This window comes from Bombyx mori, chromosome 5, assembly GCF_030269925.1.
Source record: "Bombyx mori chromosome 5, ASM3026992v2".
NCBI lineage: Eukaryota > Metazoa > Arthropoda > Insecta > Lepidoptera > Bombycidae > Bombyx > Bombyx mori.
In genome coordinates this window covers 5,362,895-5,432,338 of record NC_085111.1, presented here as the reverse complement: position 1 = coordinate 5,432,338, position 69,444 = coordinate 5,362,895, and the positions used below count along the sequence as shown (strand labels likewise).

The 69,444-nt window shown below is 35.7% G+C and overlaps 3 protein-coding genes across 4 annotated transcripts in view; 2 read left to right on the top strand and 1 right to left on the bottom strand.

The window, feature by feature from the left end:
- Nucleotides 1–10,533: 10,533 nt before the first annotated feature.
- LOC733119 (RNA binding region containing protein 1) lies at nt 10,534–45,756 on the top strand (the record flags this gene model as incomplete). The annotated part of the gene is given in 4 exon segments (NM_001047066.1): nt 10,534–10,915; nt 17,707–17,833; nt 42,387–42,459; nt 45,463–45,756. Coding segments are annotated over 4 exon segments (666 nt in total). The 3' UTR covers nt 45,707–45,756.
- Nucleotides 45,757–53,428: 7,672 nt separating this feature from the next.
- On the top strand, nt 53,429–59,386 carry LOC101740073 (mediator of RNA polymerase II transcription subunit 30). Of its 2 annotated transcripts, none has more exons than XM_004932316.5 (8): nt 53,429–53,870; nt 54,085–54,200; nt 55,412–55,478; nt 56,186–56,294; nt 57,017–57,089; nt 57,397–57,531; nt 58,414–58,545; nt 59,110–59,386. In XM_004932316.5, the coding sequence occupies exons 1-8, from the start codon at nt 53,750–53,752 to the stop codon at nt 59,203–59,205; spliced, it is 849 nt and encodes a 282-aa protein (XP_004932373.2). In that variant the 5' UTR covers nt 53,429–53,749; the 3' UTR covers nt 59,206–59,386. The 2 variants fall into 2 exon arrangements, with proteins under 2 accessions (XP_004932373.2, XP_004932374.2); XM_004932317.5 differs by having other exon boundaries at nt 53,599–53,870; nt 57,017–57,044.
- A 1,994-nt stretch (nt 59,387–61,380) lies between these two features.
- The window catches only part of LOC101740300 (uncharacterized), a 15,818-nt gene continuing 7,754 nt past the window's right edge, over nt 61,381–69,444 (bottom strand). Inside the window, exon 2 of the mRNA XM_038011100.2 lies at nt 61,381–61,960. Within this exon, the coding sequence (XP_037867028.2) occupies nt 61,725–61,960 (236 nt within the window). The 3' untranslated portion in view covers nt 61,381–61,724. The remainder of the gene's footprint in view (nt 61,961–69,444) is intronic.

The following is a 69,444-nucleotide window of genomic DNA, read 5'->3' as shown; positions in this document are numbered from 1 at the left end:
TAGATCGTTGAAGTCGTAGATTATAAAATTTCAGTTCACTTGTACTAGCTGTTTTCTGAACGTATATGAATCAGTGGTTAATGGTTAGTCTCTGTTAAGCCACCGCGCTGCCACTATAATTCATTGTTTAAAAATATTTTTTTCAAATAGTTCGCACGCCATCTATGTTGATTAGATGGTACTATGACAAAAAAAACCCGGCAGTTCCAACAACGATCGGAAAAATTGTACGAAAACAGATTTCTTTTAACAGATCGTGCGCCATCTATCATACATGTATGATACTATAACGAAAACCTTTATCTATATATTAGTACGTGAAGCAAAAACTTTGTATCTCTTTTTACGAAAATTGCGCGGACGGAGGAGTATGAAATTTTCCACACTTATAGAGAATATCGAGAAGTAGTGCATAATGCTAATATTTTTTTTAAATAATGCATAAAAGATACATTAAATCAATAAAGAAAAGATTACACACACTACATACCATGTATTTGACGCACACACGCATGCATACTATTTATTGTCAAGCTTTTGTTCTTGACGTCTGTGGTCAAATTGAGAATAGATTAAATGAGTCGTCTATTATCAAAGGCGGCAATCTGACTTTTGGACAATGATTGGTAAATCAGAAAAACGAATTATTGACTTTGTATTCCATTGGCAGTCACAAAACTCTTCGGAACGACATCTTAGATAAATAACAGGTTAACTATTAACCTTTATTTAATGCAGGTTTTGAACCGTATTCTTTGAAGGAGACGATTATATTCAAATAAATCTGTATTGACATATCAATAAAATTTTTTTGTCCAAATGTACAGATTGCCGCCTTTGATAATAGACGACTCAAATATTGTTTGTCTATAATAATATTTTTTTATAGTGTAGCCTTGGCGAAATTTGTGATTATCTAATATATAAAATTCTCGTGTCACAGTTTTCGTTGCCATACTCCTCCGAAACGGCTTGACCGATTTTGATGAAATTTTTTGTGCTTATCCGGTATCTATGAGAATCGGCCAACATCTATTTTTCATCCCCCTAAATGTTAGGAGTAGTCCACCACAAAAATTTTTTTTTAATTTTTTAGACAAAATTTTTAATTTCTATTTTTTTATGATACAACATACAAAAATACATACAATCCTCAATTTTCATCCTTCTCCGATCAACCCTTATTTTTTATTTGCTAATTAAAAACTTTAAATTTTTTTGCGAGAATTTTGTTTTTATTTTGTCATGACGTAGAATAAAAAAATTCATATTACTCTGAAATTTTCACCCCTCTACGATTAACCCCTATTTTTTATTTGTTAATTATAAACTTTATTTTTTTTGGCAAGATTTTCATTTTTATTTTGTCATGAATTAAAATAAAAAATCTGATGTTACTCTAAATTTTTCATCCCTCTATGATCAACCCCTATTTTTTATTTGTTAAATATAAACTTTAATTTTTTTGGCAAGTTTTTTATTTTGTTTTGTCATGACTTAAAATAAAAAAAAAACATATTACTCTCAATTTTCACTCTTATACGATCAACCCCTATTTTTCCATCCCGATTAATATATTTTTTTATTCTATGCACAGATCCGCAATAAGGTTGCAAGATGGCAATCAAATATTATAATTGTAGTACGATAAATTCTTATTCAGAGTTTATAATTTCAAGTTCCTTTAATTATGATTTTTTTTAATTGAATTTGATCTCCCGCCCTCGCCGGTCGACTACTGATCAACTATCAATCGATCAGCTATCCCCGCCAGGAGTCACCACTCATTCAGCAAACATCACGTAGTAGGGATGAGGACGAAGCCGGTCTCCTGTCTTACCTACTCACTATACATCATAGATTATACACTTAATATATTTGAGAACTATACAATACTATACATTTTTCAGCCATGTTTTTTTGGTTTTATTTGTGTATCAATAGTATGTTCAGTAGGTCTGAGAATCGGCTACTATCTATTTTTCATACCCCTAAGTGAAGGAAGGGTTGTCCACCCCAAACATTTATTTTAATTTGTTGGATTTTTTTTTTGTTTATAATGAGGTATTATGTGGTTAAATTAGGGTTTTTTTCTACAGTAGAATTTCCCTAGAAATCTTATTTAAGGCAACACAACGTTTGCCGGGTCAGCTAGTAGAAGTATAAAATACAATCATAATAGTGTACAAACTCCATTATACAATTCCAATTAATTATAATCGAATTTCGACTACTGCGAGACCTCTAGTTTACTTAAATGTGTGAGCTCTCAAAGGATCATCTGGTGTAATATTTGTTACCGACGCGAATGCCGCCACCACCTTGCCACTTAAGGTTGAGGTCTCAATTGTACTGTACAGCGGCTGTCTCACACTACAAATCAGATTGTACGACTACTTTGAGACAGAAATAGGTAGAACGGAATCTACTATCAACAAAAAATTCATCATAATCCGAAAAATTGGATCTGATATGTGTAATCTCTAATGTAATGTAAACTGTAATATTATAGTGAGATTTATAAATATAAGTTCACAAACTCTAAATGGAGCATCGAGTTTTGGTCTTCACATTTTTTTTATTTAAAGTCACCTTTATTCTCGGTTATGTCAAGAATCATTTCGCTGAAAAGTATGCGATTGTAGATGAATAAATTATTTTGGATGTACATAATTTACGTACATTCCGTTTATAGTGAGTGTCTTCGTCACAAAAAGTCAAATTAAAAAATCGGATGGACGGCTTTGTGGATCTCGTGGTGAATGCGTCATTTGCGTTGTGCTACATATGACAAGTACCTAAAATGGAGGGAAACTAAATAAAATTGACAATGGAGGGAAATGAAATAAAATTGATTTATCTCTAATTGAATGAAAATAAACAAGATGAAATAAAATAATGTGACCCAGTAAAATGGGGGGAAGCTACTGAAACTTTAATGGAAGTAGAACCCGATAAGCTACGATGAGAGACTTTATTTTTTATAAATAAATTATTCATAATTTAATATTCTCACTCGTTTATACCGGACGAAACACTAATTTACAAAATAAACTAAATTTTTCAATGTTAAATTCCATTAAGAAATTTTAAAGTACGTTCTAACATTCTTTATAGCATTTGGAATGCAGAAATGCTCACTATAATATAAGATATTACAAGTTCAGTATTGTTCAATGGATAAAAATCAATTTCTGCCATCTGCCTACCCTAACGTAGGGGTGCAAGGGCAGCTGTCATCGCACGCGCACGTTTCACAATGAAAGCGATCAATGAACCCGACGACCCCACCCTTCGTTGTCAGGTACTGTACCGTTTTAGGGGTCCCTCACATCCCAAATTCGTCTAGGCAACCAAAAAATCAATATTGAAGTCCCTTTTTGATTTCCGAGTATTTTGAGGGTTTTAAGTTACGAACGAAAATTATTTCGAGAGTTTATGCAGTTCTCAAAACTGAAGCTGGAGTATATGAGTATTGCATCTGAAGAGAAAGAGTGTACTTAGTTGAATAAAATTTTCATTTTCGAAGGTTTAATTTTTATTATTATTGAATATTATTTGAATTTATTGTGTTCATATTTCAGCAACATTGTGGTGCTTTGTATCTTCGTTTAGAGGTCTTTATGAAGTTGACAATACACTGAACTCTACTTAACAATACATTTCCAACATCTGAAAAAAATACGTTTGTTGACTCACAAGAGGTCCTACCACCAGTAATTACGCAAATTATAATTTTGCGGGTTTCATTTTTATTACACGATGTTATTCCTTCACCGTGGAAATCAATCGTGAGCATTTGTTGAGTACGTATTTCATTAGAAAAATTGGTACTCGCCTGCGGGATTCGAACACCGGTGCATCGCTCAACACGAATGCACCGGACGTCTTATCCGTTAGGCCACGACGACTTCAAATTTTTGTATACCTTAATTTATCGATCGTACCTTCAGTATAACAATTAATTTATTAAGTATAACAGTTAAATAAACTCAACTGCGAGTATGTAACTGTTGACTATTGCAGTATAATTTTTTTTAGAAAATGAATTGGCAAAGTTTTAGGGATGAAATATTTCCTAGTAATTACTAATATCATGTACATACTCGGTGGGTAGAACTTTTTCCTGTCGATAATTTCAATCTTCAGCAACGCTTTCAAGGCTTAGGATTAGAAGACGAGTTTCAGGATCGACTCCAAACTACCTGCCCGTTTTTGGCTACGTCAATCAAAATGTCAACAATTCAATTTCAGCATTTTAACCTAACTTTTTAAACTTTTCCTCAATGACACCATGTTTATTTTCCTCTATCTGAGTTTTGTAACTTGCGGAGTTAGATCACCGTAGTGAAACAAAAGAATGTACCAAACAATTTTTTCTACAGAACTCTCATAATAAACCGTAAAAATTGACAAATTCAAAATTCGTAACAACTGCGTCAGTTTCACGAAATACAAAAGAAGATGCATCAAAAAAAAGGAAAGTTTTTACGTTAAAAGGAAGCTACAGCTGATCAGCACAGCTGACTGAAGGCAACTCGGCTGGCACACGGGTAACTATTGCCAAATACAAATTGTGACGAAATCGTACCGAAGTAAGAATGTGGACCAGTTATTTTCAAATATTAGACGTCCATTGTTGCGCAACGGTTTGTAGGCAGCGTGGACTGTCATTTTGTTTTTTTTACACCACACATCATACGTACGTCACTGTGTACCATAAATAAAGTTTTAGAATTTATTAAATTATACAATTTTTTCAACAAAGATCTTCCTGATCTTAATTTTGGGAGTTATATAACAATACAATTCTTATAATAAATTTTAAACGTGCTTATATTGGAACGTTAAGTGCATCGAGGTTGAGTTTAGTTTCTGCGCCTGTTAATGCGTTTTATAGTAAGAATTACCTGAAACGAGATTCGGAATTGTCATGAAGCTAAAAGAACTGTTCAACGATCAGAAGCAATGACACCCAAATTTTTTGTACGCATTTTATTATGATAGCCTTTAGTTATATTAATATGAAATGCTCTGCACGCTTTCCATTACATATTATTATAGATATCCATTCTTAGTTTCACTAATAAAAGATGAATTAACGAGCTCATGATCTGATTACCAAAACCCATAGACATTATTTTGCGAAAGCCACCGTCACCTTGAAGTTCCACCCAGATTCACTCTTGGTGCTTTTAGGTCCCTCAAGCACCAGTCACGACCTAAGGGCCTAAGGGCCACCAACGAATTGGCAGGGAGAAAAAAACTAGAATCACACTCTCTACTTATCTCCTTTACTCCTAGCCCCCCCTAACTATACTTACCGGACATGCTGCAAACACGATCGGGGGTACTTCTTGTTTGTTTATTTGCAGCGAAGCAATTATGGGTTCCAGCTTGAAGGATGGGTAACTAGTATACCAATGCAGTTGAGAATTCGATTTCTACCTATCTTTGTGCAGCTGGAGCGGCCTTCGGGTCACCGGTAAGTTATTTTCCCATAAACGCTCAATTTTTTGTTTCTCTTTTTATGATAATAATGTGACCGGCTATTTTAAGATAGAGATCTGGTATACGATGCCTCCACGAACACCCGACCACGCGAGCTATCAGCAATCATTATTCAGTTCAATTGTATCATTGGTGGGAGCATTGGTGTCGATGTTCGACAAAACAGAATGCAGTCAAAATTACAGAACTCTGTCAAAATTATGATATAATACGAGAGCGGGATGATAAGTAACTAGCCTCTACTATTTAAAAAGTTAAAATTAAAAAAATATATATGTCATTTTTAAATTCGTATCTCTGGCTACCTGTGTTCTAAATTTGAATTTGGTGGCGTGAAAATTTTATTGATTTTTTGTCATTTGAAAATATATTTCGTCAAGTGTTTTCAAAATGGATAAAATTGAACAAAGAGCGGTGATAAAGTTTCTTCATATGAAGGGCACGAAGGGGAAAGATATCTATGACGAGTTAAATAATGCTTAGGGTGGATGTGCTCCTTCTTATACCACAGTAAAAAACTGGGTGGCTGAGTTTAAACGCGGTTGTACATGTGTCCAAGATGAAGCCCGCCCCGTACGTCCAAAAAGCGTCACGACTCCGGAAATGGTCGTGAAAGTACATGATATGGTTTTAACAGATCGACGATTGAAGTTATCTGAAACAGCTGATACTACAGGTATCTCAAAAGACCGGGTACATCATATCTTAAGTGAGGAATTAAATATGAAAAAGTCATCGGCCCGTTGGGTGCCGCAATTGCTTACGCACAATCAAAAGAGGCTTCGGGTGCAAAAGTCAAAAGAATGTCTGGACCGTTTCAGAGTAATAATGCCGATCTTTACGTCGATTTGTAACAACAGATGAAACATGGGTTCGTTATTACACGCCAGAATCAAAAATTCAATCAAAACAGTGGACGCAATTGCGATGCCCGGCTCCAAAAAGGCCATGGCTGTAAAGTCGGCTGGAAAAGTGATGGCTTCCGTCTTTTGGGATGCAGATGGGATCTTGTTGATAGATTACCTTCCTAAAGGTCAAACGATTAATGGAGAATACTACGCTAATTTTCTAGATAATTTTCATCAATGTATTCAGCAAAAACGACCAGATTTGGCGAAAAAAAATCATCTTCCCCCAAGACAACGCTAGGGTTCACACATGTGTTAAAGCTATGGCAAAAATCAACGAATTGAAGTATGATTTGCTGTCCCACCCACCTTATTCGCCTGATATAGCGCCATCAGACTTCCACTTATTCCCTAAGCTCAAAACTTTTTTGGGCGGACAGAAATTTGCCACAAATGATGAAGTCATAGCCGCTGTAGAGGAGTATTTTGCAGGCCTCGAAAGAAATCATTTTATGGAAGGCATTACTGCTTTATAACGAAGATGGAATAAGTGCGTAGAAGTTCACGGAGACTATGTCGAAAAATAAAATTAATTTTATCACGAAAAGTTAAGTGTTTTAGTGTTAGGCTAGTTACTTATCATCCCGCCCTTGTGTGAACAACGTTATATGTTATGTACATATACATATGTATGCTATGTGTGTTTTTTGATTGTGTTAATGACACATAATATTTTATTTTCAATAAAGCAATACCCCTGCTGCAGCACTCTCTACATCACCCCTGGTTGACTGGTATGGACGCATAAGGAATTAAGTCCACCACTTTACTTTTTATGCATGATATTATTAAAGTAATTATACGGCTTATCTCGTTTTTTTACTATTTAACTTTAAATTGTAAACCGTAAAAGGAGTCTTAATTATGTCTATGACTCGGAAAAGCCTTGGAAAATTCTATATATTTTCGATAGTTACTCGCGTCCATGTACTTAACTGATAAGCCTGCTTGAAGGAACATTTTAGTGTTGTTTTTTATTTATTTATTAAATTTATTTATTATCTTTTACGTAAAATTTTGTATCTTATCAAAGATACAAAAAAACACTATTCAAAAAAAATGTGTGTTATAAATCCTTACTTCCTTGTGTTCGATGAGCTCACGGCCCATTTGATGGTGAGTGGTCACCGTCGCTTACAAACGGCCCTAATGCCAAAGGCATAGCCAAGCTTCTACCTATCCTCGAGGAATATTTTCAAACCTGCTTTGAAAAGAATTTTATAAAATTATATAAAGAATTAATATTACTGGTGGTAGGACCTCTTGTGAGTCCGCACGGGTAGGTACCACCGCTCCGCCTATTTCTGCCGTGAAGCAGTAATGCGTTTCGGTTTGAAGGGTGGGGCAGCCGTTGTAACTGTACTGAGACCTTAGAACTATATCTCAAGGTGTGTGGCGCATTTACGTTGTAGATGTCTATGGGCTTCAGTAACCACTTAACACCAGGTGGGCTGTGAGCTCGTCCACACATCAAAGTAATAAAAAATAAATAAGGAACTTCGTTCCAAAAAAAAAAAAAAACATGACACACATAGCGCTCAGTAAGCAATGTGGAGGGAAGTTTATTCCAAAGTCAGATGGAACGTGGCAAAAAAAAAACTCTGAAAACGCACTTTGAATTAACGCAGTGATTCTAAATAGTAAGGATGAACTCTGCTCTGGTGGCGGGCGTTGCAATAATATAAATGAGATGTAACGATCATCTGAAATAATTCCTTAGAGCACTCCCTATAAAATATAGTCATCATCATCAGCCTGCGGCAGTCCACTGCTGGACATAGGCCTCCCCCAAAGCTCGCCACTGAACCCGATCTTCGGTTCCACGCATCCAGTTACTGCCAGCTGCCTTGCGCAGGTCGTCGCTCCATCTAGCAGGAGGGCATCCTACACTACGTTTGCCGGTTCGCGGTCTCCACTCCAGAACACGTCTACCCCAACGGTTATCGGTTCTGCGACATATGTGACCAGCCCACTGCCACTTCAGCTTACTAACTCTGCGAGCTATATCGATCACTTTGGTTTTTGCCCGAATGACCTCATTACGTATTCGGTCTCGCAATGACAAACCGAGCATAGCTCGCTCCATAGCTCGCTGAGTAACTTTTAATTGGTGGACCAGTCCCATAGTCAGTGTCCACGTTTCGGCTCCGTAGGTAAGCACGGGTAGGACGCACTGATAAAATATAGGACATACCGTACAAAAGACAGGACGAATTGAAGTATTTCTGTAGATCTAGTTTCCAGTTTCTAGTCCAATTCTGTAGATTTCATGGGCTTGAGAAGACTTGGAAAGAGTCGTTAGACACAGGTTGGGTCGTGGGTTGTGGGGTTCAGAATGTATTCTAATGAACGGTCGTCGTGATCGTAACCGTGAGCATCGTAGAAGCTGTCTCTGTGGATGAGCGTAGAAGTTCCATATAGGACCAATGGCTAGTTTTGCAATTAGAAGCCAACAGAATTGAATGGGAAATGTGGAGCAGAAAACCAAAATCCTTCCGTACACACGTTCGAAACGATACATTGGGTCGGGATTATCGACAGGGAAATAATTCGGAGAATATCATATAAAAATACAATTTTTTTTTGCGTTTGTAGGCAGATCAGCGTACTGCCCTCCTTATGGTAAGTGGTTACCGTCGCTCATGGACGTCAGCAATGCCAGTGGCAGAGCTAAGTCGCTGCCCACCATGCGCATGCGCAGGATGACTTTTGATATACAAGAACTTACTATATCTTAAAAGAAAAAAATCATATTTATTTATGTATGCACCATCTCTTTCCACTTTTCTTATAAAAGGCGTATAAGAGCGTCTTCGACGTTGAATTGATGAAGGGGCAGCAGCGTTCGCTGAGTTTCATGTCAGAGAACTGCGTTCACCAACTGGTACTTGCTGGTAATAGGACTTATTGTATCGTCACATGTTTCGATTTGAAGAGCGGGGCAGTCGTTACATCAATTCCATCCAACTGAAATATTGACTCCGTGCTTCAAGGCCAGTGGCACCGTTCATATTGTGATATCTATGATCTCCAACAATCGTTCACTCATCTAAACAATAAAAAAACTTGAGTTCATGGAACCCCAACGAAGTTTGAAATAAAAATAATGAACCCGATAATTGTATGGTATTATGTTTAATAACGTAACATCAATCTTATCAACTATCTTGTATCAACGCGCCTGACCCGACTTTGCTTTTATAAGACTAGTCTGTGTATGATAAAGCTATTTTACGCGCTTTGTTGATAAGAGCCTCACATAGATTAAGAATAACTTGGTTAAGTGATTTTTTACATCTAGGACATTTGACGTTTTGATCGTGTGTTACACCTCAACCTGAGAGAATTTTTTAATACTAGCCCTAGCAAAAGCAGTGGGGGACCACAACACGCTATACCACGATCTAGTTGATCTTTCATATTATTAGAACAAAAGGAGTGCCTTGCGGCCACACAATTTTAAAGTACCAGAATAATGTGACCTCTTCTCACGAAGCTCTTAAAGTATTTCGTCGCAAAAAATCATGCTGATTCTTTGCTCTATTACTAGGTATGTGAAAGTTCAATTAGCAAGCATAGATTCGCGTTAATAATGTAATTCTAAAATTAATAGAATACTATTTGATTTATTAATACATATCTGCATAGTAGACACCCTTATTATTAATATTATTACAGTCTCCAAAAGAGACTAGCTTACCCTCCTAATTTTAAGTACTCAACGTAGCCCGTGGACAAAGGCCAGGCTCAGAACCACTTAACTTATACCTATACTTGTTCAGAAATTGGTTTTGAAAATGCATCTGCTTAATTCAACTAAAGCAGACTTAAAATTTTGACAAATACTGAATTTGATACCGCAATCTCAAGAGAAGTCCCAGAAAGTTTGATAAGCAAAGAACAAACGAACCGTGATAACGAGGCGTATCACTGAGCGCGAAGCGTGAGGGTAGCAGGCAGCAGGACATGGTAGGGCACGCAACGCATGTGGCCCGCCCGGCAGACGGGTGCCGACGCATCTGGTGACGAGGGGGGCGCGGCGGGGGCTAAAATTAGTATCGGAGCGCCACGTGCGCTGTGAACGCGAACGTACTGTCGTTAGTCGTGCATCGTACATCAGTCCGCGCTCAACTACCACGCCGGTCACCCGCCAATACGCACTTCAGTGTTTACAAGTGAACTCGCGTGGGTAATAAACTCAAAGACCGCGTTCGCGGTTGTGATAGTGTTTCAAGAGTGTAAAGGTGGCCGGCGCAACGGAGGCGGTGCAAGGCATGTTGATGGCGGGCGCTCTGCCGGCCGAGTCCGATGGACTTCTGGCTTTGGGCGCATTGCCGGGCCAGAAAGATACCACCTGGACCAAACTTTTCGTCGGTGGACTGCCGTACCACACAACCGACAAAAGCCTTCGGGAACATTTTGCGGTTTACGGCGACATCGAAGAAGCCGTCGTCATTACAGACAGACAAACCAACAAGAGCAGAGGATATGGCTTTGTAAGATTTAAAATATTATACTTTAAAATTTCAACAATCTGTTTCATGAAAGCGTCATGTAAAGTGACACGTAGACTTTAATGCTCGCGCGCAGTCGAGTTCCACGGATTCTGAAATAAGCGTAGCTATCGCACCGGTAACACGTTATCGGCACTTCATTGCTACCTATGTACATTTACCTAGCTACCAGTCGCTGCTGGGTGCACATACGAGCAATATCGCAAAAATACAATAAACACGGAAGTCATGCTCGTTCCGCACAGGTGTACAATAGTATACCAGGTTTCGATTCACCAATTTTATGTACCTACCATAAAGTAATTATAATGTTAAAACTGTATAAACTCTATTTATTGTATAGATAGACATTCAGTAATTAAATTAGTCTAATTTGCCTATTCGTGTTCACATTCATGGTCGAAAGATAACAGTGTAAATTGATTTTCTAGTGATATTAACATTATTATCAATGAAACAATGATTTTCTGAACGTTTATATAGAGTACAGCAACCGCGAATTGTAAATTTAACAGATGTGGTAAAGATTTCTACTACGTATTACATTAGACGCAGCGTTAAAACGTAATATAGTTTGAGTATTTTGTTTGGAACGCGTAGGGCTCGTGGGAAATGAATCACAACCCCATTTTCAATTCGGACTAGGGTGCGCTTGGGCCTAGGGAGGGAGTCTGTCCCGTTCCACGGTGCACCCTCCGCGTGACATCCAAGTAACTGTAATAATCACAATAAACCGTTTGTTGCATATGAGTAGTGCCAATTTAATTTTCAGTAAAAAAAAAAAACAGTAAATTTTGTCGCGTCATAAATTAATACGCCATTTCAGAGTATTTAAAATTAGACCTTACACTTGTTATGACGATGACTCAAAAATGCTTTTTTTAAAGCAAACTTTTTCAAAAATTAACCAGTATCTTTTATCTAAAGTATAAAGACATTATAGTCCGATTCGGCGCGTGTTATTAGTTATTATGATGAGTAAGATAAATAATGAAATCTTCGCTGTTCTTCTGAACTTTGTTTACGCATTCATGTCCCTCAAGTCTGAATCAGTCTTTTTGCATAAAATTTTATTGGAAGATATTTTTATTCTTCATTTGCATTTAACAAGAATTATAAAAACACGAGTGTATGTATACCTGTGATTTAGTGCAGCATAAATATTGAAAAAAAAACTCATTATAATAAAAAAAAATTACGTTGTTAAATTTATTTCAACACAACTGAAAATTACATCCAAAAATAATTTCAGCCATTGTGGTGTTGGGATTGTTATTGTATTGTATCTACCCAGATACGTAATGAGCTTATTAGTTTCATGTATGAAATAATCTTCTAATTAATCTTTTGTTCAAGGTAAAGTTAATGAATAATAATAGTGACATCAGTAAATACGTGTTACCCAATAGGCCATGGAAACTTCAGTATTGTTATTTTTAAAAAATAATTGTGTAATTTTTTCACGCGACATTCGTTTTTACACAACTTGAGTACATACAACGGCTTCAAAAAATCGTTCTAGATATCGGCTTTGATAGTGTGCCCAATTAAAATTTTCGTTGTAGTTTTAATTTTTTTTATATTTCTTCTGAGCTCTTTAATCCTACCGAAAGCTTTTTGCAATTTAAATTTAAGTATTTATAATGCAATACTTAGAGTATACATTTTAAATGTATATCTGGTCTGACATATGATTGTATCCCACATCTGTAGTAAATACGTACGATGAATAAAAATTCTAAAAATAATTTGCTTTTACTTTAATAGCTTTTTATTATGAAAAATCTTTATGTAGAGAAAATAAACGGTTTAAAAATACCAAAATTTAAGTTTTTTTTATAGTTTATTATGACTGTACTCCAGTACTTACTGTATTATGGATGATTAAACAAACAAATATAGAATAACAACATTCAATAAGAAGTTTTTGCTTATTCATTCATTCAGTCAGTGCCTCATCGTGTTGAGAAGCCATCTTGAATTCACAACTGTCATTCAATATTTGTTTTCTAAAAACAAAAAAATGGAAAATAATTTTTATCTCTTGTTCCCATCGTGACCTTTTATGAGCACCATCTTTTCATATTTTTATTAATATTAATTACGTGTCATTCCATGTATTTTTTCTGTAGGTAATAACTGTGTCTTTATGTGTTTTTGCTTTATTTTGCTGACGTTGAAGCCTCCGGTTTGATCTCTTTTTGGTGTTTGCCCGAACAGTATTCATTTTGAAATAGCCAGTATCTTTGTTCTTACTTTTTTTTAATAATAATATTAATTATGTTTACATAAGTGAAAATAACTTCTTATTGTCTCGTCTCGTATTTCTATCCTGACCGGCGATTTCAAATCTGCCGTTTTTGTGCACGGTCAATCAGACGCGCACCAATAATCAAGTTTAAGTAAGATTAACTGTTTTAATAGTATTGTATTAATTAAAAAGGCGTGGCTGAAACACTGGGCGGTTTTCAGATACGCCCCTCTACGCAGCTACGTCGTAGAGGTCACGAAACAAAGATAATACACACAAAGATAATATAATAAATACAAAGTAAACACTTTTTGAAATAATGTTGCCGTAAAATATACATTATAAGTTTTGAGAAGCCTAGGTGTTTAGTCGATTATTCGATATGATTATTTTGTTTTCAACTAAATCATCGAAACATAAACTAATTAATACGCTCTCTTACAATATTAATTTGGCGCAAACATGCTTGAATAATAGTTTGTTTGGTTTCTTTAAAAAAAAAAACTTTTGGATTAGATTACACGTGCAAATAAATTGTACCGCAGTAAAATGTAATAGTTAGTTCGCGGACGTATTTTTTCAAAGTATTTTCAAAGAGTGCGCTCCCAGATTTCATTCGTTTCACAGCTGGAAATGTAAACACGCCATTTTTGCGAGACATACACGCCAAAATAAATTGCGTGTTCACTTGTCTGACAACACATTGTATACCAGTCGACACGCGGCTTAGTTATATTGTAAGATATTTTTTTACAGATAATTTTATTTTTTTTCATTTTTTTTATTTTTTTTTATTGCTTAGATGGTTGGACGAGCTCACAGTCCACCTGGTGTTAAGTGGCTACTGGAGCCCATAGACATCTACAACGTAAATGCGCCACCCACCTTGAGATATAAGTTCTAAGGTCTCAAGTATAGTTACTTCAAATCCTTATTGTTTAAAGATTTTACATCGAATTGTTATAATCTAATTTCGGACTTCGGATTGTTATTGTTATCGTTGAAATTCGCTCGTATAGAATTCGAACTTGAATCTTATTTGAATGTGGTATCCAAAAGTTTTATTAAACATTATCACGTCTGCCGTTATATATGTATTTTCAATGGCAGTTATAAGAATTTGCGGTGATCCTGCTACTGCTATACACAGCGCAACACACACACACAGGCACACACACACACACACCCACCCACCTACACGAGCACACACACACACGCACACACACACACACACACACACACACACACAAAAGCAATTGACATCGACGAAACTGAGGAAATGAGCTAGATATCCTAGAGCTAGAGCCTACCTCCAATCAATTAACAAATAAAATGAAAGGGATCAAGCAATAATAAATGTCAAAAATTAAGCGCTTCTATTTTAGCGCTTAATTACATTAATTATAGTGGATTTTCGACTGAATTTTTCTTCGAATGAAAAATAGGTAACTGAAAAGTTCGTATATTTTAAAATTGCCGCCTAAACTACAAACCTCGAATGAACCATATTCGGGTTGACCATTAGTTTACAGAAAAGTTTTCGTGTAAAGCCTGTTATAGTTTTTGCGAATATCTGGTTGAGAACGACGATATTGCGTTGTGATTGGTGTTGAATTAATTATTAAAATTAATAGATTTATAATACTAAGCAATTTTTTTTGAAAAATAGTTATTGAATTACCGTTTTGATCCTTTAGAATCAAAAGGTTTACTTTACGTTAACGTCTAAAGCTTAGAACTAACTTTTAAATTTCTTGGACATTAATATCGCGCTGCCTATTGTCAAAGTATTTCCTTTTAATAAATCCCCGGTTAAATATACATTTATTTCCTATGACTGTATGTGTGTGATCGATGTATATTTTCATGACCGTATGTGACTTATCCCCGGTTACCTAAATGTATATTTCAGTCATGAAATTGTAGTTAATTAAATCGCTAATCGTGCAGACCCGTCGTTGATTCTCAAGTTTTATAAGTTTTACAGTATAGTACAATAAAACTTGTTTATTGTTTAGTGATAAACGAATTGAACGTAAACACGTACCCGGTATTAGTGTGCTGAACCGATTACAGAGTTTCTTTTTCAAAATGTTAAATAAAAATTTACATACAATGGCTGAATGCTGAATGCCATTGCTTTAATTTGAGTTTAAATTTTTTTTCTCGATTGAAATTCAGCGTTATAAATTTAAAAAAAAAACAGGTTTCATGCTGAATCCACGTTTATTGATTACCCGCGTTCCATTATATTCAAATTTCATTAGTTCTAGAATAATTGGGACTAGCAAATTCAGATTTTTTATATTTGAAAACTGAAGAGATCTCTATAGTTACTAAGGTATGTTAGATATGTTATTAATATGTTATTATTATTATTATTTGTTAGCTTTAATGTTGTTATTAGTTTTAATGCAAGTTAGTTTTAATTTTCATAAAAAAAATATATTTGTTAAGAAAATTAAAACTGTCATTTTTGTAATATTAACTGGCATCGGCATGTACATACCTTTGTCCTACGTAAATCTGCCGCGTGCCAGTTTGAAACGTGGGATGGCGGAAATATTACGATCTCTATGGTCTGTCTGTCTTTACCGCTAAACACTAACCCCAAATAAATAAATTAAATATTTCATTTTATACCTATATCAAATAAAAAACAAGGAAAGAATAACGAGGGAATTTTTAGGTGTATATCCACGTTTCTAGTTTTACATTTAAAAAAAAGACCAATAGTTTTATTAATATTTTTATCAATACAGACCGATTAATATTTATTTATTTACACTTTATTGTACACAGTATGAAATTCATTGGTTACGTAAAAACAGTAGAGGTATAAATTCCGGTATTATTGCTGACAGCGATGTTTATCAGAAAACTCGTGATGGAAAGCACATTAATGAAGAAAGCGGCGACTGTATATATTTATGATTTTATAAAATAACAAAAACAGGTATGTATGTTATCTAGAGGTCATAAGATATATTCTATCGGTTCCATCGCGTCATTGTCATACTCGTCCAATATAAACAGGCCCTTGTTTGACAGTCTAAATAATTCAGGGTTAGTGGAACCACGGAAGGCCACACGTGACTGGTTGGTTCGATAGTCAAAGCGGCGGCGAGGTGACGACCTGCGACTTGCGCATGCATTACAATAGGTAATGCTGATTCGAAGCCATCCTGTGTACATTGGTTTCTGTTTTGATCGATATATAAAAACATTCAGTGCTCCAATATGTTCCAATGGTATTTACAGAATATTCGAAATTTAAATAATCTAAATCTTTGTACAGTTTGAATGTTGATCGAAGGTTTGAAGTAAACTCACAAGTTTCTATTCTCGTCGAAGACAGAGAACCTACCTGATGAGTAAAGCCAAAGTTGTTAATAGCAGCGTTCTTGGACATTACCTCCTGGTTTGTACCCCGTGAGCTCTAATCCCTACTCGATGAATCTAGAATAACCCCTCGAGGTTACTAGAATAGGTACGGAAAAAGAAGGACATGAGTTATATTGCGGGAATTCCGTAGAAGATTCGGCCTTCGGTCCAAAATGGGGACAAAACCAAGCTATTGTTTATTGTAAAAAGTACTTTTTGACTCTCGCCTGTTTCTGTCGTGAAGCAATGTGTTTCAGTTTGAAACTTGGAACAACCGTCTGCTGTACAATTGAGACTAAAATAGTGTCTTATGGCTGGTGGCGGCATAGTCGTGATCTATGAAATTCAAATAAAAAGAAAGTTTTGTTCCGATCATCCCAAAATTTGACTTGGCAAAAATGATTTTACAAAAACATAGTAAGTAGGCTTTCACCCAATAAAGGTCTCCATATTCGTTTTCAAACTGATCATTAATTTTCATCGAACTATTGATTTATACAGCTTATAAAATCTTTAACAGATTGACATGGCAGCTTTTCTAGACCGTTTGACGCGTTTTAGATATTTTTAATACGCGCTTTAAAATTAAACAGCTATTTTTGCTTTCGGCGCATTCAGATGTTAAAATTTCCGTTTTTAATCTTGGATTCTCGATCAATAGTCAACTATTTAAATATCACTCATTTTAAGAAGTATACTTATAGATATAATAGGCGACGCTAAAACATTTAATTAGGTTAAAGATTTTCGTCTCCGTTTACCAACCAAATAATCAATTATAAATAAATAAAATTTGGAAACAAATATTTCTTTTATAAAGAGAACACGTCAATAAGAGAAATCGAAGTATCATTAAGTAACAATAAGTATCATTCATTATGGTCGAATGATCATTGGACGAATAGGTATTAGATACGTTAAAACGGTCAAAATCATCGAAAGGGGGACGGACCCCGTTGGAGGCTGTTTCAGTCTATATATTCGTATATAGAGATCACACACACACGAACATCAACTTTTATATATTTACATAAAACCAAATATGATTTGGCATGTTCAATTTCGAAATTCCATTGTTAATTCATATCTATACAACATTGAAATGGCAAATAAAATAATATATTATTCATTGTTTCAGGTGATAATGGGTGATAGGACTGCAGCGGAGAGAGCGTGTAAAGATCCGAATCCCATCATAGATGGTAGGAAGGCCAACGTTAACCTCGCTATTCTTGGAGCTAAACCTAGAGGGAATCTCGCACCAGGTAAGTTTGGTTTCGTAGCTTATTTTAAAATGACAAGAATTCTAGACGGGTAAATTAATTATAGATTACTATAATATTTCTGGGCAGCAGCTTGCTTGGCTATTGATACTAATGTTGTCCACGGTGACAAGTTAGAATGAACATGCGCAGTTCCTCCGATCCCAAAAAAAAAATTATCACGGTCCCAATTATTCTTCAGAAGAAGGCACCTAGAGTAATCTTTCAGGTGATGATTTTATATCATCACGGCAATGTCTACTGCCACTAATTTAGAATTTTTACATTCAGTTAATTTCGTTTGCATAATAACATTTTTTTGTTGAAATCGTCATAAATGAACCAATGGTCGATATTTGATGAACTTCTTCTATTTAAAGATTGATTTTAAAAAGTTTCCCATACTGAGTCTTGTTTCCCTTATATATGGCCATAAGACAAGGGTTTTTTAACTCACAACTACATCCAATATGTGGCAGTATATGGTATTCGTTTAAGATAATATGGGATCCAGTGATTATAATGCCAAAATTCAAAAATACCAAATAACAATTTTGCATGTAATTCATTGCGTTCTTTTGGTTAAAGATACTAACGACAATTCATCTAAATAAATAAGAAATCTTATATTTATGATGGTGCTAGTACTATGACAAACTAAGTTCTAGTCGGTTTGTAACTCGAAGTTGACTTTTCAAGAAGCAAAACAAGTGCAAGTCAAGTAGAAAAAATACAATTTTTTGATAAAAAAATAATATATACGTACCCACGTTCAAAAAACATGAAATGTGCTCTGAATAAAATATCCGAACGTTTAAATAAAATTCCAACAGACGCATTTCATTTACATAGACCAAACAAGATAAATTATCGTTCTATTGTAATTCAAAAACGGCTTTGTCCGTAGTTCAGATTTTTTTCTGTTAGATAAATTCAGTTTTACAGATGAATCATACCTATATTTCTAAGTACGTACTACATAAAGTGCACGTTCGAATAATTTTAGATTTTAATAATGATTATTATTTATTTAGAAAGCTCTTTTTTTTCACAAAAACTACCGAGCGTATGTATTGAAAATGAGTCATTCTGACTGTGCTGCATATGAATAAATTTGCGAATTATTAATAATAAATGGTAGAACGTATTAAAGGCCATGCCGGTAGGTACCACCATTCTGCCAGTTTCTGCTGGTTTGTAGGATGGGATAGTTGTTGTACAATACAATTTAGACTTCGACCTTAGGGCTCGAGATGGGTGGCGGCATTTTGAAGTCGTCTTGGCCCAAAAAAACAAGGAGCATGGTGTGCTCGTATCGAGCGATGCGACCATGCCGGTTTTCGAATTCCGCAGGTAGGTACCAAATTTTGCTAATGAAATACGTAATTAAATCAAGTTTACAAAAAAAAATCCAGACCTAGAACAATGATAATTTGTGTAGCTACTCTAAAATTCAGACATAGACATCAAATCTAAATATGGCTGACATTTACGTTGTGATGTCTATATTCTCCGCTAACCATTTTACACCAGATCGGCCGTGAATCGTTCACCCAACGTAATTTCGTAATACACTAGTGAAACCCGGCCACGCTTACCTGTTTCTCCTGATAATACTATAAAACCATCGCATAGAACACGACAAACAAGGCCACAAAATATTCATTTAAACATTCATGTATGTAGGTACTCTTATAGTCTGACCTTCGCGACCTGAAATAATGCTACCTCCGATCGTTCTCATCATCGTTTGATTATAAGTCGAGCGGACGCGTACGTACTTTATAGTCGAAGGTGTCGCTTATCGCTCAGCTGTTTGTAAAAGGAGCCGTTTTTCTGTGTAACGCACATGATTATTTTTTTTGTCGGTCCCACGACTGTGTCTGTGAGGGTAAAAATGGGAGATCGCTTCGTGTGTGATATAATACTTGATACGTGAACTATGTGGGGGTCGCGTGCATGTGTTGTTTCACTAGATCTTTAGTTTAATCTGATGTTGTTTTTTATTCGTCAAAACTATATGCTCGTGTTATAGTCAGCTAGCCAGAAGTTACGACAGTTTGTCCGTTTCTTTATTCGCTCATACGAATTTGCTGTGGGGCCACTTTGAAAATCGCTGCCTTCCTAAGATTCCTAATATTCCTAGTATCCTGACGTTATATGCTTATCTACCGCATTTTGAGTACCATGACAGTCCACATGGGGCATGCGTACTGCCTATTTCTGTGAAGAAATGCGTTTCGGTTTAAAACTAACAATACTAGAATAGACTTCACGTTGCTGTGTGAGCTTCCGTAAATGCTCAGGGTCTGCGCTGGGTGGTCATCAAGCCTCCTCATCCTGGGTCGTAATATACCAATAAAAATGCATAAAATAGAATAATTATTAATGTAAATCATGTAATACAAAATAGGTTGAACAGCTTCTAAACCATATTATTATTGTAAATATAGAAAAAAACATATTGGTACATTTTGTCCTAAACGATTCCAAAAAGGTTTTTCGTTTGATCATTGCTTAATAAAAAAATCTATTGATAAAATAAGTGGAGAACTTAAATGAGATTGTGTGACCTGAGTGATACTTGAGTATCTTAAAGTATTTAAAATAAACAAACACAAAAGTTACGTTTGCCAAAATTTATATACACCTGGATAATTTATTTATTTATTTATTGCATAGATATAGTTATCCTGCTTACGGTCACCTGGTATCAAGTTGTTACTGGAGCCTATGGAGGTAAAAAATTGAATACCGCTTACCTTTGAGGCATGAGGTCTAAGTCTCTATTGCATAGTGAAAATATGGTATTGTCCATATATATTTTAAAAAAAATTGGATGTAAGTAAATAAACGTGTGTCTTATGTTATCTATTCAATTAAAAATTAAAATAATTTAGTGAGAGCAACAGCCATCGGGAATTCATTAAATCTAAATCTATTCTTTCTGTAAGAGTTCGAATTCGAGCGCGTAATAAAAATAAACCGATTAATTATTAACTGAATAAGTGGGGCATGTTTATTTATATCGCTTGATTAGCCGATACCGATAGACGACTGATGTAGATAAAATAATATTTAAGTTTATCTATGAGTGTGCATTACGGGTATTATTTTAATAATGTAGTTTCGATAAGAATTTTTTTAATTATTTTAATGAAATGAGACGAAACGCTACTCGGAGGTTTTGTTAAAAATTGGCTTAGCCGATTTGCAAATAGTGAACACATTTTGAAACGATAAATTCTCTTCAGCAATAACCTTGGGGCGTGGAAAATGATTTTGTCCGAGTTGTAGTATGTCATAATCAACACCTAGAATATTGATTAAATATTTAAAATGTGTTATGAAAAAAATACAATAGGGCGAACCGAGCGAAATAGAATCATTTATAAGCAGTTGACCCGTTGTTCGCTATTATATATATTTTTTTGAAATTTCTAGCCACCTACGTTGTGGGCGTTTGTTATCGGATGTTCTAGAAAGAATTTGATATCCGGTACCAACGAATACCTTAAGTATGTGTTCATTATGAAGCTTTCACTAGTTAAAGCGTGCGGTTTTCATTCATTGTAACAACTATGTAGTTATTTTGTTTGTGTGTAATGATTTTTTGTATTAATTTTATACTTTAAGAGCTTTGTTACGACGTAACAAATGTAAATAAACATCGAATTTCAATTAAATTTATGGTCAAATCGATCTTTTTCAATCGTATATATAACTATACATTGTAAGCATCTCTAATTATGCTTACATTGTATTAAGTACTTTAGTTACGTTCACAAATAAGACAGATTTAAATAACCGTACTGCATTACTGGTGGTAGGACCTCTTGTGAGTCCGCACGGGTAGGTACCACCACCCCGCCTATTTCTGCCGTGAAGCAGTAATGCGTTTCGGTTTGAAGGGTGGGGTAGCCGTTGTAACTATACTGAGACCTTAGAAGATGATCTCGTAGATGTCTATGGGCTCCAGTAACCACTTTAACACCAGGTGGGCTGTGAGCTCGTCTACCCATCTAAGCAATAAAAAAAAATATTCTAGACCGTTTTTGATCCAGTTTCATTACCATGATTTTCTTAATAACAAAATAGTCAAAACGAAAACACAGTTCGTCGGGCTTGTAATAAAATTTTAATCGCATCGTAAATAATGAACGATAAATACGAAACGTTGGGTAGGAAACATTATTATTAAAATATATACTGTGTTAACATGTTACACTTTGTTGTAATTGGTACAATAGGATATTGCTTTTAATACAAAATTGTACCCCGAACGGTGCATAGCGCATTTCGATTTTTCATTATGCTCTTTTATTTTTGTAGAGAAACCGACCAGGAATAGTGAATTATACCGTCACTAGAAATACAATCAAAATTAACAATTTTGAGATGGTTAGTGGAGGGAAAACAGTTGAAATAAAACCTATTTAGTTGTAGTAAGGTACGGGACTTTATTTTTACTAACGTAGCTTGGACACGGTCAAGGTTCCCACCTTGTCTTATTTTATTCGGGTCTATGGGCCGCACGAAAAATAAATCAGCATATGAATAAAACTCGACTAGTAAAGCCCCTAAGTAATTAACTTAAAATGTACCCTCAGCAACGGAAGTGTTGGCCTTTAAAACAAACTACTACATTCGAAAAAAAAAAAAAAAAACATTAGCAATTAAGGAAAGGTAAATCAGGTGTTATGTCGCACGTTTTGTTGTCGACGTTACCTCGGACGGGGCCCGTGCCCTCCGGAAGTATGTAAGCGTTCGGAAACGGAAACGTTCCGTGAACGAGCCTCTCTAATTGATTGCGCCCCGAGAACGACACCGGCGGCAACCCTATCAGCTGAATTCATAACTATGTCGTAAAACAATTATAAAAAGTATACATTTATTAACGACTAGCGACCCGCCCTCGCTTCGCTTCGGAAACATTAAAACACACATGAAACCAAAAAAATAAAAATAGAAAAAATTATAAAGAAAAGTAGCCTATGTTCATCAGGGACAATGTCGGCTTCTAATGGAAAAAGAATTTTTCAAATCGGTCCAGTAGTTTCGGAGCCTATTCGAAACAAACAAACAAACAAATCTTTCCTCTTTATAATATTAGTATAGATTCACTAATAAGTTTTACTGGGAAATAAGTTATTTTGTGAACTGTGAACTGTTGTAACTTTACTGAGACCTCAGAACTAATATTTCAAGGTGGGTGGCGGCATTTAGGTTGTAGATGTCTATGTGCTCCAGTAACCACTTAACTGAGCTTAAATGGGCTGTGAGCTCGTCCACCCAACTAAGCAATAAATAAATAAAAAGTAAAACAACTTATAAAAAATATAGAGGTAAAAACTTAAAATCGCACTAAACTTGGGTTTGTAAAAAACTTCTACGGCAACGAAATTCGGTTTTTTTATTGTTTCGATGGGACACGGCTCACCCGGTGTTAAGTGGTCACCGGAGCCCAAAGACATAAAAAACGTAAATGCCGCTTCCCATTTTGACACATAAGTTGTAAGTCTCAACGGTTGTCCCACACTTCAAACCGAAACGCATTACTGTTTCATAGCAGAAACAAGTAGTGTGGTGGTATCCGCCCGTGCGGTCTCCCAAGATGTCCTTGGTAAAATTGGCGACAGTAAAAAAAAAAGTACCAGTATCAATAAAATATGCAATCAAAATCAGAAATTGGGCTTTTTACAATTTTACAGGATGTCATCATTATTATGTACGTAATGCGAAGTGTGTTCATGCATGACCATAGAGTGTTTCAATGTTTAACGTCGTTTCCTCTTAAACATTTGAAAGCCTGTAGTTTTAGTCTCAAAAACAAATTCAATCTTCAACAAAAACAATTGCTAGATATTCAATCGAATCTTTAGTGTTTGTATGTATAACATTGTACACGTTAAAAATTATTTGTTGAAAGAAACTTCTTGAAACTCACAGAGAACTTCTTAGAGAAAATATTTTGAAACAAATAGAACAGCGGGAATTTTGAATAAATACTATTTCGTCTTCTCGCATTAAAACTGTATAATCTCAAAACTTACTAATTTTACAAAGTGTTTTAAAAGGTTTACCATGTGATATTTTTAATATTAATCATCTTTGCAACATTTATTTTTTATTTTTTACCAGTTACATTTAAAGTCTTTTAAAGTAAGATAAAATTATGTATTAATTTTGTTAATAGTAGTCAAAACATAGGTAAACTAAAAAAAAGCTAAAACTAAACTACGCTTTTTTGACAATATTTATGAGAAAAATACTGGTGATACCAAATGATTCCATATATCGACGCTTGAAAGGCAAACGTGACTAAGCGACAATACCTGCTTTGTAGATAAATGATAGGCAATAACCATATTCGATGCGCAAAAAAAATATATTTCTAGGTCTATTAAAATCATTTCAATCCTACGACTACATTCGTTAAAATAGATTTTTTTTCAGGTATTTCAACTTTAAATTAGTCTACTGTAAAGTTTACGGATTGTCGCTTAGTCACGTTTGCCTTTCAAGCGTCGATATTAACTCAATTTCGAATATTTTAGGAAATTGCACACTTTTAATGCGAAAAGACGTTTTATTAAAAATGCGAGGTAATAATAATAGATGGTTTCGTGTAAATTACATGTCTCATAACAACGTGACGTTTCATTGTGACACTTCCGCGGGTATGCGGTTGTTAGTGCAATGATAACAGGGCATCAGCAGCGGCGTTCAACTCAATGCGCTCACTTGATTATTCCAATCGCAACTTCAGTAACAATAAGTTTTACCTTGAATATCTAATATCGAACGTAAATAATTCAATGAAATTTCAGTTTAGTTTTCCCGAATGATATCCAATATTTTTTAAGCACATTCAATCGAAAAAAAAAAACGAAAAAAAAATAAAGTTAATTGTAAACGGTAAATAACATGCATTTCCCAGTAATACACCCGCGTTACAGCCGCAAAGTAGGGTTGGCAATAGCGGAGTCTAGCAGAGTACGGCATATGGCGCGACCGGTATACCACGGCCAGGTGGTCGTCATGCGCGCCCGCACCCATTGTGACCTCGTCCCCCACCGCCCTGGTGTGCACTACCCGACACGCGAACAATACACGGCCTCCATACGTGGCTCCGCGACCGACGAGGATGCGAATCTATTCACGCACCGGTTCTGAGACTTGATCCCATTCATAAGGATCAGCTGTTGCAAACGCTACCTCGCTACCGTTCGTTTTGAGGGTCGATGCTTGTTACTTTTATAGTGATCTGTAACGACCATACGAAACGGTCGATGTTGTATCAATGCAATCAATGTAATGGTTGGATCTTTACGATGAATACTGGCATCGATAGTAAAAATAAACAAAAAAACGGAACCCTTATAATTTTGTGCTCAATCGACTACGTCACGACTGCTTACTCCCAGACTCACTGATGACACTACGAACATATTATGTGTACATAGATTGGATGTAATAATAAAAAAATGTTCGCGGTGGTGTAATAAACGAAACGGCCCGAAGAAATTTCTAGATAGGTCCTGTTTTGAAAATGTGTCAAGAATAAAATATATAAAAACCTTATGTAACCTTCTCTTGATTTTTACGCAGCTACGTTCATTACTTTTCAAAATCGTATTAAAACAATGAAATAATAAATATGACAGAACGATCAAAGGCATATCCCGTATATAAATCCTCAAAAACGCATGACTATTTCTCAAATGAAATAATGCGCAGAGTACCACAATAGTCATATGGCAATTTTTTTTTGCTTTCGATGACATCGTAAATCGAGATCTTTTTATCTCCACTCCACTCTCCTATTATTAGCTTGGCATGTACTAATTTCAAGACGTCCAATTAACTTTAAAATTTGCACACGCATCAAGGAGCGATGACAATCCAATAATTTTATAACTTCGCTCTAATATCTTGACCACTATCGACAGGATAAAAAATAAATAAACTTATTCGTAAAAATTAAAATTACTCGCGAAAACTGAAGAAAAAACTAAAAAAAATTAATTGTCAGTTCGGTTTGCTCCATTTTCAGACCTTTTTACTAATAATGCACGGTATTTATTTGATCAGATCATACGTACCACGGGATTCTAACATTTCATTTTCTTACCATAGAAAATGTTGAATTTCATGGCAATCAGCCAGATGTTTAAACAACTCATTTTGACGTTCACTATTCGACGACAATATTGCTCATTCGCAATCATACACTGCGTATTCTACGAGTATATTCTATAACTTCGAATGACAGTGTAATTCTAATTTAAACAACTAATCTACGTTCTTGGCACAATCACTGTTGCAATCTCATCGTCAGTTCAATAAAATATAAACATATTATTAACATGGTCATAAAATGAACGTGCATACTTGGATTGACAATTTGTTGTTACACTACGCTTCAAAATACGTTGACGGTAAAATTATTACGAATAATCGATAGTAATGAAAGCGATCGATTTTCATTTTCTGATACGTTCATATAACTGTTAAACTATAAGTATATTCGCAGCGGTTTGGCTTTGCCCTCGGCATTGCTGAAGTCCATGGGCGACGGTAACCACTCACCATCAGGTGGGCCGTATGCTCGTCTGCCTACATGGGCAATAAAAAAAAAATATTGAGGGTAGTTAGAAATTATTTTTGCGATTATAAATTCACATAGCCGATTTACAAAGTCTCGAATACAGTCTTAACGTGTATTATTGAAGAGAGGAAACTTCAGGGCAACGAAATGATGATAAATTAACATCGACGAACGAATATATCGGGTTCAATGGTTTCGTTTTCAGAATAATATTATTGTTGGGAAGCATTAAGGCTCAGTATTCGTGTGTTCCGTTGTGTGTGTGTATGGGTTTTATGGCCGCGGAGTATTGTTTGTTTATCGTGGCCCTTTTGCACGTCTCGATTCGTACCGAAATTGATCTCCCGGGATTCAAGCGATCGCCTAATCTTATACGAAATCACTGTTCTTCAAGAAAATCGTCAGTGGATAACCTATTCAAATTCAAAATCATTTATTTCAACTTAGATGTCAGTATAACACACTTGTTGAATGTCAAAATATAAATAACAATGTTAACTCTACCATCGGTTCCAAAAAAAGCCACAGTCCTGAGAAGAACCGGCGAAACAAACTCAGCGGGATTTTTTTTTTGTTTTTTCTCAATTTTTTTTTTAAGTAATTAAAAATATTTACAATAAACGATAAAACAAGTCAAAAAATACAATTAAAATAATAATAATAATAATGAATTTGTTTGTAATTATATTGCGTACTTAAAACACGACCGACAAACCAGTTGCCCATTCATTCAATTGTTTTTATACACACGAAAGGGTTTTTAAAACCTTAATAATTGATACCAGTTTTCATGAGAATATTTTAGTCGCTAGGTTTTGATTCAAACACGTTTGTCACATGTAGATTGTTCTGTATGCACTATTCACTTGTGAGTGCGACCGTTAAACTTGTTCGTACCTATCTGGCGGCCCCTTGGGCAGAATTCAAGACATTACCGTTATTTCGAGGGTTGCGTTTTGCGTTGTAAAGAGATGAAAAAAAACTTTTGGCTTCGGAACATTATAACACGTCAGATTCATTCAGCACGTGATTTAACGGCTGCTGACATTGTCACAAGACGTTTTTCAATTCAATTTCGAAAAAGGTTAATTTATGTCATGCTAACCTAATGCATTTTATTTAGTATCTCAGTTTATGAATCGTATTTACGGAGACGAGAAATTGATTCACATTTCGATATGAAAATCCGTGATAGAAGAAATAAATCAGTAAGTATATATTCAAACAAAATCAATTGCTCTGGGCAATCGCTGTATATTGAGATCAGTTTTTTTTTTCAACCGTGAATACTTGAATAATGTATGGAAATCGATTCGGTTAGTTTGATTCCATCAAGCATTACTGCCGGTCTGTCGTCGACGCCTGCGCATCGGGGCCCACGCCAAAATAAATAAGCTAACTCCGACTAAAAGTATTGGGGAAAAACTATACGATGTTTATATTTAAACTGTATAAGAACCGGTGTACTTTATATTCGATAAAAACATTTGATTCTGAAGCATTGCATATGCCACAATATTCTCTTTACTGTTAATAATAATCGTTAGCAGTGTTTGTTTAGTTGTTCCATTTTATTAGTATAAAGGTACATACACACGTGCTACGTATTACCCGACGAGTTTATAGCGCTTTTGCGGGTTGAGTTTGTAAATGGACACGCGGATATGCAGTAATCAGCGTGAAATTCATTTGGCCCGGTTTCTAAAAATGCCGTAGCTCTAGTAAGCAAGGGCGAACGGTTTCGGTGGTCGCCGGGATCGATAATGAAAACATTATTAAAGTTTTATTAAATGGTTGCGCTGATGAAGGCCGACGTTACTTTACCACTTGTCCAAACACGCGGTGCGCGACACATTCTGAATTATTGAGCGCAATGAACACCGCAGTAATCTATTCACACGTGTCCATTAACGTTCGAAACGAAAACACCTAGCTTCCAAATCATTTAATTGATTAAGTACTGTTGAAGAAACCGGAACGAGCTTACTATGAAGTTGATTTATATTATAATAATTTGAAAACATGAACAAATCGAAACATCCAATTTTTAAACTACTTTTACGGTTTTGTGGCGCGTTTTCGTATTGTCTTCATTATAACGTAAAAATCGCAAACTATTTGAATACTTTAAGAGTTTTCGTGATCACAGACGAGTCAAGTCGTCGTAGCCTAAAGGATAAGACGTCCGGTTCATTATATTGCCATGCAACGGTAATGCTTCTAATGAAATACGTACTTAACAAATGTTCACGATTGATTTCCACGGTGAAGGAATAACGTCTTGTAATAAAAATCAAACCCGTATTTGCGTAATTACTGGTGGTAGGACCTCTTGTGAGTCCGCACGGGTAGGTACCACCAGCCCGCCTATTTCTGTCGTGAAGTAGTAATGCGTTTCGGTTTGAAGGCTGGGGCAACCGTAGTAACTATACTGACACCTTAGAACTCATATCTCAAGGTGGGTGGCGCATTTAATCCAGTCCAGTAACTACTTAACACTAGGTGGGCTGTGAGCTCGTCCACACATCTAAGCAATAAAAAAAAAAAAAATCGTCGACATTTTAATATTGTACTGTGCTGTAAAGTATTGCAATCGTTGGAAATAATATGAACAATGACATTAAAAAACGCGACATTGAACGAAGCAATCTCGACATTGGTCTCGTACATTTTTCGAAAAGTCGCTCGCGTCTCTAGACTTAGTTAAAGACACTTTTCTTCAATAATCCAACTGTCACGTGTACAAAGCATGCAAGTCATCATTGATTAATGTCGGGACGGGGCCTTATGTGGTATTTGTAAGGGGTAGCCCTCCGTGTTTGGCGTTGCAGTGGAATCGCGTGCGCCGGCGTTCGCCCTTCGCTTGTGCATTACTTATGCATGTGGTGTGTCCCTTGCTCGGTAAGCCCACTGCACCCCTGTTGGCTAGCTTTATTTCATCTATGGGATTTAGGCGATGGGTTGATCGGTTCGCACGCGCTACTGAGCAACGATCGATATGAACTAGCACACGTTTCATTAGGGAGCCCATGGCATATAGGCATATACGAAAAAAAGACGTGTCGTGGGACACCGGATAGGAACGAAGTTCTTTATTATAAAAATATTAATTTTAAGTTCTATTCGAGGTATAAAGAAAATAAAACTGGAGGTTTCGCAATAACCCACGGTCATTCGGCCAACTTATTGTGGTACACTTCATTCACGGTTGTTTGCATAAGAGTTAGTGTATTGCGCAAACGAACGCTCTGAGATCGTGGTCAATGAATGATAAAAAAAATATGTTATTTTTTGTACGTTATTACAAAGTTAAGTCGTACACTATGTGCATTACTAATTTGTACGTTATTACAAAATTAAGTCCTACACTGTGTGCATTACTAATAAAAATCTTACGTTACGGACGTTTTTTCCCGGTTAGGGTACCCTTCCGCATATGAGTCGACTATTATCAAAGCCGGCAATGTGATTTTTGGAAAATAATTGGTAATACAGAAAAACGAATTATTGACTTTGTATTCCATTGGCAGTCACAAAACTCTTCTGAACGACATCTTAGATAAATAACAGGTTAAGTATTTACCTTTATTTAATGCAGGTTTGGAACCGTATTCTTCGAAGGAGACGATTATATTCAAATCAATCTGTATTGATAACCTTTGATAATAGACGACTCATACCTATACGGAACTTCGTTCCAATACAAAAATTGTTGCTCCACGATGTGTTTCTGGGTAATTTTTTTGCTTCACGTTTTTTAGGTTTTGTGTAAAAAAGACGATAAGCGTCAGATGGCACTGGACTTAAATTCTAAAGGGGGAAACAAAAAAAACTTTGTAGTGTTCTTGATCCTTCAATCTTCATGGATAGAATCTTCTCTGGAACATACTCTCATGAATGTTTAATAGTAGTTCAAACAATAGTTGTTGATCGAAGCCTCAACGAAATGGTGAATAGTGGTCTTCTTTTTGTAGCGTTAGGCGCGTTGCTATTAGAACTACATAGGTTGCTTTCACGTCCTTACGAATCCATCAGATCCAATAACTCTTGCATTAGATACCTTCAGCTCTAACACTAGGAGCAGCCTGAGGAACCCTGGTAATCGTACTCGTCGAACTCGACATAGAGGTCGACGTGCAACCTAACCCATGCATCAGCTCGCTGAGTTTCTCGCCGGATCTTCTCAACGGGTCGCGATTCCGATCCGGTAGTAGATTCATTCGCGAAGCAGTTGCTCTTGAGTTGTTAGGTCTCCTTCGGAGGCGCTCGGGCAGCTGTTAGCAAATCCCACCCCTTCTGTCTGAGCCTTTGCTCGCCTGCCTGTCCTAGTGAAACTGGAAAGGCCTCCGGGCCACCAGTAAATCTTCAATCATAAAAAAAACTACATAGGGCATACTTTAGAAGACCACGACTGTCACACTTCAAACCGAAATACATAATTGCTTCGCGGCGTAAATAGGCTAGATTGTGGTTACATACCTGTGCGAACTTAAAAATTCCTCTAGCACTTGAGTAACAAAATCTCCTTTACTAGTTGTGCCCCGTCCGCTTCGCTGGGCATTTAAAATTAACATTATTTTTTCTCACCCCCACAAAGATTCTCATCATTAACGCCCCCGCAACTGCTGTAGGGAGTCCAACACTCACATAAATATTAGCTTATCCATTAAGTACATGTATTTTCTACATGGATACCAAGTTTCAAATCAATCGGATGTATGGTTCAGTAGTTATAACGGAACATCCGTAAAAACCACTGTAGATTTATATATTAGTAATTAGTATAGATTGATTGCACTTGAGTAACAAAATCTTCTTTTTTAGAATATTGCGCTGGTATTTCTGAGTATTAAAGTTTTATATAAAAAAGAAGATTCAAAGCCTTCACGTCAGTAAAAAATCGATGGTTTTACTGCGTTATTTGTAATTACATGAAGCGAAGCCATAATGGTGGCGAGCCGCGTGCGCGGTCCGCATTAAGCCGATACCATCAACTTTTAACAAATGTCTCTTTAGTATGTTGTCCGCGACGGAAACGTGTAATTACCTTCGATCAGTGCAGTACGTTAGTCCTGATGGACTCTGATTTCTAGCACGATTCCAAACTATAACTATATACTACAAATAAATGTTGAAATAACTTTTGAGTCCTTGAACTGAATAATACTTTAAATAGTCGCGGTTCATTTCATTATTTCTAATATTAAAAAAAATACTCTAATATTAAAAAAAAAAAGTCTTGCCCGCTGAGTTTCTTGCCAATTCTTCTCAGGACGGAGGTGTTAATATTGTAACAAAATGTAAATGATTACTAGCGCCATCTGTCATCATCTGTCTGTATATAACTTTGACAATAAATAGTCAGTCTATCCTCAACCGCCATTTTATTAGGTTACGGGCCCAGAAAATCGCAGAAAATCAAAAAAATCCCAGTATTGAGTCGTTTTAACAAGATTTTGCAGTAAAGCAAGTGTTAAAAGACAGTATTCAGTGAGATTTAGTTGTGAACTGGACTGATCGTATTGATTATCGCAGTGTATTTGTGTAAAAACTATTCGTCAAAATGGCTACCAACTACCTTATCAATGTGCCGAAACTAAAAGGACGCGATAATTATTCAGAGTGGTGTTTCGCTGCAGAAAATTTTTTAGTACTCGAAGGCATGAAGCATTGCATCAAGCCAGAACCGGGGAAAGAAATAGCAAGCGCGGATGACGAAAAAACTAAAGCCAAATTGATCATGACCATCGACCCGTCGTTGTACGTACATGTCAAAACCGTTAAATCGTCGAAAGAATTGTGGGATAAACTAAGGCAATTATTCGATGATAGTGGCTTTTCACGAAGAATTAGTCTATTGAGAAATTTAATTTCAATCCGGCGAGATAATTGCAGTTCGATGACGTCATACGTGACGCAGATAATCGATACAGCGCAGAAATTAAGTGGAACGGGATTTGAAATAAACGAGGAATGGGTGGGATCATTGCTGTTGGCGGGGCTGCCAGAAAAGTTTGCCCCAATGATCATGGCAATTGAACATTCCGGGATTGCCATAAACTCTGATGTAATTAAAACAAAATTACTTGATATGAGTTCCGAGATCGGTGACCATGATCCGGAAGTTGCACTATGGTCGAAACCAAAAACGAGGGTAGATCAAAATTTCAATACAAAAGGCGAGAAACGAACATCAAATACGTCAAATGTAAAAAAAAAGGTTATAAAATGCTATAAATGTAAGCAAAATGGTCATTATAAAAATCAGTGTCCGAGTTTAGAAGCCGAAAAAAGAAAACAATCCAACGCCTTTAGTGCTATTTTCTTAAGTGGAAATTTCAACTGCGATAGTTGGTACATAGATAGCGGGGCCAGCAAACACATGACAGCAAAGAAAGAATACGTTGAGAGTCCATCATTTGAACATGAAATTAAAGAAATAATTGTTGCGAACAAAACATCCGTCCCGGTAGTGTGTTCTGGTGATGTAAACATAATCACAGTTGTGAATGGTGTAGAATATGACATCACAGTTTCAAATGTATTGTGCATACCGAGTTTAACAACAAACTTGCTTTCAGTGAGTCAGTTAATTGAGAATGGCAATAAGGTAATCTTTAAAGAGAAATTTTGCTATATTTACAATCAACAGAGAACTCTAGTTGGAAAGGCAGAATTAGTAGATGGTGTGTACAGATTATATACTAAGAAATCAGAACAGTTATTCGCAGCCACAGCTAAGGTGTCGAGTGAAACTTGGCACCGACGATTAGGGCATATCAACAGTACCAGCTTGAACAAAATGAAGAATGGAGCTACGACAGGTATTTCATACACAAATAAAGCTGATGTTGACAAATCTAAGTGTACTGTTTGCTGTAAGGGGAAGCAGTCTAGACTACCTTTTCAGCCTAGTTCAACTAACACCCAAGATATTTTAGAATTAATACACTCAGATGTGTGTGGTCCGATGGAAAATGTGTCCATTGGAGGATCCAGATACTATGTCTTATTTGTGGATGACTACAGCAGAATGGTTTTTGTATACTTCATGAAAACAAAGTCAGAGGTATTTAAGTTTTTCAAAGAATTCCAGTCACTTGTAGAAAAACAGACAGATCGGAAAATTAAAATTCTAAGAACAGACAATGGCGGTGAGTACTGCAGTCAAGACTTTGAAAGATATCTAAAACAACACGGAATAATTCACCAGAAAAGTAATGCTTACACACCACAGCAAAATGGTGTGTGTGAAAGGATGAATAGGTCACTAGTTGAAAAGGCTAGATGTCTAATTTTTGATGCTGGTTTACATAAAAAGTTTTGGGCAGAAGCCATAAATACATCTGTATACTTAAGGAATCGATCAGTTGTTACTGGATTAAACAACATGACTCCATATGAAGCCTGGACAAAGAAAAAACCTGACTTAAGTCATGTACGTATTTTTGGAAGTAAGGTTATGATGCACATACCAAAAGAAAAGCGCTTAAAATGGGATATGAAGGCTAAAGAACTTATTTTGGTAGGCTATGCAGACAATGTAAAAGGCTATAGGGTTTATAACCCAGAAAATAACTCTGTCACAACTAGCAGAGACATTATAATAATGGAGAAAACTGAAAATACAATTGAAATTCCTATTGAGTGCAAGGCTCCAGCGGAGGAACAGAGAGAAGGAGACGAAAGTAGAACTACAGAAAGTACAGACACTGAATGTGATGATAATGATATCACATATATTCCAGAAGCTTCTTCAGGAAGTGACTCATATGACAGTTTTTCTGAAACACCATCAGAACCAGAACCTTCATTATTAGAATTGAATCAGGATATTCCAAACAAGCGAGTGAGAAAAATACCTGATAGATTTAGCTATAGTCACTTATGTATTGCAGAATCAGATGATCAAAATATAATGGATATTTCACTCAAGGAAGCTTTAAATGGACCTGAAAGTAAATTTTGGAGATCAAGCATGGAGGAGGAATTAGAATCATTTAAGAAAAATGATGCATGGGAACTTGTGGATAAGCCTCGTGACTCTACAGTAGTGCAGTGCAAATGGGTATTTAAAAAGAAGTATGATAGTGTCGGTAATGTGCGTTATCGTGCTAGATTAGTGGCAAAAGGCTTTTCACAGAAAGCTGGCATAGACTATCATGAAACTTTTTCACCTGTGCTACGTTATACTACTTTAAGATTGTTATTTTCTATAGCAGTAAAACTAGGTTTAGATATACGTCATCTTGATGTCACTACAGCCTTTCTAAATGGTTTTTTGAATGAATCTGTGTATATGCAAAAACCTGTCCTTTATAGAGATTGTAATGATAATGATAACAAAGTATTAAAGCTTAAACGTGCCATATATGGACTTAAGCAATCATCTCGTGCTTGGTATCAGAGAGTTAATGATTACTTAGAGTCTTTAGGATATTTAAAATCTAAGTATGAACCGTGTTTGTTTACGAAGTCTGAAGGAAATGCTAAAGTTATAATAGCATTGTTTGTTGATGATTTTTTTGTTTTTTCTAACTGTAAAATGGCAACTAATCAGTTAATACAAGATTTGAGTAGTAAATTTAAAATTAAAGATTTGGGTCAAATAAAGCAATGTTTAGGCTTAAGAGTGAATATGTATAAAAATGCTATAACTGTTGATCAAGAACAGTATATAGAAAGCTTGTTAAAAAAGTTTAACATGTCACATTGTAAAACTATAGAAACTCCTATGGAGATTAACTTAAGATTGGAAAAATCTGAGAATAGTTTATGTAATAAAAATATTCCATATAGACAATTAATAGGTAACTTAATGTATTTAGCTGTGTTAACCAGACCAGACATAGCTTACAGTGTATGTTATTTGAGCCAGTTTAATAATTCATATGATGAAACTCATTGGAAACATTTAAAAAGAATTTTAAAGTATTTAAAAGGTACTAAAAATTATGGTCTTGTTTTTTCTAAGGATAATTCTTATATAGAAGGATATGTTGATGCAGATTGGGGTTCAGATTCAAATGATAGAAAATCTTTTTCTGGTTTTTGTTTTAAATTGTCTGGTACAGTTATTTCTTTTGAATGTAGGAAACAGAGAAATGTAGCTCTGTCCTCAACAGAAGCAGAGTATATTTCCATGTCAGAAGCCAGTAAAGAGGCTATCTATTTAAAAAGATTATTGTTTGAAATTTTAGGCAATTCAGAAACAATTACATTATATAATGATTGTCAAAGTGCACAAAAACTTATTTTGAACCCAGTATACCATAGAAGGTCTAAACATATAGACATAAGATACCATTTTCTGAGAGAAGCAGTTGCAAACAAGTTTGTTAAAGTTGATTATTTAGAAACTGCTGAAATGCCAGCAGATATTTTTACAAAAAGTTTAGGGTCTTTAAAGCATAAATATTTCACAAAAAAGCTTGGTATATTACCCGTTACGAAGTATTTATGATTTTGTTAAGCGGAGGTGTTAATATTGTAACAAAATGTAAATGATTACTAGCGCCATCTGTCATCATCTGTCTGTATATAACTTTGACAATAAATAGTCAGTCTATCCTCAACCGCCATTTTATTAGGAGGCTAGTTCTTGTGAATTGGCGGTAGTTCTTTTGACGTTCAACAAGTATGTACTTTCATTTATGTTGAATTTTTTTTTTTTATTTGAGTTGATTTGATACAATAAAAATCTTATCACTGAATATTTTTATAAGACGTCCGCCTTTATTAGTTCTTTTTTATCGCCCTTGTAGACAGACTTGTAGATCTTACTGGTGATAGGACCTCTTGTGAGTCCGCGCGGGTAGGTACCATCACCGTGCCTATTTCTACCGTGAAGCAGTAATGCGTTTCGGCTTGAAGGGTGGGGCAGCTTTGTAACTATACTGAGACCTTAGAACTTATATCTCAAGGTGGGTGGGATTTTTACGTTATAGATGTCTATGGGCTCCGGTAACCACTTAACACCAGGTAGGCTGTGAGCTCGTCCACCCATTTAAGCATTAAAAAAAAAGACGAGCATACGGTCCACCTGATGGTGAGTGTTTACCATCGCTCGTGGACATCGGCAATTCCAGGAAAAGAGACAAGTCGCTGCTTATCGTAAATTCTAACATGATTCGGTTCATATTTTACTGTTCCTAATTTCCTTCTCGTGTCTACAGTAATTATTTTTGTAATTACGTCGCGTTTACATATTGTTTATTCAGACTGTGCCTAAAATTTCGATAGTGTTACATATGTAAATAAACCAAAACGATTTCTTTAAAAATATGTGCATGATATAACGCAATCCACACTAAAGCATCCCATCCACTCTAATCATCATCTGTGGAAATATCAAAAGGAAATCCAGATTTAGCCTAGCTATTTAAAGTATGGGGAAAGATAAATTAATCTACGACATCGCCGAACAACCTCGGAGTTGTTGAATACGATCCAAGTAAATCGCCGGGTCTTCCGTGTTGTGCGGACGTGTGGCATCTGTCCTAAAAACTCAACTGATCTAATGTACATTACTTGTACATTTGGGGGGCTTAACGACGGAGGAAAGATCTTCCAGCGAGCGGGTGATATTGCTCGGTAGAACGACGGTACGAATGTTGTTGTTGTTCGGAACTTGTAACATGTTTTTTTTTTTTATTGCTTACATTTGTGGACGAGCTCACAGCCCACCTGGTGTTAAGTGGTTACTGGAGCCCATAGACATCTACAACGTAGACGCGCCACCCACCTTGAGATACAAGTTCTAAGGTCTCAGTATAGTTACAACGGCTGCCCCAACCTTCAAACCGAAACGCATTACTGCTTCACGGCAGAAAATAGGCAGGGCGGTGGTATCTATCCGCGCGGACTCACAAGTGGTCGAAAAAGCTTATCTTGAAAATGTCGTAAGCGAGATTCAGGCATCTGTCAAATATCTTGCGTTATATGATGCCTACCGGCACAGTACATACTCGTTATTTATTATAGAACAACGTCCGATGTCACTTTAGAACAATGTGGCTTAGACAGACAGGAACACTCGACTGTAGTAGTTCCGTTGCCTTTGTCGCATCTGTAACGTGATCCCTCGCCGCGACTTCCGCACGAAGCCCTTTGATTCACAGCTAATCCTGCAGCGTGGATTACGTAGGCAGCTAACCTGCAAAATTGTAAAACGTAAATAGCACAATTCAAGCTTTCCTTCGGGTTTTTTCACAGGGATTTATCATAACTAGTGGTCGCCCGATAGTCGAAATTCGACTATAATTAATTAAAATTATAAGTTTGTACACTATTATCATTCTATTTTCAAAGACTATTATACTTCTATATTCACAAATTTCGCCAAGACTACACTATAAAAAATATGAACAAAGACAAACAATATTTAATCTATTCTCAATTTGACTACAGACGTCAAGAACAAAAGTTTGACAATAAACAGTATGCATGCGTGTGTGCGTCAAATACATGGTAGTGTGTGTAATGTTTTTTTTATTGATTTAATGTATTTTTTAGGCATAATTTTAAATAAATATTAACATTCTGCACTCCTTCTCTATATTCTCTATAAGTGTGGAAAATTCATACTCATCCGTCCGCGCACTTTTCCTAAAAAGGGATACAAAGTTTTTCCGTCACGTATTAATATATAGATTAAGAAAAAGAAAAAAAAAACGATGTACGCGTGAAACTTTCTTCGTGTCTTAATTATTATTTATGTAGAACAGCTGGCGTGCAGAGGTTGGTCGAGCGAGGCTACGTCCGGCGAACGACGTGGTTATTTATAAAACAGAGTTGGGTCTCGTTTTGTCTTCGGCGCGCTCTTTATTTTGTCTAAATATACGCAGTTTTGGGAACGACGTCGCGGCCGGCTCTACCATCCCTGGCGATTTGCCAGCAACTTCGTGTCTTTTGTCGGAGGTTACAAAAATGCCCGAAATCTTTTACGTCCGAAAAGCGTTACACATTATCATTGGCTTTATATACAACTAGCGACCCGCCCTCGCTTCGCTTCGGAAACTGCAATTTATTATTGACTAGCTGACCCGGCAGACTTCGTAGTGCTTCAATCGATAAATAAAAGTCACATCAAGGGGACACATCAAAGGAAAAACAAAATTGTTTGTTTTTATATAATTCCGAGCCTTTTTATATTTTCTCACCTTTTAAACCTTCCCTGGACTTCCACGAATAATTCAAGACCAAAATTAGCCAAATCGGTCCAGCCGTTCTCGAGTTTTAGCGAGACAAACGAACAGCAATTCATTTATTTATATATATAGATTTCTCCACTATTTAATGGATGTTATTATACATAGAAACCCTCCTCTTCAATCGCTCTATCTATTAAAAAAAACCGCATCAAAATCCGTTGCGTAGTTTTAAAGAGTTAAGCATACATAGGGATATAGGGACAGAGAAAGCGACTTTGTTTTATACTATGTAGTGATGAAGTAGTTGAACAATGAAACAATACTTTGTAAGTACAGGTTTTGTAAATCTTGATTCACGTAAACAATTTTGGTATTTATAATTCGGGAGTGTCCATCGGTCGCTGGCCGCGACTCCCGCTCGTATGGAAATAATTATAAGTGACATAAAAAAATGCTTTGGCTCTTGCCTCGCACGTGTTACTCCGTAAATAAGTGTCCCGGGAACTGCCGTTAGTTTTCAAGGGGCGTAATTAATCGTTCAGTAACCAATAAAGGAGGGAGCAATAAATCGCCAGGTCGTCGGTCTCACTCCTGATGACTGTCAAAAGCGACACCGGTCAGCAAGATCAAAGAAAATAAAAAGAAAACCATATCTTGTCTACAGTCTAGTCTCTCATGTAAATCGACCCTGACTTCGTCTGAAGTGATCTATGAATCCAATTAGTTAATATTTTGGTTAAAATCGTGCTTAAAAATTGTTCAGAATCCAATTAGTTAATATCTTGGTTAAAATCGTGCTTAAAAACTGTTCAGAATCCAATTAGTTAATATCTTGGTTAAAATCGTGCTTAAAAACTGTTCAGAATCCAATTAGTTAATATCTTGGTTAAAATCGTGCTTAAAAACTGTTCAGAATCCAATTAGTTAATATCTTGGTTAAAATCGTGCTTAAAAATTGTTCAAAAATATTCGGAATAAAAAAAATTGATTGCTCCATGAATATTCGCTTTAGACGCATAAACAAAACGATAACGTTCAGGGTGCTTCAATTGTTTGAAGTTAGACAAGTTTATGCATTCTGTGATGTATCACGCGCCGTACATTGGGTTTAATGGCAATGAAAATAACAAGTCTTGTAGCCATAATATAATAATACGAACATTCTGTCCCGCTCGATCCGAGCCGGTCTAAAATCGTATTTCCGTGGAATCCTTACAAGCGACTTAAGCACTTAGTGCTCCGGCTTTGCAGTTCGTCGACCCTCACTACAGAAATCGTCCTGAAAAATATATTCGTAGCGATATTGAAAACAAAGATCTTTATTCAAATGTTTAGGCGTGTCCGAAAATGTTTTCGGGCGAACGCTTATGAGTAATACCGACAAATTTTCTGTACCTACGGTCAGACTTTAGAATGACGTCTGAAAGCTTGCGCTGCGTCACATTCGCTCCGCATTGTACGATTTTACTTCGGCTACCGTTCCGACACTGACAATCGATTATAACAAAAACTATGCATACGTATGTGGGTCAAACAAACGACACGACAATGGATTATATTCGGGCCGTTGCTACAACAGACACGAAAGGTAATTTAATGAATCAAGATAAGGGTTGTGATGGTCAACTCGACCTCAGCCCTCAACTAGCATCGATTGTCTGGCACGAGACCGTATGTGGAGTAATACGTCACAATGGCACACGAAACTAAGCATGTGCATATGTGTGTAGTAATATTAATAGTAGGTACGATTAAACTTTTAATTATTTTTAAAATCACTCCAAAAACCAAAACAAACAAGCTTCGTTTAACTTCTAATATTACGATAAATCCAAACTCTATGTGTATTTTAGTAGCTACTCTAAGGTTCAATCAAATTTAGTTATCACCCATCTTCCTTCTTATTCTTCATCTTCAATTTGATTATCAAATTATTTTGATTTTCATCATTAATACACATGGTTACCGAATTTCATAATTGTAACATTTAAAAATGTGAATATTGAAGTGAAATATTCAGTTAAATTAATGGGACATACATGTCAGGCCTTGTTAATAAGCCTTGGCCATAAACCTTGTTACTTTGGTGTTGTTGTAATAGTGAAATAATAGTGATTTATATCAACCATTTTATAAGATTTGACTAAATTCAAACACTCGGTAAAGAAAAAAAAAAAAATTTAAACAAAGAAGATTGATTACGCTTATCTGACACCCGGGATTCCTTATCGTGAAGATGAAACTGCAAGACAAACAGTTTGCCCTTATGGTAATGTTCGCTCTTTCTGTGTGCAAAGAAACTAGTTAAATATGGCATTCATATTTTATAAAGAATTAAACGGTAGTTAGTAAAATATATAAATGTCGATGAATAGCACCATAGATAATACCTACAGATAAATTAGTTATAGATAAGCAACTGAAGCAATCAACAAAAATGTTTACGGGCGTCGGCCACTAGATGGCTTCGCTTCGACTAGTACTCATTGCTTCTGTAGATGGCAGAAACATATTACCTATTCTATATTTTACTTTTAATGAACTACAAATTGATAAAATTTAATCTATTTGTCTTTAACTTGAATGTAAAGACTTGTATGATTTTTTTATTTTTTTATTTTCTGTGTTTAGTCATACAATAATGTAATGCCTTAACTTTAACAACATATAAGTTTAGGGGCATCCGCTACAAGATGTCGTTAGTTTCCATACAAAACAAATCTTAAAGTATCGCAGTTTCAGAGCCCTCAATAACACCATCGTTTTTCACCAAGAAAACAGTGCAGTATTAGTACGATACTTTAAGACATTTGTTTTGTATGGAAACTAACGACATCTTGTAGCGGATTCTAAAAACATAGGAAAAAATAATAATAAGAAACTCCACGCAAGAGAGTAAGCTCTGGGTTTTTACCGATTCATCTCAGTGTTAGAACTGAATTTCGAAAATTGCGCCATAATATTGAATATTTAATAATGAATTTTTTATGAATGGATTTTTATGTATCACTATGATATGCCAAAACGTACTTATGTTACTGAATTTCCTGTACTACGTAATCGCAGTAGTCGAACCGCGACACCATCCGCGGTATGGCGGAAGTTTTGCACCATAATTACCTATGAAATTTCACCATACACAATAGAACTTGTATCAATCAGGCGGAGGTCATGTTATTTTGGTGAACAATATACTGGTTACTAATCACCCATTCCTGGTATAAACGAGACATTATCATGATCGCAAACTTCCTAAAACACAATTGTAATCAAAACAAAATCAATTGTCATTAAAATAAAATAGCCGCCAATAATGCCTTCGACACATCAAAGATGGCATCGCGTTGCGTATTTAGAATTTCCAATCAAAGTAGATACTCTGCTATTTATTAAATTGAGTGTTGATGCCAAGAACCGTAAGCCGTTTATAGCGAGCGTTTGTCGTCTTCTTGTCAAGAGGCATGTCCCTGGATTGCAGTGCCCGGGCGGGCGGCTAGCGACCGAAATAGACGGTGCCTCCGCCTCGCGAGACTTAACAATGTAATAAAAAGAAATTGACAGTGATGTCGCCTCCGCTAAGTTGTCTCGTGTGTCATTTGGAAGTGGTCCAATCCATTCCAATATATTCTAGTTCTTCTCTAGCCGCTTCCGTTAAGTTGGACAAAAATACAATCTAAAGAACTGACGAGTGAGAAATGATTTTAATATTTTTTTCGTCGGAATTAACTGTCCTCATTTCGTTGTCACCTCGTTTCTTGAGAGTTTGATAAAAATAGACGTGTGTTTGTTGCAGGGTTTGGCTTGGCCGCTGCCGCGGCTGCAGGAGTGAGGGCAGGCTATCCGACAGTGCTACCGGCGCACTATGGGTAAGTGTCAGCCCGATGCCGACCTTTACACAATTGTTGTTTATTATTTATCAATGTTCTATGTCAACACATTGATATTTGCCAGCACTTGCGGCCCGGCATGCCGCTCTCAATACATCTCACGAGACAAAAATCAGGCTCGTGTTCAGTTTGGTCGCTGCTAAAATTAAACAGATGACGGTCATCTTAACATAAAAAATATATTTTATTTCAAAATATAGGTGAGGTTTCAAAAAGTATATAGATTTAATTCCGTGTTGTAAATCCAGTAGGCAGGATGTGAATAAACCGCATTGAAAAGTGCGTCTGTTTACTGTATAGGCAATATAGCTTCGGAGTGTAAAGGCAAAGATAGCATGGTGCAAAGAGTTGAGCTGACTTTTGTCTCGGTAGATGAGGCGAGCGGCGTCTCCGGACGGCCAGCGGTGCGGCGGCTGACGGACATCACCTAGACTATATTATCAAACATTTTCACATAGGTATCTATGTCAAGAGTGAGCGTGAGAGTGGATTTTTTTCGTTTTGGGTGTGAATTAGTCGATTGGGTTTTTTGATGTTTACGTTTTTAAAGCTATACCGGAGCATGGGCGGCGCCCGCGCGCATCCTCGTCGCCGCGAGCTCCGCCCACCACCGACACTATACGCATCGTTATCGACACTCAATGTTTTAAAATCTTTATGTTTTATAACGTGTTCGTTTAAGATTTTGTTGATTTGAAATGAGTTTTGTTGGTGGTGGATTACGTTTAATACACTTACAAAGTATTAAAAGGCGCGCCGGTTACCGGGGTGTCGCCGGTCAAGTGTGTGCGGTGTGTGAGTAGGTGTGTGCGCACTCTCGACCGGAGCCGTGGTGGCTAGGCCGCCGTGCTGTCTACCATCACCACCTGTAATGCTCATCAGAGGCGAATCCGGCAATTAGACGGCGCGACCGATCGATTCTCTAGGGCAATCATGCCATCGACACGCTAGCCGAACCACCACAACCCGCCCGTACATATATTATTCATCGGCACTCTGGTTCCAATCGAAAAATAATCGAGTGAAAGCTTCCTTCAATTAATCGATTTTTTTTTAAATAATAAAATCCAATTAGTGTAGAAGCATTATCGCTCATAGGTTATCTCTAATTGACTAGGCTTTGTAGTATTATAGTACGTATACGCCGAATACTCCGAAATGAGAAATACGAATCAGATATAATATATATTTTTTTGTAAAACACGTCTGTATGAACACCTATGCTTTACTTGTCATAATTAATCTAGTCTTGGAAATCTGCATGAGAAATGTAACGAATTTTCTTCAGACTTATCACCTAACAATGGCGGTTATAAATTTTATTAGCTACCTATATATAATATAATTTCATAGCGATATTGATTGATTGTTGTGTTGTACTTTGGTAGACGTGTCAGCTCGGCTTGTTTTGTTTCTGCCAGTTTTTAATGCTGTTTGTTTTTGGTTTATTACTATTTATTTGTTAAGTTTTTAGTCACCAAACACAATACATACCAACAATTCGTCACATGTAGCTGCAAATGTTTGTTTTAGCACAAATATTTTAGGTACGAGAATTTTTTTATTTTATTAAATTCTCTCAAGAACGCGCTTTGAGATATACAGAATAAATAGGCATTTAGTACGAATGCGAATTAAATTTGTAGACCACAGGTGGGCGTGTGTATCGGGCGGAGCGCAACTAGGGCGGACACCACGCATGCGTGTTCATCCCGATATTGTCCACATCTCAAATTCAATTACAAGCTTTAATGAGCCACCGTCCTTTTCTAAAACTATACATGCGATCGAAAGAGACTGACATCATTGATGATTTTGCCGGTTAGTAGCCTGTTTCCGGAGTACCCTTCAAAATTGCTGACAGCGCGCGCCGCTCTGAAGCGCTTCGCCTCTTCAAACCACTCGAGTCTTCATAGATGAATCTCGCAGACTCGGCAGACGTTCAACGTTAAAATTGAATTTTAAATCTACCTTAAATTTAGATCTAAAATTAAAATTTAGTAGGTTTTATTTTATACTAGCTAACCCGGCAGACTTCGTAGTGCCTCAATCGATAAATAAAAGACCTAAAGTTTTTTATAAAATAAACTTAAAACAAACAAAAGGAATCCGTCCGACGGGGGTCACATCAAAGGAAAAACAAAATTGTTATTTTCATTTAATTCCGAGCATTTTGATACTTATCTACCTTGTAAACCTTCTCTGGACTTCCACAAATAATTTAAGACAAAAATTAGCCAAATCGGTCCAGTCGTTCTCGAGTTTTAGCGAGACTAACGAACAGCAATTCATTTATATATATATATAGATAGATAGATTTCGATTTAAACAATTTGGGTGCAGAATTTGAACGAAAACTAAATGAAAATATCCGTGAGAGCGAAGACGAAAGCGGTGTTACCATAAACAAATACTACATGTTGCGGTTAATTTCCGGTTGAAGTGCCGCACGATTTACTTTTATTATTTTTAATTTTATCTATATTTTGCTGGCTATGACGCACGGCGGCGGTTCCACAGCGAAATAGGTTCACTATCAAATACTTATATAACAGTTAATCGATGTCTACTAACATAACAAAACTAGATAATGCTCGTGACTGACACGGCTGCAAAGGGGCTAGGTGTCTATAGTGTGATGATGTTTTGAACAGTATTAATTCTGTCGATGCGATGACTTTTCATGGAAAATTTGTCTGTACCATCAGGATACAATTAGTTTTTAGTTTACAATAATTTAGTATCGATTTCACTTTCACCAGTTTTAAAGGTAGATTTATTATATTATTGAAATCGTCTAGTGAACATGCTGATGATACAGACAGAATAAAAACATTGTATCCTCGTTAAAGAGCTGATGATATTTATGTATCGAATGCGCGTCTTAACATTCGATAAGTTCCGTGAAAAGTCATCAATGGGTGCTTCGATATAGTATGGGTGTTGTCCATAATTTAAAGTAAAAACGATTGGTATCGACAGGTTGTCTCCTGGATATGTGTACGGAACTCCGAGTTACATGGGCGCAATGAGTGGCGTCGGTGGTGGTGTTGGTGCCGGCGCCGGGGGGCTGGTACAATTGCCTCAGCTCCAACACGCTGCGGCAGTCGCGGCTGCCAACCACCTATACGAATACCAAGCTGCCGCAGCCCAGGGCGCAGCTGCGTACCAACAGCAATACGCTGCAGCAGGATTTGATCCTTACGCCACTGCTGCAGGTACGTAATCAATCTATTACTTAATAAATTACTTCATCACTACATAGTATAAAACAAAGTCGCTTTCTCTGTCCCTATATCCCTATGTATGCTTAAATCTTTAAAACTACGCAACGGAGTTTGATGCGGGTTTTTAATAGATAGAGTGATTGAAGAGGAAGGTTATATGTATAATAACATCCATTAAATAGTGGAGAAATCAATAATAAATTACTGTTTCCGAAGCGAACCGAGGGCGGGTCGCTAGTGAAATATAATTAAAAAATATTTTCAACTTTTTTTTTTCCTTCCTATGCTGATAATCTGGAGAGGCTATATCAGCGTCGCCTTAACTAGTAGGTGAGCTCACGGGGCTCAAACCTGATGATAATTTTCAACTCAGAAAAATTACTATATTCATACCATTTCCACTTCCTACACTAGCGTTATTTCAGAGAGTCTTCCAACAATAACTCACTGTTTACTGACGGACACTATTTCAACTTGTCCCCTATACAAGATGGTGCTCCTTACTTCTACATCCCTGTTCCATCCCATCCCATCCTACACTCTGTATTCACCATGACTGGTGAGTGAGCTCACGAAGCTATGCCTAAGAGAAGTTTCTAGTGTCTGCCATAGCAAGAGTAGTGCTTCGTTAAATTTAGCAACGGATCGGATTCCAGATCTACTAAAAGAGCCGGAGAGAAACACAGTAGGTTAAGTTGCACGTCGAACTCTTGACCGGTACTTGGAATGCCTAAAAGCACCGAGAGTGGATCGAGTCGATCCCCAAAGGACCATAATTACTCAGTCTGTTCAGACGTAGGTAGTTTTGTTATAAATAAAACAATAATATTACATTTGAATTCTGAAGAAGTCCTTCACATATGAATTATTTATTCATTGTGCTATTTATTTTCGTAAACCTTATGATTTTAGACGGAAGTGGGGCGATAGAGAGAACCGAATTATATCATAGCATTATACAAAGTAGGTAATAATTAAATACAATTTCTAAAAACATTTTTTTTGTTTTAGTTGAATTTTCGTTAACTTACATACTTATTTTGAAGCGTTATTTACTTCTAACAGAACCGCTCTAACCTTTCACGTACTAAAATGTCAGTGAAGGAAAAAATCGAAAAAATCGTCGTCCGAAAGTAAAATTTTAGAAGAAATTACCGCATTGCAGCTAAGGCAACTTGCAAACGACTTACTTACTTGATAATAAAAAACATAGCATGTTGAAATCCAAAACAACTTTTTAGGCTGTTTGTAATTTCCCAACACGGAGAGAGCTGGTAGATCCAGTCAATAATAGGCCACAGCGTTTAAAATGATTTAAAAATATTAAGTCCGATTAATTACTAGAAGCTTCAAATTATCAAAATGCTATTTTGTTAATTAATTCACACTGCAGTAATAGATATTTTATATTTAAAATTGTTTTCTTTTTAACAATAATTTTGGCAAAGTTATGTTATTAAGTAGGCTGGGAATCGGGCTGGATTGCAAAGAGTCCTTTAGCAGGTGGGCCCTTACCATCTTCGACCTTGGCCTTCTTGACCGTCTTCGAACATCGAATCCCACATACATATTATGTATGTCACGCGAACCCTAGACGCGGGAATCTTGCAGGTGTAGTTAAAGTCCGAAAAAAAATACATATCTTAAGTAGGGTATTTATTGTGTGCATAGTATTATAGACAAATTGAACCAAACGCACTGGTTTTAAACTCCAATAGAAAGTTGTAGTTTTTATCAAGATTTAAATAGTGTTAGTGTCTTTTAAAATATCTTGAAGACTAGACGGTAAAAGTCGCTAATTTTTAGCTTCCGTGCAAATTATCGCATTTTATTAATTTTAGAATGAAAATATCTAGTTGATAAAAACTGATCCTCTGATTTTGGCTTGGCCTGAATGGTATAGTACGCTAGGCTAACCGGTGGGCCACATGACGTTCAACGTGTTAAATGAGATTAGATATAAGATATTAGTAAGACGCGTCAAATCTGCCCCCACCTAAAGCTACATAACGATGACGGTCCCTCCGTAAAGATTCAAGAGTCAAACGAAGGATTTTTTTTTATTGCTTAGATGTGTGCACACCCCACCATTGGCGGCATCTACAACGTAAATGCGCCACTCACCTTGAGATATAAGATCTAAGGTCTCAAGTATAGTTACAACAGCTGCCCCGCTCTTCAAACCGAAACGCATTACTGCTTCACGGCAGAAATAGGCGGGGTGGTGGTACCTACCCGTGCGGACTCACAAAATTAGAGAGAGATAGAGATAAAGGTGTATTCATAAATATATCATGATTTCAGCAGCGGCCGCTGCAGCCACAGGCGCTGGTTACGTCTCGCCATACTATGCGCTGCCCGGGGGAGGAGTCCAGGGACCGCTACTTCCACCATTGCCGTATCCTCCTCAACTGCAGGAGGCGAGGATGCAGTAGAAAGTTTTTAATTATTAACCCGAGCTACGTTTGTGATATACAAAATTCAGATTACAAGGATTTTAAAGAAAGGTTAAGTAGAAAATTTTGAGTAACAAGTATTCTGACATTCGTTATTGAAAAAGATAATTATTTAGTAAAAAACATTGATTTTATGTAAATGAAAACATTTAAGTTTACTTATAATCGGGAAATAAGTTCCGCCTTAGATTGACACATACGAGGAATACTATGAAAAATCACAAATGTAGCTTGCGATTCTAAAATTGATTTATTAATATAGAAATTTAAGTACTTACTAGAATCGAATCTTCTAGATTCTGTTAACATGCAGCAGTACGAGGCCAAATTGAAGTTTAGACAAGAATAGGGAAGACATAGTTTCTATCTATTTAACCAAATGAACGCTAATCATGACCAAAGCTATAAGCTTTTATTTAGAAGTTAGAAAGTATTTGGGTACACCGGCCAGTATAGTGATGTAATAGTAATAATAGTTATTATTTTACTAAAGTAATAATATTACGTAACTGATATATTGAAGATCGGTTTAATAGGATTACTTATGTAATCACCAGCGACTGAAGCTGGTGTACAATGATCTTACGCGTCTACGCAGTATCTAATAACCAACATTTTGACATAATAAAACCGACTTCAAAACAATAAGATGACAATTTCATTAATGTATGTAATTGAAGTCAATGTAATGTGCATTATTAAGGATAACTCAAAAACTACCAGTCAGACCTTGATTCAATTTAAATGGGACCACACGGTAAGCACCGGCTTTTGAATGAAATTATTCAAATTCAGTTTACTTAGAAAAAATATCTGAGTTATGTGAAACATAAGAAAAAAACAAACGAATTCTATTATTGAAGTCGGTTAAAAATAAACAGAAATTATGTACAAAGATATAAAGTTGGTTGTCAACTTGAATGAATACAGTTAGAAAAACCATAACTAGAGGCTAGTTTATATTGGCACTGAAGTGTATGCATTGCCCCAGCAATGTAATGTGTTGATATGTATGAGAATTTTATTTTTCTAAAACTGATGAATAGCACAGGCTTGCTAAACTTGACATTATAACATTAGTAAATTCCAGTTACAACCTGGTTTCTGTATTTAATGTTCGACGATCGATATTTTAAATTTAAATTCGTTTGCATTCTATTTCAGTGATTAAAAAAATTAAAAAAAATTGACTTAAAGATCATATATTAGAAATAGCAAAGAAGCTCTGAAAGAAAATAGATTTGTTCGTTCTATTAACATGTCCATGTTGCTCAATAAAGCCTGCATAGGGCTTCATTTAGCTTAAGGTGAGGGAGAGCAATAAAGGGCTATAGTATATTATACTTAAAACGTAAGTTACTGTACTTATTTTATATATCGAAAACCTATGTTAGTAATTGCCCGTAAAATATTTAATTATAGTTCTTGCTCCAAAGCGGTATAGGGTACTTACTAGGTAGAATAATTATTCAATTACTAGTCCATGTAATTTTTAATTTAATGAGGATCATAAGATTGTCGGTTGCGTAAGCTGTTCTAAAAAAAAAATTCAAACTTCTCCCAATCAGCTTCTTGCCATTTGACAGCTGATAATTTAAATTTAGAAAAGCTACAAACAACCGGCGATATAGTGTAATAATTAATCAGTACACCTAATAGATTACTGAAATTTAGCATGTAAGCTTATATAATAATAATTATAATATTATGCTGTTATTCGTAATTTATTTTGTTGATATTTGTAAATCTACATGTTGATAACTATTTATTATGAAGAAAAAAAAAAGAAAAATATTGTTACTACTGCTGACCGACTAGCACGGGGCACATATAATATCTATAATAAGTGAAGGTTCGGATTAAAATGTAATAATAATATTAAACCCTGAATTTTCTATAATGTTCCGTAATGAAAATCTTTTCCTGATACGTACGGTAACATTTTCAAAAGTGGATTTAATTTGATTTAAATGCGGTGTTTACATACATACATACTTGTTTACGGAAAGGCTATTTTTTTATCATCTCGTGACATTTTTATTTTAAGAAACTTAAATATCTCATCACGTCCCAAACTATAAGTACTCAGTTTTGGACATTATACGTGTTATTGCCGAATTTTCACTAAACACTCATCAAATAATCCACACAAACGTGTCTTATAAAACATTCGATCAGATATCACTATGGTATTAAAATATAATTAGGGATCCTTGTACTGAGTGTAGTACATATAATAATGTGTATAAAAAGAAAATACCGTGTACCTACTCAACATGTACAAGTATTTTAGTTATGTTTTAGAAACATTGACTTAATAAAACTGAAATTCATGTATCGTACGATAAGATTCCTTCTTTTTCAGGAGAAATATTTTAATTAATCGCATTAGAAAATGTATGTAACGTACATATGTGTATGGGGTGCGAAAGAATTGTCATAAAACTGAAATATTTAACGAATAACCTTATTTAAATGATCGAAGTGTTCGGGGGGATAATTCGGAGCAATTTATGTAAACTCCGATGCATAGATAAAAACTGAAACCAAATGGTACATATTAATATAATGTGAGCCATATTATGTGGCCATCTTGCCTTAAAAAAGTATAAATATGTTAGAAAATAATATACTATTTTATATTATATATTATATCATACTATATAAAACACAGAGGAATATACTTTATACATTCAATTCATTAATATTTAAAATAATAATAGGATAAAATACAATTTAAAACTATATTATCATATGTGACTTAATTACACATATCAATCACATCACATAATATTTAAATGTAGGAAGAGTATGGTTTTTAAGTATGTATCTCTCGGGTTATTTTTTCATTTCACACTGTAATTGGGCGTTCCAGTCTAACACGTATTTTTTAATATAAAAACAAAAAATGATATATTATCCTCCCAAAAAAATTAGGAAATATTGAATTCTAAAAAAATATCTTTCATACGTAAATATTTTCAAATTGTATTAAAAGCTATACATACGTCTGTAGTTTACGACTTGGACTCAAACTGATTGCAGTGATTATAAGTATTTAAGATGTACACATGGTAATCTGTGACATAGTCACTTTTCACTAACGACAATAATCCGATGTTTTCCCTGTCCAACATCACGTTACTTATTTTTTTGATAGCTTTTATTTGTTCTTATGAACCGAATACTATGCCATGACAGTGCCGTAATGTCTAAACAGTCCATTATTAGTGCATTTCATGAACAGTAATATTAAGCACAATTAAATATTGTTTTATTTATGTATCTATAATTATGTATATTTAAATAAGTACTACATGCACATATGAAGGGAATACATAATAAAATATCATACATAATTGTTATATTTAATTTAAATACTTTATTGTACTTAATTAAGCTAGCTAAAAGGAAATAAAATTTTAAGGTATAGACTATGTGTGTTTATTTGTTGTTTTTCCCTAAAAAATCAGTAGGAATTACACTAGTTACTCAAGAACATCAACAAGTGTTACTGGAGCAAAGTTGGGTTCGATCAAACTGTATTGAAAATTTAAGTCATCGACGACGGTTATTACTTATACAAAATCTTCAAAAGTCGACGTCCTTCGGGTCTTACTTAATTAAAGTATAGAATATTGTATAATTACAATGTAATATAACTTATTACAGTAATTACAATAATTAGTTGTACGAAGATAAATATTTTTTTCTAATAAATTATTTTGCAACATAGCACTTTTTAAAACATTACACCGAGTACGATTGCGACGCGTTTATCGTCTGTAAGCTTGCCCCTTTGCAGAGCAAGCGGTGTAAAGAGTCCTTTTGTAACAAGGGACTCTTTACAAAACTTGAATATGGCATATCATTATCTATGCGAGTGTGGTGTTCATTGCCTACATATTAAGTGTATTATCTATATTCACTACCGTGCTTCGCATGCACATTTAATATATACCCTTCAGTCCCTTCACTCTAGTTTTTGCAAGATAGCTAACGGAGTACCGTGGTTCGTGAGAACGTCAATCTTTATGATGATCTTGGCCTCGAATTCATCAGAAATACCTGAAATTAAAGAAAAAAATGAAAAATGAAAATCTAAAGGGTGTTTTGATAATGAGATGTTGCGATTTTTATAAAAAAAAAACCTTTATAACTGTAGGTATTTTCGTCTAAAATATGTTTTGGATTTAAGAAGCAACAAAAAAAAAACTTGGTGATCTGCGTTTCCTTTGCAAAAGGCAATTGGAAAAAATAATCAACCAAGCAGGGGGGCCAGCAAGCCCACCTCAAAACTTTTTGGCGGGAATGTACGCAGTGAAGTTGTATGAATGGCTTTACGTTCAATTGAATAATTACACGTTTAATTATAAATAAATTATTTATTTATAATTAAACGTGTAATTATTGTGATTTACTAACTGTTTAGTATCTGTGAAAAAGTGTAAGTGTGGGGAAATTATTCAAAGCTGTTGAACGTGGTCATGAGGGTTCTTTCCATCGAAGTCTTAAAAAAACCACTATTTTACGGCAACGTTATTTCACTTTATTGTACTATGACTTTCGGTTCATTCCATTTTATACAAGTTTATTGTATATATGGATATTTGATATGGATGGATGCATGGACCCCATAGATTATCACTTCAAATAAATTAAATTCATTTATTTCCACTCCTTTTTTATAAAATAATCTATACAATAAAGTTGACACCGGTGACAACGGCAGCGGCTTTACTGGAAAAAAACGAAGCTCACCCTGGGACTTTGAATCCGCCGAAATTTGAAACTTAACATAATAGCTGGAAGGCCCTGTATGCTTAGTACTTAGCTTCCCTTCGTTTATCGCTAGGGGCTAATTTTTCTGCGATCGAGAAGTTATAGAACTCGCATTAAGCATACCGAGCTATCAGCAACACTGAAGTATGAAACCTAGGTCTATGGTTGGCTACCGTTCCGACACTGACAATCGATTATAACGAAAACTATGGTAGTTTTCCAATTACAGAGCATAATGCGACTCAGTGACGCACAATGCCGAATTATGCTGAAGCTTAATTGGAACGTGAATTAGTTTTAAAATGCACCAGCAGAGTGCGCTAAGTTAGCACAGTTTTAATTAACATTGATTATTTCTGAGAAACTACAGTGAAACGAAAGCCTTACAATTTTTTTCAACATTAAATAATATTACTAACGATAATACAAAATTTCGATCAATGCCAACTTAAAGAAAAAACACTTGTCAATTTTCTGTCACTGAGTCGGTATCGATTGCACGCATCACGCGAGAGCAGTACTTTTGAGAGTGCTCGATTATGCGAATCGTTGCTGTAGTTGGAACATTCAACGTTATGCCGCATAATGCACTCTTGTGCTGTAATTGGAAAACTACCCGTATCAGCAACACTATCAGCAATCACTACACGCTTAAAGTCAATCATATGTCACTTGCGTCATCTGTCATTTGAAGTTTCCGTGCTAAGGTTATGTTTACATTTCATTTTTGTACAAAAAAATAAATTCCCAAATTCTAAAATTACTTTACCACAGTTATAAAACTTTGTTCTCACTTTTGGATCAATGGCCGGCCAAGGGCACCAGTTCCCCAGCAATTTCCAAGCGAATGCTGCCGGTATGCGTTCAGGTTTCGGTGGAGGGCCTATGGGGGCACAAATGCAAACTATGCCCAATCAGTTAGCAGGTAACAAAACTAACAAAGAACATTGCTTTATAAGTTATATTTCATATTAGCTTTTCCCTTTTTCAGCCCTTGAGAAATTTATGATTCCAAACCATTTTATTATTTTAAATCTGTCAGGCAATCATGTTAAGTGATTGGTAAAGTTACAATTCTAAATGTTTTATTTAATTATTATTCAACAGTTACTCTTTACAAAAGTTCAACATGATTTCAGGTGTTATGGGAGGCCCAATGGGAAATACTGGTGGTATGGTGGGCATGGGAAATCAAATGGTGCCACCCTATGGGGCAATACAAAATCAAATGGGAAATATGGGGATAGGACCTCAGGTACATTTTCGATTTACTTGTATTTCTACACTGTTACTCAACAGTGTAAAGTGTTCTTTTTATTTGAGGATTTGTTGGTTCAAGTTCAGTTCACTCGTTCAGTTCAGTTCAGCCTTAGCTGTAAAACGGCAGCCCCTAAATAAAGAAGTCTAGTTTACAACTTAAGGTTACAGGTCAGTTTTCAAGCTTTCTGAAAACCAAGTATATGCAGATATCTCTCAGATTCTTTGAAGGCATATAGATAAAAGGTTCTTCTGATGATGAACAGTATTAGTCACTCACGGACATCAGTAATAAACCTGCTGTGGAGCCAGACGGTTTAAGCATAATTACACTTAAGATGCTATGGAATCGTCGATGATGGGAATTGTTATCTGTAGTTAAAAGTGCTCAGTCTCTGTACTGTTACGACTTAGCCTTTTTTTAAATCATTTCTATAGTTAGCAACTTGGAAAAAAATTATTATTATGATCAGAGATTAGAACTGACTGATAGTGAATACATATTGGATTTTCAAGTTTTAAAAGATGTTGTGAAAGATATTGAATATTATAATTCTAACACTTCAACTAGTGGTTCTGAAATTCTACCACCAGAGACAGACAATGAATGAGAATTATTGAAAGTGAAATTGAAATTGAAGAACTGATAGAAGGCTTAGATGAATGGTGCTATGTCAGGAAATAATTAGATATTCTGGATAAAATACATTTTAGTGAATCGCCAAAGGTCATTAGACCACAATTACTTACAAATGTGTAGCCGATAAAATATATAAAATTATTTTTCACAAATGAAAGTTAACCTACATTACATGTTGGAGATTGTTTCCAAAGATATCAAGTTGAATTACACAATTTAATTTTATGTTCATTTACAAAAAGAAAGTGCATATGTATAAAGTAAATAAAATCAATGTTAACTTAACCCACTTAAGTTAAGACTGCTTTTTCTCTGCTGCAAAAGTCTGTCAGAATTGCTGGCAGGTAGTGGCTAAGGGTTAATAAGCAAAGAATTAAGTTAAAATATTTACAGTGTGTATTAATAGCCATTCCATATTTGAAAACAGACAGAAAAACAATGAAATAGTCCAGCGAAAGAACTGAAATTATAAAAATAAATATTAAAATTGTTTTTCATTCAGGAAATGAATCTATAAACATCACTCTACATTTTATTTTTATAAATTGTGTGGTTTTTAAATTTTACAGGGTATGGGTGTTGGTGTTGGTGGTAATCCTGCAGCAAGCATGGGACCTCAAGGCGTTCAGCAACCAGGTTCTATATAATATTATTAATCATCATGAATAGCAAGTAAATATGCTCACCTATTCTTTTTAAAATGACGTAAATACTATAATGAAATATAATCTAAATGGTTGTTTCACAACATCACTGAATTTGCTTCAGCCATTATGGAGATTACTTAAGTAGACAGAGACATTAGAAAGTTAGATAATATTTTTATCATAAAACAAAATACAAAGCAAAATATAATACCATTCTCAAATTAACGAATAATGAAAGATCGAACAATAGTATGTATAATTTTGTTTTATATTTTTTCTAGAAAACACACTAACATTCTTTAATATTTTTATTTATGAATCAACACTCATTGTTACCTTATTCAAATTGTTATAACACCCAATAGACAGTAATAACATAGCTTAACAACATAACTTTAATGGCACCATGCTCAGTAAAAACGTCAAGGGCATTCGCTATTGTATTTAAAGTGTGTTGAAAAATGACTGGTTACATTGTAAATTATATAACCTATGGTGTGTGACTAAATTTAAAAAAAATCCTGCGAATAAAACGTAATTAAAAAATACCAATCCAATGAAATGAAATGAATAAAAAACAAATTTTTTTTTGACTTGATTTCATTTGATTTGGAGGAATTAAATTTTACAGTCTTTACTTAGTTCTGGCTGTGAAAAAAAATTATCTAATTATAACTTGAATAATAAATTTTCCAGGCACAATGCAAGCCAGTGCAGTGTCAGCACAGCCAACAGCTCCTCCCGCACAACCCTCAGTGAACCAACCGCCACAGAACAAAGAGTTCAACACAGCATCGTTGTGCAAGTATGTTTGTCAATTGAAAACGACGAAACTTAAGAATTATTTAAATTAAACCTTCTTTATTTAACCTCTTCAGGGTTATTGGCACGTATGTGTGTATATGTTTTTTCTAAATATTGTTTACAGATTGTACTCTATGCTAAATGGCCGTTTTTATTTGAAAATTATTTTTTGCTGATATTCAATATTTTTTTTATAGCTTATGTGTGTGGACGAGCTCACAGCCCACCTGGTGTTAAATGGTTACTGGAGCCCGTAGACATTTTTTTTTATTTTTATTGCTTAGATGTGTGGACGAGCTCACAGCCCACCTGGTGTTAAGTGGTTACTGGAGCCCATAGACATCTACAACGTAAATGCGCCACACACCTTGAGATATAGTTCTAAGGTCTCAGTATAGTCACAACGGCTGCCCCACCCTTCAAACCGAAACGCATTATTGTTTCACGGCAGAAATAAGCAGGGTGGTGGTACCTATCCGTGCGGACTCACAAGAGGTCCTACCACCAGTAATTACGCAAATTATAATTTTGCGGGTTTGATTTTTATTACACGATGTTATTCCTTTACCGTGGAAGTCAATCGTGAACATTTGTTGAGTACATATTTCATTAGAAAAATTGGTACCCGCCTGAGATTCGAACACCGGTGCATCACTCAACACGAATGCACCGGACGTCTTATCCTTTTAGGCCACGACGACTACAGAATTGAATGCATTTCAGATTTGGACAAGAGACCGTGCAAGACATAGTAAGTCGAACGCAAGATGTATTTCAAACTTTAAAAGCTATACAGGTATAGTAATCATTAATTGCACTTTATTGAATTATTCAAAACATTAAACCTAGACCTGTGATAAGTTCGTAAAGAACTTGTGTTATAGGTACCAGATAACGGAAATAAATTTAAGATTTTTATTATACACATACATATATTTAATATACATCCATAACCCTGGAAAAGATATTTATATTCATCATACAAATATCTTCCCTTGGCGGGATTCGAACCCGCGACCCCCTTGTGTAGTGACCATGTCACTTACCACTACACCAGACGGCCGTTGAATTGTTGTTCTATTGCCTATTGTATGTTTTTACAGCCACCGAATGGAACACAGCACGGCGAGAACGCCAGCAACGATAAGAAAGCGAAAATGCAAGAACAACTCCGCACTATTAGACTATTGTTCAAGAGACTTCGATTGATCTATGAAAAATGCAATGAAACTTGTCAGGTTAATGACATTTTTTATATGTCTAATCTTTAATGTAAAATAGATTTCATTACGTTAATGAGTAGCGAAAGAAGTGATTTTTTTTATTAAGAAGTCGTCTGTGGCTTCGCTTCGAATAGAACCGTCTTCGTTTCGCTTGTCTTAAGCTTTAATAATTTAATCGATTATGTCTAAAATTTTTCAGAACATTCGAGAATGTTCTAGACTCATCCTGCCTATATCGAAAAGATTTTCTGGGTCATTAGACCACTGAAACATTCTCGAATGTTTCTGTTTTTACAGATATCCGCTTTTGTTATTTGACGACAGATGGCGGTACTCGTATCGGCATTGCAATATGAAATGAGTACTGTATATGACTGGGTAGTTTAAGGACCAGACAGTTTAGTTACAAGCAAGTTTATTCGTGGAAAATGTTACAGTTTTCAATTTTTGGAACGAAGTTCCTTATGGGACGATGCGGAGGGGTACCCTAACCGGGAAAAAACGTCCGTAACGTAAGATTTTTATTAGTAATGCACATATAGTGTACGACTTAACTTTGTAATAACGTACAAAAAATAACATATTTTTTTTATCATTCATTAACCACGATCTCAGAGCGTTCGTTTGCACAATACACTGACTTATGCAAACAACTGTGAATGAAGTGTACCACAATAAGTTCGCATGTTACCGAATGACCGTGGGTTGTTGCGAAACCTCCAGTTTTATTTTCTTTATACCTCGAATAGAACTTAAAATTAATATTTTTATAATAAGGAACTTCGTTCCTATCCGGCGTCCCACGACACCACACATCTTTTATTTTTCTAAATTACAACATCCGTGGAGCTGTTTTCGTTAATATAAAGATTTATTTTTTCTTTATGTAATTCCCAGGGCATGGAATACACGCACATGGAAAGTCTAATACCGTTAAAGGATGAAGCCGAAAATAAAACATTGGACGAGCGTCGCAACACAGAGTCCTATCGACTCGCCCTAGAAGAAAACACGGAATTGACTGAACAAGTACTCAATCTATCTACCTTTTTTTTTAAACTGTCGGCAATTTTGTTAGTGGTAGGGCGTCTTGTGAGTTCGCACGGGTAGGTACCACCACCCCGCCTATTTCTGCCGTGAAGCAGTAATGCGTTTCGGTTTGAAGGGTGGCGCAGCCGTTGTAACTATACTGAGACCTTAGAACTTATATCTCAAGGTGGGTGGCGCATTTACGTTGTGAATGTCTATGGGCTCCAGTAACCACTTAACACCAGGTGGGTTGTGAGCTCGTCCACCCATTTAAGCAATAAAAATGCGTTCCGGTTTCAAGGGCGGGGCAGCTGTTGTTCTGAAATACTGAGACTTAGAATTCATGTCTCAAGGTGGGTAGCTACGTTTACGTTGTTGATGTCTATGGGCTCCAATGAACGCTTAACATCACGTGGGCCGTGAGTTCGATTTGTTAGTTTGAACCATGATTAATATTAAATAGTTTTTATTTTTTTTATTCTTTATTAGAGCCATACACCTATTACGCTAAGTCGGCTATTAAATAGGTATTATTATTAAACATTATTTTTTTTCATGTTGCAGGTGGTGTTAAAAAACAAGCAACTAAAAGAAGTTATAACGAATTTAAGAACCATTATATGGGAGATAAACGTGATGTTGACAATGCGCCGGTCGTGAATTGTATTCATGGTTATTTTATTGCCTTAATAGGCGGTCGAGCGTACGCGCCATCTGATGGTGAGTAGTCACCGTGGTTCATGGACATCGGCAATGCCTAAAGGCTATCAAGAATCGGTTGATGACAAAAAATGTTAAGTATCCCGAAATAAAAATAAAAGAAACGCGAGGAAGAAGTGTTTATGTAGTTTTAATTATTACATTACCCGAATACTCTCCATAGTGTCTGCAATTAAAATAATTGTATTTATATAGAGCAGTAATGAGAAAAGTACTGCTTCAACTTCCCCATTGATATGTGAATTCATCATTTACCTACTGTATCCGACTTGCCACAGTTGTTTATATGCGTAAAAGATACCACCATCTCGTTTTTACCATCGCACCGCCCGCCACCGGAGTAGAGTTCATACATACTGCCTGGAGCCACTGCGGTCATCCACAGTGCGTTTCCAGAGATCTTTTTTGCCACGTACCATCCGGCTATGGAATGAGCTCCCTTCCACGGTGTTTCCCGAGCGCTATGAAATATCCTTCTTCAAACGAGGCTTGTGGAGAGTACTTAACGGTAGGCAGCGGCTTGGCTCTGCCCCTGGCATTGCTGAAGTCCATGGGCGACGGTAACCACTCACCATCAGGTGGGGCGTATGCTCGTCTGCCTACACGGGCAATAAAAAAGAAAACAGTAAAATATCAAGCGTTAGTAACCGCTGTGAATCGATATAATATATCGACAGGAGAATATCGTTAATATCGTAACTTGCATTTTGGGCTAAATAATTAGATTCACGTGTAAAGTTGAGTTTGTGAACTTTAAGCCTTATTCCGCTTACTTCCGTCAATATGTAGTATAAAAACGTTTGATTTAAACGCTTAGATTTAAAAAAAAAAACTTCCAAAAATTACTTCCATCCTTTTTTATTCTGCTGATACCGGTAAGGAAAATGTAAAATTATTGTATTGTCATCTGTTCTTGATGCATGTGTTGCATACAAACAGGGGTACTAAAAGCTTGTTATAAAAAGTATTAATAGGGAATAAAGATCTTCTCAGTGGGTCGCGTTTCCGATCCGGTGGTAGATTCTCCGAAGCACGGCTCTTGCTAGGGTTCGTGTTAGAAATAACGTCAGGTTTGAGCCCTGCAAGCTCACCTACTAGTTTGGTGAATCTAGTATGACTCCTCGAGGTCACTAGTATAGGTAGATCAAAAAAGGGAAAATAAATTTAAGTAAATTGATTGCTTGTATGACAATGAACATGCAAACATGACTAAGCGACAATAACTGCTTTGTACATAAATGATAGGCAATAACCATATTCGATGCGCAAAAAATATATATTTCTAGGTCTATTAAAATCATTTCAATCCTAGATTTCTACTACAGCTAGATTCTACTACAGCTAGATTCGTTAAAATAAATTTTGTTTTTAGGTATTTCAACTTTAAATTAGTCTACTATAATTTCACGCATTGTCGCTTAGTCACGTTTGCCTTTCAAGCGTCGATATGTACTTTATTTAGCGCACATCGTTTTTTGTATATCTATGGCACAATATCAATCTTATCAATTAGCGTTTATTCGTTTCCTTTTGTTATAATTACTAAAAAGTGAGTAGAAAATCAAGCCTTAATTTGTAGAAACTTAAGTCGGAAATAAGTCAAGACTGCTCATCGGGTCCTCTACGGACATCGTGTGTCATTGTGTTTGGTTCAGGAATAACATAGGCCCATATATATCTACAACGTAAATACGCTACCCACCTTGCGATATAAGTTCTGAGGTCTCAGTATAGCTACAACGGCTGCCCCACCCTTCAAACCGAAACACATTACTGCTTCACGGCAGAAATAAGCAGGGTGGTGGTACCTACCCGTGCGGACTCACAAGAGGTCCTACCACCAGTGTGTGGTGTGCGTTTTATCTCCCTTTTATTGCCATTGTAGGCGTAGGAGCATACGGCACACCTGGTAGCTGGTATGTGGTCACCGTTAGAGATGGAGATCAGAGATGCCAAGGGGAACATCTAAGCCGCTCCTTATTGTTGCTTTTTATATATTATTGGTTAATAATGGCGATCTCCCTTAAAAGTCGACAGAATACAATCTATAACAAAATATATGTAAGGAAATTCAAAATATTTTTGTCATAACCGCTTGTGTAATAATAGACGAACTATGTGTTTTGTATTTTTTAATCGTAATAAAAAGTTAACATAAATTATGGCAAGTTAAATTAACTTCTTAGTATTTAAATATTAACATTAATTAATAGTGGCAAGTAGACAATGGATTAAAATATTACCATATTAAAAAAATTGTGTTACAAAAAATGAAATATGTAAAAATCACTTTCGTTAAAATTACAATGGTTTAGTGATGCCCACAATAATCATAGAGTCAATAAACAAAAAGGGAATTTCTTAAACTAACTTATTACACACTAAAATTAACTTAAAAAATAGTATAATTTACGTTAAAAATTTATCGTATCTGAGCCCTCTTCGAGAAATTTCGATATTTAAGAGCGGCTATCACCAATTTCTGGGTTTTCGGGCACATTAAGTTTTGATGAGTAGTGTTCGGGAATTTCTGGGGCTGCTTCGACATCTTTACCAGCGCTTCTTCCGGCGGGCAGAGCGTTGAAAGCTTCAGCCAAATCAGGATTGATTTCTTCGAGGGGCGTGTCTCCGCTCCTGATGTAAACGGGCACGTAACCCGGTGCTTGCGGTAGGAACTGCCATTTCGGGCGTGCCTCTGTAACACAAAAAAAATTGTTTTAAACACATGAAATAATACATGCTGTTCAAATGCTTTGTGGCCCGGTTGTGCTCCCGACATTGGGTTATTTCTATTGGATGAGCGTTAGGGTAGTATAACTAGTAGTAGTAGTATAATATAGCAATAAAATTAAAAGTATCTATTCGATATCAATGCCGTGGATTTTAAAATCAGAGTAAGAAGTTTTGAAATCGACGAGTACGCAGCTATGAAACATCCATGATCAAGTTGAGTTTGAGGTTGTTCTTTATGTAGGATATATACTACATACCATATTGTATATAAATATATATACGTCTCGTGTATTGTTGATATTATGACAAAGAAAAATGAATGGGGTAACGCGCTGTGCTCTCCGATCTCGGTTCGTGGCAAGTAATCTTTAGTTACGGATGCCAATTCGTCCCCTTGTCCTTTCCAGCATATGTCGCGCCCACATTTTTTTTATGTTTGAGAGATTCCTGGTGGCCCGGAGGTCTTTCCAGTTTTACCAGAGCAGGTGAGCGAGCAAGGGCTCAGTCAGGAGGGGATTTGTTAACAGTTACCCGATCACCTCCAAGCGAGACCTAACAACTCTAGACTAGCTGCTTCGCGAATGAAAGTCGAATGATGTCGCAACAATTTGAGGCTTAGCTGAAAACGTTATACTGGGATTTTTTATTGAATACAGCTCTTTCCAAAATATCTCACACAGCAACATACAAAAAAACGTGGCCTAATGATCTGGCGGTTGAATAATCCGCCGCAAAAATGGAACTACCATTTCATTAACCTGAATTCGCTGTTGGAAGTATGGCTAATATAATATGTATTTGTAATCGATGTAGCAATTTATTTTATTTTCCTAAACAATATCTTTGATCAAGCTTAGTACAAGCGAAAACGCAAGTGACGTGCAAGCAACCGGATAACTGCGATCACACAATGAATTTACATGCTCGCATTGTTTTCATGTTAAAATCGAAAATAGAAATAGCAATGAAATTTTAATTTCTCCTTGTCTACACGCAATTGAACATATTTAGCATAAACGCGAGATAGACGACAATCGATAAAAAACAAAACGACTGTGAAAGTTTTCGAAATAAAAAACTAAATTAGTTTTCCGTAACAATGTATAATAATATATTGGAATTGGATTGGTATATAGATTGGAAGAAGAATCTATGCAAGAATATGGTCGAGGAAGGTATGAAATATGACAACAATAGGTGTTATGAGAATGAAGTTGTTTTTTTTTCCTATCTAAGCTGATGGTATTGAGAGACCATATCAGCGTAACCGGGCGAGTAGGTGAACTCACGGGGCTCAAACCTGACGTTGTTGTTAACACGAACCCTAGCAAGAGCCGTGCTTCGCAGAATCTACCATCGGATCGGAAACGCGATCCACTGAGAAGATCGGGCGAGAAACTTAGTGGGCTGTGTCTGTGGGTTAATTTACTCGCCGGCCCTTCGTAGCAAGCGACAAGTTCGGCGAAAACGATGACCAGTACTTGGGGTACCTAAAAGCACCGTTAGTGGATCGGGTGGATCCGAAGTGACGTGAGCAAAGAATGAAGTATGAACGCACAGAAAGCTCTGGGTGTTAAAGGATAGCTAAAGTCAATCACAGAATATCGCGCCGTCATCTCGTCCCCCTTATCCTATCCAGGTGCCGTTCCAACGTTAATCGCTGTATTACTGACGGCCATGGGCGACGGTAACCACTCACCATTAGGTGGGCTATTACCACCATTACCATTATATGCTCGTCTGCCTACAACAGCAATAAAAAAAACTACGAGGGGTTTTTTGTTCGACTTTCATGTAACGCCTCCACTCCAAAGGAGCAACGTCATCGTGTCCCAATTGTACTTGATAACTTAAAAGTTGATTTAATTAAACAAATTTTGATATCGGTTCGGCAGCGATTTGGTTTTGCCCCCTTGCACTGCTGACGTCTACTGGCGATGGTAACCACTCTCCACCAATTGGAAGCAACGTCTTCTGAGCATTTTCTACGAATAAAAACCGCTTACCCGTATGCTCTTAACATAGACGTCCAATCCAAGATGTGATAACCCGTGATCCGAAATCCGAGATCCCACCTAAGGTCTGACTTTCCACTTGTGAACACTTCTACAGTTACGATTTGAAAAATTTCTACATATATAAAAATTAATTGCTGTTCATTAGTTTCGCTAAAACTTGAGAGCGGCTGGACCGATTTGGCTAATTTTGGTCTTGAATTACTTGTGGATGTCCAGGGAAGGTTTAAAAGGTAGATAAAAATTAAATAAAAATAACAATTTTGTTTTCTCTTTGATGTGTCCCCCGTTGGACGGATTCCTTTTGTTTGTTTTAAGTTTATTGTAGACAAAAGTTTAGGTCTTTTATTTATCGATTGAGGCACTACGAAGTCTGCCGGGTTAGCTAGTTAACAATAAATACCACATTTATTTGATTTATGAGCTCTTTGTGCTATTTGTTAAAATTAAGTCCTTGTCTCTAAACACAAACATATATGTTTATATTCAAACGTTAAATGTTAATTGGCAAATGCAATTCGGTTAATTAATGCAGTTAAAATAATATCATAGATAAATTTAATTTAATTGTACAGAAGTAACCTATTTTCGGATGATCAATGTCTCAATGCATGCATCAATAAAATGCACATCTCTTGAGGATTCGCGCGCGTCGTAAATTTGTTAATGCCTAGATAATGGATAGGACTCCGGCACGGTCGGGTCGTTTTCCTTATTACTGAGGTCGTTCAACTAAACTGGCGTCTGCTACGAGTATATAGGCACACTGAATCTTAGGCGTAAAGTTACATTCTAGTTATCGACAGTTTAGTGGATTCTTGTGAAATTAAATTATTCGTCACGGATGTTCAGAATTCGGTATTTTGGGTTGTTTTTTTTTGTATATTATTTATTAGCGTTGAATCTCAATAAGACGATTTATATACACAAGCATACTTATACGTAAAAAAATATCTACTTATACGGCGTATTGTAGGTACATACAGGCAGGTTCCGCCATCCTGCCTATTTCTACCGCAAAGTAGGTACCTACGTTTTTCAATTCAACTAAGAGCTAGAAGAGTTCATGTCTCAAAACAGGCGACTGTATACGTGATTTGTCTAAAGGCTCCGGTGACCACTTAACGCAAGGCGATTCGTGAGCTCTTTCACCCACCTAAGTAATAAAACAAGATAAATAACAAAAGCCGCGAGCAATGACCTATAGAACCTGTCAAAACGTGTCAATAAAAAAAAAGCTATGAACAAGCTACGCATTTAGCACACAAATTAAAGTGAACGTGGTAATTTGTAAGTGCATTCATTATTGGTGTCAAATTTAAAAAAAAAAAATATGTATTGAAGGTTGACACTTAACTGTTTAACAGTAAAACGCAATAAAAATAACACAATTATTTAATTCACAAAGCTATGAATACAACCTCCGAATACCTAGTTACTCACATAATTAAAATTTAGTTATGCCCAGTGATCACGCTATACAGGCGGATCAATGTAAATATTTACTTTTTGTTTGTTATTTTTATTAGAAATAATTGTGTGTTTGTTTTTATAGAAACATGGAATTATCCATTTTGAAATGTCCCATTTTCTGTTGACGTTAACGGTTAATTAAAATGAAATGGTATGTACATATATACTAGTGAACAAATTTTACCTCTGTTTGTTTAAGGTACCTAAGGAAAATCCGGAACAAACATAATTACCTACTTTTTTATTTTTATGTTACATTTAAATCTTAATAATTTTAATTTAAAAAAAATACATTAAGAATCAATTACATCAATTACATTTAGCAATGAGACTATCTTTCCATAAATCAATCCTCAAATTACCTAGAAATCGGTAAAAATACTTAAAAAAATTAAACAGTTGAACATAGAACCTGAAACCTGAACCTGAACCCTTTTTTGAAGATTAAAGAGGATTTTTACATTATTAAATATATAACACGTTACAAATATTTAATCAAAATTGAATAGTTAATTTATTTCTGTGTAAAATAAAGCACCACAAAATGCAATAAGCGAATTACATTTAAAAGAAATATTAGAGTGTTGTGAATTGATTGCTTTGTTTAGATAGGTAGACGAGCACACGGCTCACGTGACATTAAGTGGCCGTCGGAGCCCCGAAACATTACAACGCTCCCCACAGCCCCCCACTTGAGAACGAAGTCTCAATAGTTTACTAGTACTCAGTAACTATACCGAGACCTTAGAGCTTATATCTCAAGATGGATGGTGCATTTACGTTGTAGATGTCTATGGGCTCCAGTAAACTTTTAACACCAGGTGGGCTATGAGCTCGTCCACCCATCTAATCAATAAAAAAAGTTTAAAGTTTAAAAATCATTTAAAAATACTAAATATCATTTTCTTATTTAAAACAACCTGTATACGCTTAGTCGATGGATGTGAATGTATGCCGGATTGTCGGCTTTCATATAACGGTCAGTTTCAAGACAAGATTGCGTTTTCGTTCGTCAATATTCTAACTGTACCGTCATCTTGTACATCATTCCTTAAGTACATTTTAAACTCAATTATTTAGTGGCTTTCTGTTGATCGTATTAAAGTTTAAATTTCAATGTGAGAGTTTCGAAATTATTATTTATTGTTTCGCTAGTGACATTCGGTATGTACTGCCTATTTCTGCCCCAACTAATACGTTGGGACAACTGTAATACTATATAACTGGAGGTCTCGCAGTAGTCGAAAATCTACTATAATTAATTGGAATTGTATGTTTGTACACTATTATGATTGTATTTTGTACTTCTATAATCACAAATTTCGCTAAAACTACACTATGAAAAATATTAACAAAGACAAACAATATTTAATCTATTCTCAATTTGACCACAGACGTCAAGAACAAAAGTTTGACAATAAATAGTATGCATGCGTGGTGCGTCAAATACATTGTCATGGTATGTAGTGTGTGTAATGTTTTCTTTATTGATTTAATGTATCTTTTATGCATTATTTAAAAAAAATATTAGCTTTATGCACTTCTCTATATTCTCTATAAGTGTGGAAAATTTCATACTCCTTCGTGCGCGCAATTTTCGTAAAAAGGGATACAAGATTTTTGCTTCACGTATTAATATATAGATAATTGGGATTGAGACTTGACAGTCTGAAGTAGGTGTCATTATTAAGGTTTTCTATACGCTCCGGTAACTATTTAATTATGGACTGTGAGAGTATTCACCCATCAATTACAAAAAAAGCGCAAATTCTATTTTGAATCAATAAAAAAGCATTTTACAAAAATATGATATTCCCGAATAAGTGCGCGAAAATGAAGCGAACGTGATCGGATATTTCGACGGAGAACCAGTGTGCGTAGTGCGAGTTTTTTAACGTTCTCGATAACGTTAAAGTTAACTCAAATTGTATGGCGTTGGAACTTTATCCTACGTTTGCCGCTAGGGGCGCTGTTCCAACTGCATACAAATTTGAGTCAACTTTTACGCTATCGAGAACGGTAAAAAACTCGCATTAAGCAAACAGTTACAACACTAATGCGTAATGAATAAAAAAAAATGAACATCTAGATAGGCAATTATCCTAAGGTCGTTTTTTCGACGAAACTTTCACCGATGCCGTTATCAATCTAAATGAATAATCAAATACAGTTAGCTAGTAGACGAGTAGACATGGTCACATTTAATATAGTATTATTTGACTTTAAGAATACTGAAAACCTAATCGACCTGCTTTCTTGGAGGTTAGCAAACAGTAGACTAAATTAAACACTTTATCTTGTCCGTGTCATAAACTTTGCTAAAATACACTATTATTGTAATGATATTCGAACGCTTCTGCGTAATACAGATAAGAGCATTGCAATTAAACTAATTCTTAATAGGTCAACACGCAATATTCGTTGTTATTATTATAATATGAAATGTGTCTAGATCATAACATCAGAGATTTCTCGCATTGACATCGTTAGACCATTGATATTAGTATCGTTTGTCTTTTATTTTACAAAGCAATTTTTTGACCAGCGTTTCTCCTTTTGATAATTTTCATTTATGGCCGTTAAATGTCCGTGCCTTATTTATATTGCAATTAACTTGAAGTTGAATTTCTCATGTCGTCTTCGATTTCTTTTAGACGAAATCTAGTGAAGCGAATATTTAGAATTTGTTCAGAAATCGGAGAGGTATTAAATATAAATTTATTTAAAAGTATGAAAACTAATATATGTATGCATACATATATGCAAGTGTTTTTTTTTTTATTGGTTAGATGGATGGACGAGCTCACAGCCCACCTGGTGTTAAGTGGTTACTGGAGCCCAAAGACATCTACAACGTAAATGCGCCACCCACCTCGAGATATAAGTTCTAAGGTCTCAGTATAGTTACAACGGCTACCCCACCCTTCGAACCGAAACGCATTACTGCTTCACGGCGGAAATAGGCGGTGTGGTGGTACCTACCCGTGCGGATTCACAAGAGATCCTACCACCAGTGATTACGCAAATTACAATTTTGCGGGTTTGGTTTTTATTACACGATGTTATTCCTTCACCGTGGAAGTCAATCGTGAACATTTGTTGAGTACGTATTTCATTAGAAAAATTGGTACCCGCCTGCGGGATTCGAATACACCGTGCATCGCTACATACGAATGCACCGGACGTCTTATCCTTTAGGCCACGACGACTTAAAATATTATGACTTAAAATATTATATAAATTATAACGTGTTTCAAATTTATTCACCCAAATAATGACTTAAAAGAAATTTTATAAACTTTATATTCTGATTAGAAATAAACGTACACTTATTGCGGCGTTTTTCAAAAGTAAAAACCCTAAGTTGAAAGTTTTTATGGGAAGTTCGTCACTTTTGAACGGATCATGATTTAAATAATGAAGTCAATTTTACAGTTTTACAAAAGAATTAAAATAAAACATGTACTGATACCGTTATGTGCTTTCAACACAACATCCTGATTCCGAGGCCTTTCAAAGGGCGTGTTACTAGTAAATAATATCAATGTATGTCAGATCAGAAAACGTTTGACCACAAAGACTAGTGTGTTATGTTAGACTATTTAAAATATATAAATCATCACAACATAAAAATACTGATAAACTTTTTCGGTTAGCTAGCTACCTTTAGCATATTCAAAACTAAAATGTCATATTTGATTGTGACGTCTTATCTAGTACAAAACCAGTAAAAACACGCATATAGTAAACACGGACTACCCAGTGAACTGTCACGATTTATCTTAATAATTTTTAATGTAGGAAACGGGTCAAAGGTTAGGCCAATTAATTGGATAAATTTGTGAATCCGCAGAGATATAACCGTCGAGAACGTGTAATTAAACTTTGACAACAGTGTATAATCTATGTTTGACAATGACAGAGTTTTAAAAATATTTCGTGGTAATCTGAGCCAGTC

What these genes read in the sequence shown, in the direction of transcription:
- LOC101740073 (XM_004932316.5), top strand. Translation starts at nt 53,750, where the DNA reads ATGGCCGGCCAAGGGCACCAGTTCCCCAGCAATTTCCAAGCGAATGCT. An exon ending in TATGCCCAATCAGTTAGCAG is followed by an intron (nt 53,871 to 54,084) that starts GTAACAAAACTA and finishes ACATGATTTCAG; the next exon opens with GTGTTATGGGAGGCCCAATG. An exon ending in AATGCAATGAAACTTGTCAG is followed by an intron (nt 57,532 to 58,413) that starts GTTAATGACATT and finishes TGTAATTCCCAG; the next exon opens with GGCATGGAATACACGCACAT.